The 72,089-nt window shown below is 28.9% G+C and overlaps 4 protein-coding genes across 5 annotated transcripts; all 4 read left to right on the forward strand.

Annotated features, from left to right (window-relative positions):
* Positions 1–5,357: 5,357 nt before the first annotated feature.
* LOC129312412 (uncharacterized) lies at positions 5,358–24,721 on the forward strand. The gene is made up of 3 exons (XM_054955036.1): positions 5,358–5,382; positions 22,498–22,551; positions 24,146–24,721. Exon 3 carries the CDS (start codon positions 24,146–24,148, stop codon positions 24,518–24,520), a length of 375 nt encoding a protein of 124 aa, XP_054811011.1. The 5' UTR covers positions 5,358–5,382; positions 22,498–22,551; the 3' UTR covers positions 24,521–24,721.
* Positions 24,722–31,805: 7,084 nt separating this feature from the next.
* LOC129312584 (uncharacterized) lies at positions 31,806–34,142 on the forward strand. Its single transcript, XM_054955246.1, has 2 exons — positions 31,806–31,945; positions 33,594–34,142. Exon 2 carries the CDS (start codon positions 33,594–33,596, stop codon positions 33,972–33,974), a length of 381 nt encoding a protein of 126 aa, XP_054811221.1. The 5' UTR covers positions 31,806–31,945; the 3' UTR covers positions 33,975–34,142.
* A 6,923-nt stretch (positions 34,143–41,065) lies between these two features.
* Positions 41,066–43,262, forward strand: LOC129312606 (uncharacterized). 2 transcript variants are annotated; one of them, XM_054955270.1, is made up of 2 exons: positions 41,066–41,188; positions 42,688–43,262. In XM_054955270.1, the coding sequence occupies exon 2, from the start codon at positions 42,712–42,714 to the stop codon at positions 43,117–43,119; it is 408 nt and encodes a 135-aa protein (XP_054811245.1). In that variant the 5' UTR covers positions 41,066–41,188; positions 42,688–42,711; the 3' UTR covers positions 43,120–43,262. The 2 variants fall into 2 exon arrangements, with proteins under 2 accessions (XP_054811245.1, XP_054811246.1); XM_054955271.1 differs by having other exon boundaries at positions 41,074–41,188; positions 42,712–43,262.
* Positions 43,263–57,212: 13,950 nt separating this feature from the next.
* LOC129312722 (uncharacterized) lies at positions 57,213–58,572 on the forward strand. Its single transcript, XM_054955403.1, has 2 exons — positions 57,213–57,344; positions 58,186–58,572. Exon 2 carries the CDS (start codon positions 58,186–58,188, stop codon positions 58,513–58,515), a length of 330 nt encoding a protein of 109 aa, XP_054811378.1. The 5' UTR covers positions 57,213–57,344; the 3' UTR covers positions 58,516–58,572.
* Positions 58,573–72,089: the final 13,517 nt, after the last annotated feature.

A 72,089-nucleotide genomic window follows, 5' to 3' on the forward strand; every position in this document is an offset into this window, starting at 1 on the left:
CAATAATTTAAAAACTGGATCAAATTGAATGGTTGGATCGTCTTTTGGATTGAGAACCAAGATCAAGCTAAGAACTGAATCTAGTTCTTAAAAATCGAACCGCTCAAAAAATGACCCTTTTTCCTTTTTTTATCAATTTTTTTAGAAAATGACCCATTTTTTTATCATTTGATGTTATGTTATATCGTGCAACTTGTTAAGTCATAATAAATTAAAATATTTAGTTTTATTTTTAAGTTAAGTAGTAATTTCACATTTATTACTTATATTTAGATTATTACATACATATATAATTTTTTAATTTAATTATTATGTTATCGGTTCGACCATTAGTCCAACCCAGTTGGATGATGCGAACCATGAGCTATTGACCTTTTCAGTTCAATATCCGATCTGGTGATGAAAAGATTGATTTTGGTCAAACTTAAGTTCTAATCAGCAGTTTTAACGTTCAACATTAGAATATTTAATGTCAGGAGCAAATATGTTATGTTTTAATTATTTAGAGACAAAATTTTGATGACAAATAATTTAAGATATTGGATGCTTTTCAAAGAATAGGTCATGGTTAAAAACACACATTAACCCTTTAATTAATTAGTAGGCCTGATAATATCATAACTTTATCTGATAATTTTATTGATATTAATATAAGGAACGGATGGTAGTAGGCAGGATAAGGCCAGCTTATTTAATTTTCATTTTTATTCAAATTTAATTTTTAGCCTTATAAAAACATGGCTAGATAGGTGGAAAATTATTAATATTTCTTTTAGACGTGAATCGTGTGAAACACATTAGCTTGTTTCTATTTGTTGTTTCTTTAGGATTTATTTTTTAGTACAAAGCATTTTGTCTTTTGCTGCATTTCTAAGATTTTCACTTGGGAGAATTACATTCAAGAACTATTCAAGCAAATTATTTATAGATAATGACTAATATAAAATGAAATTTATTAGAATGGGAACGTAAATTTTTTTTATTTAAAATGGGACTTGTTATCAATCTTTGTTTACAATTAATTTGTTTTGAGTGGTCCTTGAATACGAAATTACCCTTTTCACTTTAACATGTCTTGAAGGTTAGGACTCAGTTTCCCCCCACAGTGCATCACGGTGCTTGTAGAACTTAGTACGATGAAAATAAAATGTAAGCCTCTATATTATCGTTTCGTATGAAGTTACTTCAAAATTTTCTTCATAAGAAATATTAACAGATTGTGGACAAAAGGGTAAATTGCTATTAAAATGCACAGTATCCCAACTAACTAGATTTACTAAGATTTATTGTAACTTCTTGTTCACCATTAAACTGGGCTCATGCATTTTTTTTTTTAACTCCCGGAGACTTGTGTAATCTTTTTTTTTTTTTGGTTTTGTTCTGGTTGAAATAATTGTACTTGTATAATTTATAACAGTATAGCTAATCAGGTTTCATCATGGAAAGAAGCAGAGGGAAGACGCCTCAGTGATACAGTGGTGACTGATCTTACTTGCTCTGGGAAGACATGCTCTTACTATCACATAGGAGATGTTTTTATTTGTGAGAAGTAAGGACATGTGTTGTCAATTTTTTTTGGTGTGTTTTAATTATGCACTACAGTTGTTCATTATGGTTGTGTCAAGATGAGAACTTAATTATTTTTTTTTCCCTTTCTATAGTATGTGATGATGCATGTATTAGAATGAACATGTTTTATATATTGATTTGCCTCATTCATTGTCAGGTTCACGTCTTTGTTTCTGTATGAAAATATCCAAAATCAAGGGCCACTATTGTATAACATTTTTTTTTTTAAACAAAAGCACTGAATTATGGCGATGGTTGTGCGATAGAACTGTCGTCATAATTCACCTACTATGTGATAGGCCTTTATTAACTATCCTGAAAATTAATTATTACTACTATACTTTTTTTTTTTCACTACATCTTGTATACTGTCGCAAAAATGCAAATTTAACCGTCGTAAAAATTAGTATTTGCACTAGCGTATTCAAGTATTCAACAATAAGAAGACATGAGATTAATTAGGTATACTTTTAAAATTGGTATCCATGTATGCTAGGATAATTTTAATTTACTGTTTCCATATAGGTAGTCTTTTTCCTCATCTTCCTCATCTTCCTCATCTTCTTCACTTTGCCATTGATTTCTCGTGCCAAGACTATCACATTTGATTCATCATCCTCATCTTCAATAGTCACTGGGCTTAACAATTCTCTCCATCTATTTCTTGCTCTTCCTTTTCCTCACTCTTCTCATCCTCGCCATCATTCTCGTCATCATCATCCTCATCATCAAGCCCTAGTTCGAGATTCAACAGCTCGTCATTGTACTCTTCATTTGACAATTTGCTTGTTATAGATATTGGACCCTCTTGACATCAAATTTTAAGAAGAGCTCAGACTATAAATTGTTTTAATTGATATGTACAATTTGTCTGTTATACATACATACATATATATATATATATATATATGCTCATTGCTCTTTGAGTAGTGACTAAGAAAATAGGATAGGATCATGTTGATGTAGTGCTCGTTTGGATTTCAATTGGGTATAATAGGTTATGAAAATAATTGATTAAATAGTATATTTTAATCATAATTGATTATATTATAACGCAATCTGTTTGAATACTGTTTTTTCTAAGATTGATTTTAACATAATTGAAGATATTTGGATAATTTATTCAGAATCAATTTTAGCTATATAAATTATCATAAATGACATTGCCTTTCAAAATTAAATTATTGATAAATTTGTATCTAATATTTAAAAAGTAAAATATATTATTTAAATTATATATTTGATTAATTATAAAAATTTAAATTATATTAATATTAACAATTTAATTTACGTAAATAAATAACTCAATATATCTTAATTCAAATAAATTTAATAAAAGGTAAAGATTTTATTCTTAAATACCAAACATCAACTAATGAAGATGATAATGTACAAGTTGATCTCTAATGACATTATGAGTCTTATAGCAATGTACGTCTTATCTAACAAAGATGTGAAGTACTGTTTAGAAATTTTGACAATATAAAAAATATAGCAATGTAACAAACGATGCAAAATCTCTTTCTCTCTCTGTACCTTTGTAACAATCTTTGTAATGACCCTCAATTTTAAATTAAATTAAATTAATTTTTCTCTATCAATTAGTATTTTAATTAAATTAGCTTTATAGCAAGTGATAAGTGGAGGGTGGTGACTGGTAAGAACTTATGCTAATGACTTTTTTTATGGTTTAAATTTCAAATCTTACTAAATAAAAGAAGAGAAGAGAATTTAGTTTTATTTTTTATTAAATTTTGTGCTTCTCTTCCAATTTTTTATTGGGCCTTTCTTTATAATTTTCCCCATTGCTTTTTGATAAGCTTTTTCGCAATGGCTCAGATTGGTAGCTTCTGAAAAAGATCCATTTTTCCCCAAAAATTGATAAACCAAAAAAGTTGCTGTTTGAGTAACTTTTTTCATTAACCAATTTTTGGCCCCAAAAATCGATTGATGAAGCAATCCAAACAGGCACGTGCGTTGCGGAGAATCATCAAATTTTTTTTTTTTTTTGGGTATGGGAAGGATACAGTTTTCCTTAATATTACATCAATATTTTTCAATGTTCTTTATTTTTCATTCAAGTGAATGGGACTTGGCCGGTTAAAAAAAAATGAATAAAATGATTATATTGTAAAGTCAGTAACACGTAATCATGTACGAGGATGTTGATGCTTTAAACAAAAGAGAAAGGAAAAGGGACAACGGGAGTAAAGGAGAGACATGAAAATTCACCCAAAAGGAAAAAAAAAAAAAAGGAGAGACATGAAATAAAACAATGTAGCCTAACTCAACATGCAATTTTTTTCTTTTTTACTTAAAGCAAGAAGAAAACTTTATTAGGGCCAAATACAGAACGCAAACAACGCAGATGTGGAAAAAAGTGCAACCACAACTAAAAAGACAACCATAACTTCATTCAGAAGGAAATCTTCCAGTCAACTGATATGCAATAGAAAGCACGTTTCATTGTAAATTTTATTTAGATAATTTGTAAATTTTAGATCTCTTCTTCAACAAATGTAAATTACATAGACTATGTGAAATAAATGAAAGTTTTGTTATAAATAAAAGGACTGTAAATATTATGTACGGAGTTTTTATTACAAATTTCATTTGGAAAATTACTTGTAATTTTTTTTTCAATAACTAACTATAAACTATGTAAAATTAATTGTACATTTCTTCTACTTTAACAAGTGTAAACCACATGAACTATGTAAAGTGAATGGATATTTTGTTGTTAATAAATGAACTTTAAATGTCATTTATAGATATTCTATTGTGCATTTCACAAAAGAATAGTTTCATGTTTTTATCAAAAAAAAAAAAACTTAATTGCAAGAGAAATTTTAGACCTATACAATTATATCAAATTTTATTGGACCTTTAATAAAAATATGTTGGTTCCATGGGCTTACAATGAGATTCTCCTGGCTGCAATATAGTAAAGCTGCTTTTGTTTTTCATTTTATGTTTGTAATTGCTTTTTTATTGGGGAGATAGTTAAGTTTTAAGGAGATAAATTAATTTAAGTCCCAGCTAACTTTAGAATGCCAACAAAGTTATTTGATCCTTTAGTAGTAATAAGTCTAACATCTCTATAAATTTGCAAATTTCAACTCTCAATTTTAAAACTTTATTATAATGTATTTGTAACTTACTTTCTAAATTTTAATAGGGTTGAAAAATAAATAATAGGCAATGGAGAAATGAAAGATCTATTTATTTTGTTGATAATTAGGAATAGACAAATAATAAACAATAGACTTAATATTTTTCAACATTAAATGTTTCTTGTTAAAATATGAAAAATAAATTACAAATTCATTACAATGAAATCGTAAGGTTAGGAATCCAACTTGCAAATCTCTGAAATTATTAAATATAATACTTTTTAATATTTGTGTTTCTTACTAAAATTAAAAAAATAAGTTATAAATACATTATAACGAAATTGTAAAATAAGGAGCTAAACTTGTAAATTCTTGAAACTATTAAATTTAATATTTCTCAATATTAAAGATGGATATTTATGTTCTCTGTCAGACTTATTACTACTAAAAGATTAAAGAACTGTGTTGACATTATAATTTTATAAAATTAATTAAGACTTAAATTAATTAATCCCACTTAAGTGTCATGGTGCCTTTTTATCGCACTTGAGGACATGCTCTTTTTTGCTTTAATAAAGCGATGGCATAATACTAATTATCGGCACAACTTTATGACTTTTAAAGTCACGCTTCTCGATCAGTTTCTCCGACGACTGTGTTATAGTTTCTCTCGCGGCTCTCTTCGCGCCTCCGTCGCTGTCGTCGGTCGCTCAACTTGCTCTCACTTTCGTGCTCCGGTGATGGTAAGGTATAGTATCTCTTTTACTCTCATCTCATTCATTCTCAGCTTCGTTTTCATCTCTTCAAGTCTGGGCATTCATGAAGGAATGCTTTCTGTGATCTGGGAATTAGCTTCAAATTTGAATTGGGGAATTTGAATCGTGCACGATCGTTAAAATTGGTGTGGGTCGGGCCTGTAAATAGGGCCAGGTATTTGAAAAAAATTACTTAAAAAATATAGAAAATAATTTAAAAATAAAAAACTCTTTTTAAAAATTAATATCAATTAAGTCCCTAAAATAGTGCGATCATTTCTAACTCTTCCTCCAAAATTTACAAATAGTATTATTTATAAATGAATGCATTTTGTACCTTAGTTATAAATTTTTAAAGAAGGATTTATAAATTTTGGTGGAAGACTTATAAATTACACACTATTAATTTTTTATAAGGTATTTATGTATATTTTTTGTCATTTTTGGTAATTTTTAATGTCTTTTTCCAAAATTTTTAAGTCAATTAACTAACAGTTAAAGTTAACTTTTTAATAACAAGATGCCTGGTGCACCATTTTTAAATGTTGAAGAGAGAAATTACATTAAATCTAAATTTAGGGCTCTAGGATCTCCCTAATGAATAGTTAAAGGAAAAAAATGTACTTTAATCGATGATTTTTTGTTGAGTTGACTCTGTGGGTATTTAATCAATAAAATTATTTTGTATTTCAGATTTTATCTTTTAGTATATGCCCCCAACCATCTATATCGACATTTTCATATTTGCTATTCTAACTTTATGCTCCAGTTGTCCCTTTAAAATTCAATAAAATTATTTCATATTCGAGGCTAATTGTCATTCTGATGGCAGATGGAAGAAACTGATTCAAAGATGTGGCCTGAGTTAATAGCTAAAGCTTTCATAGATATTATGGCTGAAGTTCAAATGAGTGAAGCACTTGCAACAAGGGCTGAAGCAAATAAGGTGAGAGAAGTAAGGAGGCCGCTTCTTCTTCGCCGGATTATTCTCTTGCCAAGTGTATGATTGCTCTTAACGAGATGGCATACCTTCAAGAAGATGCTTATATGGAAGCCTTGAAAACCTTGAAGAACGACCCTGAATGGAGAGAAATTTTTCTTAACATGACACTTTACAGGAAAAGGCAATGGGTACTTCATGTTTATAGTGGAGAGTTATGAGTCTTTATTTTGTTATTAAACTTTACGATTATATCATTAAACAATTATGTCACTAAACTTATGAGTAGTTTGTGTTGAAGATTGGATTTATGAGCCTTTATTCTGTTATGGAACCCTATGGTTAAGTCATTAAATTCATACTTGTTGGCGGCACCGGCGACAGACATGAATAGCGAACTATAAACTGCTTGAGTCGTGCCCGGAAGGACACTGTCCTTAAGAACTATTCCGACACACCGGAACGACGGACCAGCAGTTCTCCAGGATTAAACAAGCACTTCCTGTGTAACATCCTAATTTTTAGATAATAAAGAAATTGTGGAATTAGGTTTTATTGAGGATAAAAAAATGATAATAATAAGAATTTATATTATTTAAGGTTATTCGGAAGTAATATTATGGTTAGGCATTTAATTATGGATTAAAAATTTAAATTTAAAACCACATAAAAAATATTTAGTTAAGATATAATTTTAAAATTTAGAATATATAAATAATTTTTTTTTGTGTGTGTGTTAGTAAAAAAAAAAGAGAAGGTGGAAGGAACAAAAAAAAAAGTGAAAGGTTATTTTCTAAGTCCCACCTAGATATGGGAAGAGAAGAAGTGTCTCTATGTATAAAAGGAGGGGGGTACATGTGTTAGGAAACATGAAAGGATAAGATGTAATTTGGAGGAAATTGCAACTTATGGCCCAAGAGTTTGAATAATTAAATTCAAATCTATAGTCTTTTTTTAATATAATTGTGGGACCCACAATCCTTTTTTTATATTATTTTTTCCCATCTCTCTCTCCCTCTCACATTGCTCTACCTTGCAAGGGGGTTTATTTTCTTTTGTCTTCAGGTATGCTCTAAATTTCCTGTTTAGATTAGCATTTAAAAAATTACTTAGTTACAAAATTAATTTCGTAGTTATTTCCTAAATAATATTAGCTTTCTAATGATATGATTATTTTGTATAGTAAAGCAAATATTTTGATTAGGATTTTTCTATAAGATAGTTAATCTGATGATATGATGGATTAAAAATACAGGTTGAAGTTTAGGAATATAATAAATATTATAGAATATTTTTTTAAGGTTGAAACTCATGTAAAAGAATTTTTGAGTTAGACTCTAGATCTATACGGTTGAATTTATATTGAATCTGAGATGTAGGGCTAAACCTTTGATTATTAAATATTTATTTAAGTATGAATATGTATTTCTAAGGCTATAGAATGGTGCTTTGAGGCTTTAGGATAATTCTAAATTTTTAATTTATTTTTGGACGAAATTTTTAGAATATAGAAGGATGAAATTGTGATACTAGAAGTGATTTGAGGCTTAAATATAGTTTATTAGGGTATGATAATTCTAGAAAAAGAATTTGAAAAGTTAAATGAGGCATACACCTTAAATTAGTGTTAATATGGATCTTAGGCCTAAGATTTTCTAACTCTTTAAATTAGAGTCATTTATTAATTTTAATGTAAAATTAATATATAGTATTATGGAATAATTACGTAGATTGTATTGATAAAGAGAGTGGTGAAAGAGGAGTTGTGAAGGGGAACTTGTTATCCAAGACACAATGTAACCATTATTAATGTATTGTGATGGGTGTGTATGTGATTGGTTATGTGTTGTTTTATTGTTTGGAAAAATTATGAATTATTAAAAATAAATACTGTTACATACTTGTTTGGAATTATTGCCAAGTGGGTCAAAATTTATTTTTGTTTATCATGATGAGATATTATTATTCGGTTATTTTGTTTGGATATTTAAATGATGCATGACTTGTCAGGGTATTTTAATATATGATATTATTGGGAATTTTTGTTTGGTTAATTATTACCACGTGGTAAGCCCTCATTAGACCCAATGAGTGGCGTGTAGCTTGGTCCAACTCACCTTTGGCTGGATGATTTGACATCCAAGCATGGCGAAAGGAGGATATAAGGTGTAGTCATGCATTTAAATACTTGTTTGGTTTAATTGGAAATACTGTTTGGTTAAATGTTTTTATGTGCCCACTTAGCAATTGCATGATTAGTTATATTTATATGCAACATTACATATTAATTTTTGGTTACTGGGACTTTTAAGTCTCATTCCCTATGGTTAATATTTTTACAGGAGCGAGTTCGGCCGAGAAAGCACCAGAGACGTAACTTTGGTGTATGAGACACCATCTTTTATGTTGTCTCTTATTTTGGATCATACAATGTATCTAGTGCCAATTTAAGACATCTTATTTTGTGGAGCATATAGACTCTGATCCTTTTTATTAATTGCATTTATTATGATCAAGAGGATCATGTTTGTCCCTCTTGATTCTTGAACTGATTTGAATATCATGTCATGAGGATCCTGTCTGTCCCTCATGGTTCTAATTCTTTTGGTTCACATAACAATATAAAAAATTTATTTAGGAATCTGCCACCTTAAAATAGGCTTTTACACTAAATGCTGATTTAAAATTATCATTTTCTTTGATATGAATTGTTTTTACATTGTTTTCCATTAGGTAAAATTTTATTATAAATGTATAAAATAGAGCTTATCACTTTTAATTTTTTGTTTTCTCTTCAAATTCAACGTGTCTCTCTTTCTTTCTTTCACTTTGAAAATTTTTTAAGGGTTAATGAGCATTCTGGACCATAAAATATTGCGCGAAAAGTGACATAGACCTTAAACTTTTAAAATATGCAAACTGGATGTTGAACTTCTAAATTTATAGCAAATTACCCGCCCCTGTTAAGTTATACTTAATGTCATTACTATTTACCATACTATTCTCCATGGGGCCTAGTTAAATAATGGCATGGCAATCCCTTATTGATGTATCATTTGTTAATGAGCACTACAGACCCTAAATTATTGCAAGAGTAGTATACTAGACTTTAAACTTTGAAATCCAGAGCAAATTATCCCACTGTTTACATGTTTAACATTGATTATTATGTAGACCAAATTAGCCTCAGCATGGTTTGCCACAATGAACGCATCGTTGGTCACAGCAAACAACTCATAATTTTGTGAAATGATGTTTTCTCCCTTTTTTTTGCAATTTTTCTAGATGATTGGTATCTCATGCTTTCATATACTCTATAACTTTGATTTAATCTTATTTTGAATAATGCATATTTATTTAATGGTAAAAACTTGAGACCTCATTTGAAAAGAAGTTTAAATATCAGAGAATTTTACAGACGATGGATGCAAAAGCTGATAATTTCATCAATGAATTTAAAACTCAAATTAACTAGTTAATTACAATCTTTTGATATTTAAACTTATTTTCAAATGGGATTCCAATTTTTTACCATTAAATAAATATTATTTAAAATAAGATTAAATTAAAGTTATAGAGTATAAAAAAAACATGAGATACCAATCATTTAAAAAAATTAAAAAAGGGGGCAAAAAAATCATTTCATAAAATTATGGGTCTTTCGTCATAGCCAACAATGTGTTCACCATAGTGGACCACGCTGAGGCTAATTTAGTCTACATAATAGTTAACATTCTACACATAAACAATGGAGGTAATTTGCTCTAAAGTTCAAAGTTTAAGGTCCAAGATGCTACTTGTGCAATAGTTTAAAGTCTGTATTGTTTATTAACAAATGACGCATCGCAAGGGACTGCCATATCAACATTTAACTGGGTCCCATGGTGAACAATAATGTCATTAAGTATAAGTTAATGATGGGAGTAATTTACTATAAATTTAGAAGTTTAGGATCCGTTTTGCATATTTTAGGAGTTTAGGGTCCATGGCACTTTTTGCATAATACTTCAAGGTCCAAAATGTTCATTAACCTAATTTTAAATACATGAATTTCAAATGTGAGATTTTAAATATGAGAGTTTAAATCTAAAATTTAACAATTCAAATATTATCTTGTAAAATATTTCTAAGTTACTTAATGCATAGTTCGATTCTTGGATGTGTGTATAAAGACTATTGCTTAGAAGAGAACAACCCTTACATGGTATTCAAATTTCTTGAGGGATTAGTTTCATAGTTGTTAGCTATAGGGAAAATTTGAGAAATTTAAAAAGTTGTTAGTTATTTTTTAATTTGTTGAACAAGGAACATAGAAATATTCCTAATTTATTACTTTAAATTTTCTATATTTACAAGCAAAAGAACAATACCATGAGCAGTAGAGAGAACAAAAAGAGCCAAGTTATGAGGACTACAAGTGAAACCCAATTGACTCATAGTTTTACTGAACTTAGAAAACCATGCACAAGGAGCCTACTTGAGCCCATACAAAGGTCGACAAAGATGATAGAACTTGTTCGTCAGATATTGATATTCGGGTAGAGGCTTCATATACATTTCTTCCTCTAGATCTCCACTTGGAAATGAATTTTTACATTCATATAATAAAGAGGCTAATGCTTAACAGTAGCAATAGCTAAAAGGTTGTGAGCAGAAGTCATATAGGTAATATGTGCAAAAGTCTCCTCATAGTCGACACCATACTCTTAAGTGAAATCTTGGACCACCAAGTAGGCCTTACATTGCTTCAAAGTACCATCAGTCTTATTCTTATAGACTCAGTTTTACTAAGAGGAATGTAATATCCTTCCTCTAAAATCATAATTAACTATAAATCTCCATAATTAAGAGATTGACTTATGGTTAAAAAAAACAAATTTACCAAGTTTCCAAATGAGTCATAAAGATGGGATCCCAAGTTTTCAAAATCGATTCCATCTAAAGAGGATTTCCCAAGGACAAATTAGAGTTAATAACTATGCAGAAGCATGGCATCATTCTAAGAATCAGTGTATTTGCTTAGAAATCATAAAATAATAGATCTCTGCACAATTTGAGGCATGCACCACGGCTTGTTGAACATGCGCTGTGGCTTGTTCAACTTTGTGCCATGTGCCGTGGTGCATTGCACATTTCATGACAATAGATTTCTACTGTCAAATTGATAGCTTTTGAGGGAAACTTTTGACCCGTCCTATTTCTCCATCCAATGTCCGATTGACGTGAACTAGGTGTATACAAAAAGCTCTTTCTGAGTTCTAACTAATAGCTTGGATTTCACACTTATATTATTACTCAATCAAAAATTGGACACTCATTCAAAAAATTACACTTTTTCACCACTTTTCACAAAACAAAGTATCCAAAACACATTCCTCAAGCCAAATGCCATAAGCACCTTTCTAATCATATACAATAGGCTAAAACTAACCTATGCAATGCACAATATCATACAAAATGCTTTTAAATCATATTTTTGACACTCAACCCCTTAATTCTCAAAAACAGAAGGGGGAGCTAAAATCACCCATTTCATCAAATAATTCATAAACATCACATGTTATTCTCAAATGTTACTTGCATTAGTATTTTGTTCCTACTAATAACATCATGAATCACATACATACATCCTAGGGCCAAAAATACACTTCCCAACTCACAAAACATGTAACGCAAGTAAGATCCAAAATGGATTAATCCTAGTTGGCAATATAAGTTATCATATACACATAAATATGTAGAATAAAGGAGGCCTACTAATAGGATGACAATCCTATGCCTCTAACTATTTTCCTCTATCTTATCCTCTTGAGCTATTTCCTAAAATATTGAAGATTGTAGGGTGAGTACAATCACTCAATAACCAAGGTCTAACTAATTCATTCTAATACAAATTAATTAATTTAAATACAAGTGAAAATTCTAATTTGTCCTTCATCAAATATTTTTTAGATTATATAATAATTTTAATATAATTATTTAATTATCATTAATAATAAACATATATTATTAATTAATTAATTAAAATTAGAGAGGTGGTGTTTGAGACATTTGAAAACACCACATGTCTACTTCATTACAAAAAAGATGTTCAAATTAATAAATTAAAATAAGAGAGGTGCCATTTCAAATCTTTAAGATGCCATCTCTATACATCTCTATTTTTATCATATTAAAAAATTATTATATTACAATTTAATTAATTAGTATGTGCAATTAACAATGTATTGATTATTTCATAAATAGTGGTAGAGAGGTGGCATTTTTAGCTCCTAGAAACGCCACTTGTCTAATTTTTATTAATTATATATTACATTGATAAATTAAAAATAATATCATATTATTATTTATTTAATAATTTTACTTAATATTATTAGATAATTATTATGATTCTATTTACTTAATCATTAGCTACTATTTTATAATATATTTAATTTATAAATAATTAATAAATTATATTATTCAAAATTACAAAAATTTTAATAAAACAAAGAGAGATGGCATTTTCAGATACTGAAAACGCCACCTCTATTAATTTTTCAAATATTTATTTTATCTTTTTATTATATATATTTATTTTATTTAACATATAGATTATAATTAATAACTAATATATATAAGAATATATTTTAATTAGAAATGATACAGGTGGCATTTCATTCTTATGCAAATGCCACCTCTGTGGTGTAAAATTTTTTTATTTTATTTAATAATTAATATTTTTATTTAATTTTAGTAAATACAATAAACATTTAAAATATATTTAATTAGAATTAATTATTATATTTCATAAATAATGTTTAGTTATATTTTAATTATTTAATATTTTAATTATATAGTTTCTTAGGATTGTATAATTTAGATAATATATTTTACTGAATGATCAATTATTATTTTATTAAAAATATAGTTATTAAGTTTATTTTAATTAATTAAATATTTTTATTATTATATAGTATTTTTAATATATAATAGGAGAGACGTGGCGTTTTCTTTATTGGAAACACCACCTTTCTAATGTTTATTCAATTAATTTTTACTAACAAAATGAAAATGAATTTTTTTATTGTTTGTTTAAATTTTATTATTATATTATGTTGTGATTATTGAATTATATATGATTATCTAATTAACATAATAAAAATTAGTTAATAATCAATTATATTATTTTATTAGAGATATAATTATTTATCTAATTTTATTTAGTTAATTAATTATTTATTAAATTGGGGAAGAGAGGTGGCATAGCTTTATTGTTGTGTCAGCAGCTTAAAAACAGAGGTGGCGATTGGTCCTCAAAAATTGCCACCTTTGTCTTTTATATTTTCAAAAAAATTGACAACATTTAATTAAAATTTTTTATTTTATTTAATAATTAATAATTTTATTAAATATAATAAAAATTTAAAATATATTTAATCTGTATTAATTATTATGTTACATAAATAATAATTTAACTGTATTTTAATTATTCAATATTTTAACTATATAGTTTTATAGGATTGGATAATTTAGATAATATATTTTATTTAATGAAAAATTATTATTTTATTAAATATATAGTTATTAATTTTATTTTAATTAATTAAATTTTTTATTAGTATATTTTAATTTTTTGATATATAATAGGAGAGAGGTGGCGTTTTCTTTTATCAAAAACACCACCTCTTTAATGTTTATTAAATTAATTTTTTCTAATAAAATAAAAATGAATTTTTTATTATTTTTTTAAATTTTATTATTATTTTATGTTGTGATTAATGAATTATATATGATTATCAAATTAACATAATAAAAAGTATTTAATAATCATTTATATTATTTTATTAGATATATGATTATTTATTTAATTTTATTTAGTTAATTAATTTTTTATTAAATGAGGGAAGACAGGTGGCATTTCCATACATTGGAAACGCCACTTCTCTTACAACTTTATTGCTGTAAAGCTGTCGGCAGTGTGAAGACAGAGGTGGTGATTGGTCCTCAGAAATCACCACCTCTATCTTTCATTTTTTTTAAAAAAAAAAATTGACAACATTTATTTTGCCTCCCTGTCCGTTTATGTAATGAAGTGTTTCACCGTGTTGTCTCCTTCACTGTAAAAATCTCTTAGCTTTGTCCACCACTTCTAGACCAGCTCTCAGCTCATGCACCTAGCTCTCAGCTCATGTTAGTGCTGTATATTTAAATCCTCAGCTCATCCAATTTGATCACTCAACTCGTGGTTGTAGCTTGTGTTCTCTTAGCTCATTGAAGCTCTCAGCTCGTTGAAGCTTTTCTTCCAACTTGTCAACTCCAAGTAACTCTTGTCCCCACCAATATTTACTTTTTTCTTCTCTTGAAGGTCACACCATTATCACTTTTAGATATAATCCCTGTAAAAATTTCTCATTTTTGTGGTCCTCATTTCAGCTCATGTTCTCCATTTTCACATCATGATCTTCGGCTCATGTGTGGTCCCAACATTATTTTCTTAACACAAATAAATTGTGCTTCGCAGTGTTTCTTCAACTCTAGGTACGCTTTGTATTTTTAATATAATATTTTTTTATTTTAGTTGTATTATCAGCTATGGGTTTGAATTTAAGATTAATTTTAGAAAATTATATTTTCTATCCTAATTTTTTTTATTTGTCCTGAATGATATATAAGGAAAAAATTTTTTTTTTTTGGTAAAAGGAGGAAACAACATTTAATTAATTATTGTTGATTTATTTTAGAATTATGTTTGCATTTGTTGATTTAATTACTATTGATTATTAATTTGGTTGTTGGTTAGAATATGTTGAATTAATTATTTTAGGTATTTATAAGTGTTGAATAGAGGGTTTAATCCCCGAGAAAATTTTATTTTAAGTTATTATGCTACTAAAATTTTTCAAAATGTTGAATTAATATATAAATGTTGAATAGTGGGTTTGAGATCGAGAAAACTTTCATTTTTGGCACAATATGTCAACAAATCATACCTGACACTATCCTATAATAGGTAAAGTATATGGACCAAAGTGAATATTTACTAATCAATTGTCAAAAGAATATAGGGACGGGATGAAAGAGTTTATTACTTTTGCAGTTCAACATGTTAAAAATCCAAACAAAATTTTTTGTCCTTGCTTAGCTTCTTGATATGGAAAGAGAATTACTCCAACTGAGTTGTTAGATCATTTAATATGTTATGAAATTGATCAAAGTTATATATGTTGGACAAGGCATGGGGAGAAAAATGATGTATCCCGTGAATGGGTGTATACTACTAGGTCTTTTAAGAGAAAAAATGCATGTGATAATGTTGACAGTAATGGGTATGAGACTGATCATCTTGATAAAATGCTAAATGCAATAGAAGATGATTTTTGTGATTGTCCTTAAATGTTTGAAACGTTGATAGGTGATTCAGAGAAACTACTATATCTTGGTTTTATTAAATACACTAGCTTATCAGCAGTTCTAATATTGTACAATTTGAAAGTTGCTTGTGCATGGATTGATAAGAGTGTCACTCTATTGCTTGATGCTTTGAAAGATATGTTTTCGGTTAGTAATGAAATTCCCACTAAGACATATGAGGTCAAGCAAATGTTTTGCTCAATTGGTTTAGGTTATGAGAAAATACATGCATGTCTCAATGATTGTATGTTATTTTGTAATGAGTATGATTCATTGGAGAAGTGCCTTAAATGCAAAGTGTCATGATATGGAAACAATCAAGTCTTATGAAGGCGCTATGGTATTTTTCCATTATACCAATATTTTGGTGCATGTATGGAAATGTAAAAATTGCCAACTTATTGACAAGGCATAAGAATGAAAGGATGAAAGATGGAAAGCTTAGGCACCCTATAGATTCCCCTCAATGGAAAAAATTAACTTTAAGTACCCTAATTTTGGGGATGAAGAAAGAAGTCTTCGGCTTGCATTGTCTACTAATGGAATCAACCCACACAGTGTTCAAAGCAGTACCCACAATACATGGCTAGTAATACTAATAATTTACAACCTACCTCTATGGTTATGCTCTTCAGTCTCTTTTTCCAAAACTTACTGGTAATGGCCAAACAAATTAAAATAAAATTTGAAGAAGAAATCTATTGTAAAGATAGCTGGGAATATCTTGATAGAAATTTTATAGTGGAAATACTTAATTGAGAATGGGCATGTGCTTCTGCTATCAACATCTGAATAAGCTACTTGTTTCATAACATCTTTTAATATTGATTATTTTATTTCATGTTGTGAATGATTTTAATACATTTTTTGCTATTTATCAAGGTATTTGTACATTTCTTTTTTAAAAGACATGGAGAAAGATAATAGATTTTCATTTATTAGTCCTCATGATATTAGTCATGGGTCGATGTTGAATACATCTGAATAGGTAAATCTTGTAAAAGAAATATTCACAGAAAAGGTAGAAGTTGGAAAAAAGTATGTTATTCTTAATACCTTACAATATGGGGTAAGTATTTTATAAATTATTTTTAAATTTCTTGACGTGTTAGATACCTTAATTTTATATTAAGACATGATCAAAGTTTAAATTTTTTAGGAAACATTGGATTTTGATTGTTATCAATCTTGTGGCTGCTCCTTTACCTTTAATTTATTATCTCAATCCTCTATCTAGAGGCATGCCAATAGATCAGCTTAATATATTGATGTTATTCAATAAGTAAGTATTTCTATTTATGAGAATCATTTTATATATTCATATATATTTGAATCAATTATTATTGATTAATTTTTTTCTATTTCGATAGGGCATTGAATAGTTTTTAGGGCCACAAAGAGCTTTCCTTTTCTAGAAATAAAGACTTCTCAAAGAGTTATCAATGAACAAAAATTATGGCATATTTAATTTATATATGAAATATTTTATTGAATTATGAAAAATAAATATATTTGCTTCATAAATTTATGTTATTTTTTCATAATTTTTTAGTGCCCTTTCCAACCAAATGATAATTATTACAGGTAATATATTATGAAATTTATGAAGGATGTGAACATTCATGGTGAAATTTTTAGCCCATTTGAGGTATAAAAGTTTATCTAATTTTATTTGTGTTTGATAATTTTTAGTTATATATAAATTCTTGTTTTAATATTTTGTAGTATTATGAGGACACAAAGTATTTGGAATATAGTGATGAGCAAATTTATGATCTAATTGAGGAGTGGTCATCATTTATGTTGAATTGAGGATGTCAAAACTTTGGTACGTAATTGATGAATATTTTGTAAGATTTGAGGCTGGTAGTGTGTTCACCTAGTTTTTCTAACTTAGAGATGTTCATGTAGTTATAAACTACTTTGTTGTATTATGTTGTGTAACTTTTCATTGTATAGCTGGATTGTTTGCAAATTGCTGGATTGATTGTATATAATTTGAATCCATTATGGTAAAAAATTTGGATGTACAATATTTTATAAAATTTATTTTTAAAAAATACCAAATAGGTGGCATTTATTCATGGAAGAAATGTCCCCTATGTATATTTTTTTTTAAAAAAATATCAAATAAGTGGTGTTTATACCAAGAAGAAATGCTACCTATATTAACCATTTCCAAAACAAAATACCAAAGTGGTGGCATTTCTACCTTGTAGAAATGCCACTTCTTTGGACTAAGATAATATAGGTGGCATTTCTGTACCACAAAAACGTCACCTATGTTCTTTTAAATAGGAAAAAAAAAGAAAAATTATAGAGGTGGTGTTTATACATTTTATAAATGCCACTTCTTTTGAATTTTTAATTTTTTAAAAATTTGTCACAAAGGTGGCACTTCTACTATTTGTAAATGTCATCTCTGTAGAGAATAGAGGTGGTTTTTCAACATGGTTTAAATGTCACCTCTCTTTGTTTTTTTTAAATAAAATCAAAGAGGCGGCATTTGCAGAAAGAAATGCCCTTGCTCTTTCATTAGTTCTATGACATTTCAATAATTAATGAAACACCATTTGATACCTATTATAGTATTAAATTTTATAGCATTTTATAAACTCTACAAAATTAAAATTTTAAACGTCACCTATATCCATTTCTGTAGTAGTGATCTCATCATTGTACCCTTCATTCGACAATTTGCTTGTTATAGATATTGGACCCTCTTGACATCAAATTCTAAGAAGAGCTTAGACTATAAATTGTTTTAATTGATATTGACAATTCGTCTGTTACAAGTTTGCTTATTTCATGCAAGTGGATAGTACCCAAACTAATTTTCTAATATAATTATTTTTAGTAAAATATTATATTTTTATGTAGAACATTTTAATAGCAATAATGTCAATTTTTGGATTTTTTGTTAATTAAATTACTTTATTTTGTGAAATCTTAAATATGATGGTGAAGAATAATTAAATTGTGGCATATGCATGTACTTCTTCCCATATATACATTTCAATACTGATGAATTATCTTTACTAGATTTGATAATTTTAGCTTAGCGATAAATGTAAGTTGGGCATCACTTTTGAAATTTTATTTCGGTAATTATAGAATTGATGCCTAAAAATATTCATGTGAGTTTGATTGAAATTTTTATTTTAATGGTGAAGATTTTCTTACATGTTTGAAAATGAATTAGAAAGGGTCTATATTCAAAACATTGGTTGCTAACGACAATTTTATTATCCCTTGGCGTGCCTGTGTTAATAACTAACTAGTTTAATTATCGTGAATTTTGTTCTCACATTTGTTATTCATGGGGCTAACACCTACATTTGTTTTTTGTAGCTTTGAGCTGTGTTTTATTAGTATCACCCTCATAGATTGTGTGTCCACATTTGTTTTATAGCTCAAATTGTGATTGTTTACTTACTCTTGTGGACTGTATGTCCATGTTAGTCTTTGTAGTATAAGTCACATTTGGTTATTTACTTTCATGGATTTATGTCCACATTTGTTAATTGTTCTGAAAAGTTCTCAGACACATGAATTTTGACTAATTGGTGATTTTATATTCCATTGATTTTAATTAGTGATGTTACTATATTTATTTATTCCATTTATTTGTTTTTTAAATCAAGTGATAAGAATATTTGATATGATAATTTAATGGTTCAAAATTTTATTTAAGGTTATATAGAGTCTCTTAATTTTGAATTTTATTAAATATTTCATATAAAAATTGTTGTCTTATTAGTTATAAAATTATTGTAATTTATTCCTTTCATTCTATTTCATCTATTTATTGTTGGGACGTTATTCGTTAGAAGATATTTGTTTGGTCTTAGATGCCTTAGCTGATGCTGATTCTTCTGTAGACTCATAAGGAGCTTTTAGATGTGCTTGGTGGAGAGTTGATTGAAATTCCCTCCTTTTGATGTAATTATAAATATTTATGTATTTTATTTTTGAAAGTATGGTTAGGTGCTCTATGCCTCCACATAGGCCATAGCTAAGGTCCTTTATTTGATATATATTTTATTTATTGGCTAGAAGGAGTTGAGATATAGTTTGATAAGATATTTTGTGTAAAATATTATATTGTAAAATTTTTGAGAAGTTCTATTTATAGAGAAGGTTTTGTAAAATTTTTTTCAAAAATATTGAATTTTTTGTTATAGTGGTTATTATTAAATATATCATAATCTTAGTATAAATTCAATTACATTTTAGAAATGGAAAGATTCCTCAATTTAAGGCTTAGGAATATGTGATATGGTTCACATCTCATGTCAGTCACATTCGATTTTTGGGGCTTGACAATCCATATTTAATCTGAATAGTTTAGATTAAATGTTTTTCATGTTTTATTTTTATTTTATATTTATTGAAATAAAAATATAGAAAAATTATAAAAATTTAATAACTCTGCTCATCAATCTGACATTTTAGATTCATTATGGATGATCTATATTTAATATAAAAATTTAAATTGACTACATTGCAGATATACTCCGAACAATGCAGTCAACTTATTAAAAATATTTAATATTAAATTTGGACTATCCACATCAAATTTGGACCGTCTAAATTGATAAATGGATTTATTAAAATTTTATATATTTTTTATTTTAATAAATATAAAATTAAAATAAAAATAAAAATAAACCTGAACCGTTGTGATTAAATCTTGATAGCCTATATTTTATTTTGCTGCAGCGGAGAGACGGAGGCAGGATTCCAGGAGGAGAGAAACCGAGGCAGTAATGAAATAGAATAGGATCTTATTGATGTTGCCAAGATTCATCAATTTTTGTATGGGAGAGATGTAATTTTCCTTAATATTACATCAATATTTTTCAATGTTCCTTATTTTTCATTCAGGTGAATGGGAAATTGGGAATTGAGTTAAAAGGAATGAACAAGATGATTGTTTTGTAAAGTCAATAACACGTAATCATGTACGAGTATGTTGACGATTTGTTTTAAAAAGAAAAAGAGTAGAAATGGAAGTAAAGAGACATGAAATAAGACAATGTAGCCTAACTCAATGTGTAATTTTCTTCTTTTTTTACTTAAGCAAGAAGAAAACTTTGTTAGGGCCAATTAGAGATCGCAAGCCACACAAAGGGGGCAAAAAGTACAACCATAACTAAGAAAACAACCATAACATTTGCCAAAACAAAAAAAAAAAAAAGAAAAAGAAAACGACCACAACTTCACTAAGAAGGAAATCATTTAGCCAACTGATATGCAATAAAAAGCACACTTTGTTGTAAATTTTATTTAGATAATTTGTAAATTTCATCTCCTTAAACAAAATTAAACTATATAAAATAAATGAAAGTTTTGTTATAAATAAATGGACTTTGAATGTTATTTATGGAGCTTTTATTGTAAATTTTACATGAGTAATTTGTAAATTTTTTCTCTTCCTATAACAATAAACTATGTGAACTATGTGAAATTAACTGATTTTTTGTTATTAATAAATATAATTTGAATGTTATTTATGAAGCTTTTGTTGTAAATATTATTTAGGTGATTTATAAATTTTCTCTCATTCAATAAATGTAAACCATGAGAATTATGTAAAATGAATGAATATTTTATTATTAATAAATAGACTTTGAATGTTATTTATGAATGTTCTATTATATATTTCACAAATAAATAATTCCTTTTTTAATTAAAAAACTTAATTTCAAGAGAGACTTTTAGACCTTTAATGAAAACATGTTGGTTCTCTGGACTTGCATTATAGTAAAGCTGTTTTTGCAAGGGAGAATGACAATTAAGGACCTATTAAGAACATTAATCCCAATTATGGACCATGAAATTTTAAAATCCCAGGTAAGGACCATGGTCTTTAATTGTGATTAAAAAATGTAATTTGTAAGGTGGGATTCATTATTGCCACTTGGGAATTCACTAACCCAACTTGAGAAAATTTGTAAAGTATATTGTGAAAACATGAAACCCCACTTGGAAATTGAATGTTTAACAAAAGCGCCACTTGAAAATTCACTAACTCGACTTGGAAATATTTCTAACGTATATTGTGAAAATATGAAACTTCACTTGAGAATCAATTGTTTAATAAAAAACACCAATTTGGATAAGTCACTTTTTATTAATGATTCTTAAGTGGGGTTTCATTTTTTCACAATATACGTTAGAAATTTTTTCAAGTCAAGTTAGTGAATTCCCAAGTGGCGCTTTTTGTTAAACATTTCATTTTCAAGTGGGGTTTCATGTTTTCACAATATACGTTAGTAATTTTCTCAAGTTGGGTTAGTGAATTCTCAAGTCGCGTTAGTGAATCCCACCTCACAAATTACATTTTTTTTATCACAATTAAGGACCATGGTCCTTAACTCTGATTTCAAAATTTCACGATCCGTAATTAGAATTAATATTCTTAACAGGTCCTTAATTGTTATTCTCCCTTTTTCAAGCCTGCCTTTGCATTTCTTTTTTAAAAAAAATAGTAAAGCTGTCTTTGTTTTTCATTTTATGTTTTTAATTGCTTTCTTCGTACGCACGTGGGGACACTTTCTTTTTGCGTTAATTAATAGAGGGCATAATAGTAATTATTGGCACAACTTTATGACTTTTAAAGTCACGCTACTCGCTGGCCAAAACACAAAAAAAAAGTCACGCTCCTCGATCAGTTTCCCTGACGACTGTGCTTTAGTTTCTCTCGCTGTTCTCTTCGCGCCTCCGTCGCTCGCTCAACTTGCTCTCACTTTCGTGCTCCGGTGACGGTGACGGTGAGGTATATTATCTCTTTTACTCTCACTCACTCATTATCAGCTTCGTCTTTATCTCTTCATATTTGGGCATTCATCAGTCTTTTTCACCGAGAAGAAGAAATGCTTTCTGTGATCTGGGAATTAGTTTCAAATATGAATTGGGGAATTTGTCTTCTAGGCTTAGGATCTTTTTAATTGCATAACAAGTCTCATACTTATCTTCATCACTTCTTGTGATTTATTGTGTGAAGAATGAACAACTTTGTCACGTGGGCCAATTTCTATGCTCTCTGGATTTGTTATCTACTAAGAACTAACGATGAACACCGTAATACTAACTAATATGTATAGATTTTGATCGGACACATAATTACGTTATTGTTATGCGGACACTCTCTCCATTGCTATTTACAAGGCACATTTTAAAAAATCATTTGGTCTTATTTACAAATTATGGTACAGTCTTTTTAAGTAATATTTAAAATGTATTTTTAAAATTATTTTTTATAAAAGAGTTACAATAACATAACATTATTTTTTAAAATTTTTTATAAGGAGATGTTTAAAATTTTATACACTTTTATTTTTTTTATTCTTTTTACATCAATAATGGCGAGGTTGGTAAGAATAAAAAGGTACTTCACATCATGCAATTCTGTTTTTAGTCATTTAGTAATGATATGCCCTATTTGGTAGCATGAAATTGAGATAGAAGAAGTGAAATTAAAAAAATCAAAGTTGTTTGGTGTAATGGATCTCATTTCTTGGGAGAATTGGGTTCCATTAAAATTAAGAGAACTTTCTCATATTCATGGAACCAGGCCACTTCCTTTCTCACTTTCTTCATAAAAAATACCCACTTCTGTGTACGAACCAAATATGCTTTGAAACTTTATTTCCACTTCACTTTCTCTTCCACTTCCACTTGCAATTTGAAAATAGCACTAGCTATTAAAAAAAGTTACCTAGAAAATTTTAGAAAATGACATAAAAAATTATAAAAAAGTATCCTATAAGAAAACTAATATCAATTAAATTCCCAAAATAGTGTGATAATTTATAACTTTTCTTCCAGAATTTACAAATAGTATTTTTTATAAATGAATGCATTTTGTATTCCAGCATTTTTAAAGAAGGATTTATAAATTTTTGTGGAAGAGTTATAAATTACACTATTAATTTTTATAGGGTATTTATGTGTATATTTTTGTCTTCTTCTACAATTTTCAAGATCTTTTTCAACAATTTTTAAGTCAATTAACTAACAATTAAAGCAAACAATTTTAATGGTGGGCTGCCCAGTGCATCATTTTCAAATATTAAAAGGAAAAATTGCATCACATCTAAATTTAATTAGGACACTAAGATCTCCCTAACGAATAGTTGAAGGGCAAAAATTCCCTTTAACCTATGAATTTATTTCTATTTTGTTTAAGTTTCCTCTGCGGATATTTAATCAATAAAATTATTTTATATTTTGAATTTTATCTTTTAATGTATGCTTACATATCTATCTTAATATTCTCATATCTGTTACTTAAGTCTATGCTCTTATTGTCCTTTTAAAACCCAATAAAATTATTTTATGTTTGGGGCTAATTGTCATTCTGATGGTAGATGGAAGAAACTGATTCAAAGATGTGGCCTGAGTTAATAGCTAAAGCTTTGGTAGATGCTATAGCTAAACTTCATGAGTTGAGGGAAGCACTTGCAGCATGGACTGAAGCATCTAAGGCCAAAGCTGAAGCATCTAAAGCAAAAGCTGAGAGATATAAAGGTGAGAGAAGTAAGGAGGCCGCTTCTTCTTCGTCGGATTATTCTCTTGCCAAGTGTGTGATTGCTCTTAATGAGATGAGGAACGTTGATGAAGATAGTTATGTGAAAGCCTTGGAAAAGTTGAAGAACGACCCTGAATGGAGAGAAATTTTCCTTAACATGACACTTTACAGGAAAGAGCAATGGCTATATCGTGTTTACCGCGGAAAGTCATGAGTCTTTATTTTGTTATTGAACTTTACGATTATGTCATCAAATTTGTAAGTAGCTTGTGTTGGAGATCGGATTTATGAGCCTTTATTATGTTATTGAACTCTACGGTTATCTCATTAAACTTGCGAGTTTGTGTTTTCAATATGGAACTTTGTTTATAAACTATACTGTATTTGGATCAATGGAAGTTTAGATTTCACCAAATTCTTTGTGATACTCAAAAATTCATAGATTCATTCATTTTTTATTATAATTCTTTTATAATTTTATATTATTCTTATATTCTAGTCATTTAAAATTTCAATTATTTCAAACATATCATTTTCTTTGTATTTTTCGCTATCGATGTCTTCATCACTCTTACATCTTTTCTCATTTATCATTTTCCTTTTTTATCGATTGACAAATAAAAGGAAGCTTTTCATTTTCATTTTTTTTTTGTTTTCTCTTCAAATTCAACACATCTCTCTTTTACTTTGACAAATTTTTAAACTTCCTGAATAAAATTTTAAATATATAAATTTTAAATATGAGAGTTTAAATTCAAAATTTACTAATTCAAACACTATCTTTAAAATATTTTTAAGTAGCTTAGTGCAGAGTTCGATTTTTGAAGATGTGTATAAAGCAATGATTAAAAAACAGAACCGAACCAGATGGTCAAACCAGTCAAGCTAACAGCTTGGTTGAGGCAAAAAAATTGTTTAGGAAGTTGAGCCAGATTGGACTACTTTGAACCGATGGTCAGATCGAAAACTAGAATCAAGCTGGGAACCGGATTCAGTTTTTAAAAATTGGACTGTTCAAAAAATGCCCTTTGTTTAATTTTTTATTAATTTTTTTTAGAAAATGATCACTTTTTTAATCATTTGATGTTATGTTGTATGATATGATTTGTTAAGTCATAATAAACTTAAAATATTTAATTTTATTTTTAAGTTAAGTAGCAATTTCATATTTATTTTTTATATTTATATTATTATATACATATATAATTTTTTTAATTTAATTATTATGTTACCGGTTTGACATTAGTTTAACTCATTTGGACTATGTAAACCATGAATCGCTAACTTTTTTAGTTCAATATCCGGTCTGATTTTAAAAATATTGATATAAAGAGTATTGCTTGGAAGGGGACAACCCCATAAACAATGCTCAAATTTCTTGAAGGATTAGTTTTATAGTTGCCAGCTATAGGGATAACTTGAGAAATAAAAAAAAGTTACTTAGTTATTTTCTAATTTGTTGAACCAAGGAACATAGAAATATTCATAATCTATTACTTTAAATTTTATATATACTTTTTATAAATATTTTTTTTCATTGGTTTAACTAGTTAAAAAATATATTGATTTTAGTTTTTTTTTTTAATTTCAAAACATATCCTCAAAAACAAATGTGATCAATCAGGCTTTATTATTTTCTTAATTCAAAAACAATTTTGAAATTAACGTTATCAAACGAGCCTTTTTTTTTCAAAAGTAATTTTTTTAAATCATGTTAAAAATAATTCTTAAAAACAAAATGTGAAAACAAAATTAAACCAGGACTAAATTTTTTCGACTTGTATTTCTATTTTATGATTTCCAACTTTTTTTTATAAGATATTTTCCATTAATGCTACATCTTTTACAATTGATATGGACAGCCAAATCTGGCATTTGATAAATATAATGAAGAACCTAACTTTTACATATGACGTGTACGATGAGTTTTTTTTTTTTCCCCCTTTAAAGTATTCCCACCCCATTTAAAGGATTACCCTCTCCTAAGCGATAGATGCTATTCATAATTGATAAATTGAATTTTAGAATGATGCTTAAAGGGCTGTTACACTAACAATTTAAAGATAGATAATTTTTACTAAAAACCCCCAGACCAGAGATAATAATAAAGAGAACTCCTGAATTTCTGAAACTACACACTTCAAGTCTAGAGTATTGAATTGAAATTAAATTTTTTTAGGAAATAACAAGATTGTCCACACCTCTCTGCACTCTGGAGAACGCTCTGAAATCGGTTTCGTTCTCAGCTTCGTTTCTACACCGAAATCAGTTCAAATTTTCAGATTAAATTACATTCCTTGCGACAATTAGTAGTCAAAGCTTTCGAGTTATTTTTTTTAGTCATCCTTTCGGTACTTTTCACTTGCCCTCTTTGTCAGATAATGGGATTTCAGCATTTACTACATGATCCATCAACGGAAGAAAAATGCCGCGAGAGGAGCGTTGTGTTCCCCATAGGCAAAGAGCTCTAATCAAACGATAGTTACCAACTCAGAGCAACATGAAAGAGTGGAGGGATTCAGTTTCTTAATCGAGAAACCCACGTTCTAGTCATTTAAACGCATGTTTTGACAAATTCTTTGGCAAATGTAGCTGAAAGGATGGGGAGGCAAGCAAATCAAACGGCTTGAACAAAGGTCCAAAAGTGTTGGATAGGAAAGCACAGCAAAAGATTAAAATTTTCAACAAAAAAATGGTCCACTTAGTCACCGTCACTGGGATCGTAAGATGCAGGGCACCTTCTCGCGGGATTATTTGAATCGATTAGACTTTCAAAATCTAGAAAACAAAGATGGCAAGGAAAGAACTGGAACTATTCGTGTTTATGTAAAATAAAAATTTACAACATAATCAATTTACAATGTTAATTTTCTGTAAGTATATATGAGGAAGTCATTGGAGGGGAATACTTACTCGTTCATGCCCATTTGCAATTGCATATAACAGGAAAAATGAACTACAAATATTGACAAGTGCAGGTTGGGTTAAAAACAAATCTAGTAGGCAAATGAACAAAATTTAATAGGGAAATGGACTACAATCTATAGGCAAATGAACAACTCATCTAAACATGAAAGTAACACTTAGAATAAAATCAAGTGAAAGTAATGTTATGAATAAGTCTAATAAGCAAATGAACAACATTTAGTTGATAAATGAACAACAATCTGTAGGAAAATGAACAACATGATAACAAGCAATTTAGATTTGGAAAAATGTTGCATGTATATTACTATGCTGAAAAGTACATTATATACATCAAGAAATGAATAACCTAATAATGACTAATAATTACAAAATAATATCAAATAATATCTACTAATAATGGCTAAGATATATATACAATAATGATATAATATTTAGAGAATATTTTAGATAACATGTCCCTTCAAACTCAAGAAGGCTTAACAAAAAGCAACTTGAGTTTGTCTACCAAGAACTGAAAGTGGCCTGAATGAAAAGACTTTGTAAACAAATTAGCCAGCTGATGCTTTGTTCAAATTGGAACAAATTGGATAATGCCTCAAACAACATGCTATTGAGTAAAAGTGTCAATCAATCTCAATGTGTTTGATTCACTCATGAAATATATTATTTTGAGCAATCTTGATTACAGCTTGACTATCACAATAGATGTTTGTAGAAGAACCCTGGACTGTTCCTAGCTCATCAAGTAACCAGTGAAGCCAAAGAAACCTGGAATGCTGTTCATGAATGTTGAGGGAGGGGAAAATGAAATGAAACTAAAATTTATGGACTGAAAACATAATTATGATAAGTGTGGGTCAGAATTTTTGAGTTGAATTAATTTTGTTTGGATTTGTTAATTTTGAAGAATTGGCTAGGATGAGATTTGGATAGGAGAACTTGGACATGAAACTTGGAGGTTGGTGTCTATAAGATGTTTGTTAAAATGTTTGTTAGAGGAAGTGCTTGATTATGTATTTCCTAAAATCTCATTAAATTCTTTGGAAGGCATACTTGGTTTGGATGCTAATATCTTGTGAATTAAGTTTGGCATCCTGTAAAAATTTTGATTATGAAAGTGATATGTAGCTAGTTAAATTCTTTGGAATTATGCGATTGTTGAGAAATTATTGGGCGAAAGATTGAATGTTAAAAATGCATTATTGTTAGAATTGGAAATAATGTATACCTACTGTTTTAATAAAAAGATCAATAGAAGATTGTATTTTAATGAAGTATTGAGCTATGGCTTTTGAGGCATTTTTATGTGTAAAGTCTTGATTTTAAAATTTCAAATTTATTATAGCCAAGTTTTGATAGTGGTAATGTTGGAAGTAAAGTATTGAATTTATTGAAAGCTTATTTAAAGTCTTTATATAATTTTTAGGGTGCTTGGAAAAAGAGAATTGTGATTGAAGTTAACAAGTGAATTTTGAACTCTGAAAATTTTAGGTAAGTGGATAAAGTCTTAACTGATTTTCTAATGAAATTATCTTTATTGAAATATTATATTTTTATATAGAACATTTTAATAACAATAATGTCAATTTTTAGATATTTTGTTAATTAAATTACTTTATTTTGTGAAATTTTATATATGAAAGTGAAGACTAATTAAATTGTTATATGCATTTACTTCTTCTTATGAGATACATTTTCAAGACTGATGAAATTATCTTGACTAAATTTGATAATTTTAGCTTAACAATAAATGTAAGTTTGGGCATTAATTATGAAATTTTGTTTTGATAATTATTGAATTGATGCTTAAAAATATTCATGCGAGTTTGACTGAAATTTTTATTTTATAGTGATGATTTTCTCTTATGTTTAAAAATGGATTAGAAAGAGACTATGTTTAGAATATTAGTTGCTAACAACAGTTCCATTAGCCCTTACATGCCTCAGTTAAATAACTAGTTAGTTTGATCATCGTGAGTTCTATTCTCACATTTGTTATTTATGGGTCTAACACATGCATTTGTTATTCGTCACTTTAGGCTACGTTTGATTAATATTACCTTTATAGATTGTGTGTTCAAGTTTGTTTTATAGCTCAGGCTGTAATTAGTTACTTACCTTATGGGACCGTGTGTCCATGTTTGTTTTTGTGGTATAAGCTACATTTTGTTATTTACTTCCATGGACAGTTAATTGTTTTGATAAGTTCCTAGAAACATGAATTTTGTTACTATATTTATTTATTTATTGTATTTATTTGTTTTTGAAATCAAGTTTTAAGAACAATTGATATGATAATTTAATGGTTCAAAATTTTATTTAAGGTTATATAGAGTCTCTTAATTTTGAAGCTTGTTAAATATTTCATATAAAAATTGTTGTCTTATTAGTTATAAAATTATTGTAATTTATTCCCTTTATTCTATTTCATCTATTTATTGCTGGGACATTATTCACTGAAAAGTATTTGTTTAGTCTCAAATATCTTAACTAACGCTAATCTTCTTGTTGACTCATGACAAGCTTTTAGATGCGTTAGGTGGAGAGTTGATTGAAATTCCCTCATTTTGATGTAATTATAAACACTTATGTATTTTATTTTTAAAAGTATGGTTAGGTGCTCCACATAAGTTATAACAAAGGTTCTTTATTTTAATATATATATATATATATATTCTATCTGTTGGGTGTAGGAACTGAGCTCCTGTTTGATATGATATTTTGTATAAAATAATGAATTATAGAATTTTTGGGAGGTTTTATTTACATGGAAAGTTTTGCTGAAATTTTTGCAAAAATATTGAATATTTTATTATAATTGTTATTACTAAGCATATCATAATCTCAGTATAAATTCAAATACGTTTTAGCAATGGAAAAATTTCTCAATTTAAAACTTAGGAAATGTGTGATATGGTTCATGACCCATACCCGTCATACTATATTTTTGGGGTGCGACAGTTCAGATTTAATTTGACTAGTTTAGATTAAATTTTTTTCATGTTTTATTTTTATTTTATATTTATCAAAATAGAAATAAAAAAAACTATAAAAAAATTTAATAAATCTGCTCATCAATCTAACAACTTAGATTTAATATAAATAATCTAAATTTAATATAAAAATTTAAATTGACTATGTAAATATATTCTGAATAGTATAGATATACTCTAGAAAATGTAATTAACTTATTAAAAATATTTAATATTAAATTTTAACCATCTATATTAAAAATGAACTGTCCAAATTGGTAAGAAAATTTATTAAATTTTTTATATATTTTTATTTTAATAAATATAAAAAAATAAAAAAAACAAACATAAACGGTCCAGATTAAATCTGGATATATAGTCTATATTTTATTTTGCTGCGGTGGAGACGCGGAGGTAGGATTCCGTGGAAGAGAGAAGCCGAGTCCGTAATAAAATAGCATGGGATCATGTTGATATACGTTGCGGAGAATCATCAATTTTTGCATGGGAAAGATGCAATTTTCCTTAATAATACATCAATATTTTTCAATGTTCCTTATTTTTCATTCAAGTGAATGGGACTTGGACTTGGATTAAAAGGAATGAACAAGTTGATTATTTTGTAAAGTCAGTAACACGTAATCATGTGCGAGTATGTTGATGATTTTTTAAAAAAAGAAAAAGGAAAAAAAATGGAAGTAAAGAAGATATATGAAATAAAACAATGTAGCCTAACTCAACGTGTAATTCTTTCTTTTTTAACTTAAGCAAGAAGAAAACTTTATCAGGGCCAGTTAGAGAACACAACCACCGCAGAGGGGAAAAAAGTACAACCACAACTAAGAAAACAACCATAACTTCACTAAGAAGGAAATCATCCAGCCAACTGATATGCAATAAGAAGCACGTTTTGTTGTAAATTTTATTTAAATAATTTGTAAATTTCATCTTCTTCAACAAATATAAACTACATGAACTACATAAAATAAACAGAAGTTTTGTTATAAATAAATAAACTTTGAATATTATTTATGAGGTTTTTTTTGTAAATTTCATTTGGGAAATTTGTAAATTTTTTCTCCTCTTACAACTATAAATTAAATTACGTAAACTATGTGAAATTAACTGATGTTTTGTTATTAATAAATGAAATTTGAATGTTATTTATGAAGCCTTTTTTAATAAATACCATCCAGGTGACTCGTAAATTTTTTCTTATTCAACAAATGTAAACTACTAGGGTAATGTCAAATGAATGAACATTTTGTTATTAATAAATAGGCTTTAAATGTCATTTATGAATGTTCTATTGTGTATGACACAAAAAATTAATTCCTTTTTTCATAAAAAAGAAAAAAAAACTGAATTCCAAGAGAGACTTTTAGACCTTTAATGAAAATATTAGTTTCCTTGTATAAAGATTCTTGTAGCAGCAATATAGCAATGCTGTTTTTGTAATCATCTCAGGCTTTTTCAATCCTGTCTTTGTATTAAAAATAAATAAATAGTAAAGCTGTTTTTGTTTTTCATTTTATGTTTTTAATTGCTTTTTTGTAACGCACTTCGGGACACTCACTCTTCTTGCTTTATTTAATGGAGGGCATAATAGTAATTATCGGCACAACTTTATGACTTTTTTAGTCACGCTCCTCGATCAGTTTCTCTGACGGCGGTGTTCTAGTTTCTCTCGCGGTTCTCTTCGCGCCTCCGTCGCTCGTTCGTGCTCCGGTGACGGTGAGGTAGATTATCTCTTTTACTCTCATCTCACTCATTCTCAGCTTCGTCTTCATCTGTTCCTATCTGGGCATTCATCTGTCCTTTTCACCGAAGACAAGAAATGCTTTCTGTGATCTCGGAATTAGTTTCAAGTATGAATTGGGAAATTTGAATCGTGTGCGATCGTTAACATTGGTGTGTGTTGGGCTTGCTGTGATCATGGTTTCTCCTCTCGGCTTAGGATCGTTTTAATTGTATAACGAGTCACATACTTATCTTCAACACTCGCGAACTTCATCACTTCTGGTGGTTTCTTTTTTTCTTTTTTTAAGGAATGAACTTTATCACGTGGGCCAATTTCTATGCTCTCTGGATTTGTTATCTGCTAAGCACTAACAATGAACACCGTGATGCTAATAAGTATAGAGTTTGATTGGACTCAAAATTAAGTTGTTGTTACCTCCGGTGCCATAAGTTACATTCTAGAAGATTAGCTGACCTATTTATAAGCCATGATAAATATTTGAAATGAATTTTTAAAATTACTTTTTACAAGAAAAGAAATAACAGAACATCACTTTTTAAATGTTTATAGGAACATGTTTGAAATTTTTTATATTTTTATTCTTTTTATTTTTTTTTTGCATTGAAATTGGTGAGATTGGTAATAATAACTTATGAAAGGAACTGGAGGGAGTACTTCACATCATGCAATTCTAAATTAGTCATTTAGTAATCTTATGCCCTATTTGGTAGCATGAGATAGGGATTGGAGAAGTGGAATTGAAAAATCAAGTTGCTTGGTATAGTGGATTTCATTTTTTGGGAGAACTGCGTTCCATCAAAATTGAGGAACTAACTTCCACATATTCATGGAACCCAGGTCACTTCTTTTCTCACTTTCTTCATAAAAAATACCCACTTCCATGTACGAAACCAAACATGCTTTAAAACTTTATTTTAAATTTACTTTTTCTTCCACTTCTACTTGCAATTTGAAAATAGTGCTAGCTGTTAAAAAAGTTACATGGAAAATTATAGAAAATGCCGTAAAAAATTATAGAAAAAGTACCCTATAAAAAAATTAATATCAATTAAGTCTCAAAAATAGTGTGATAATTTTACAAATAGTTTTATTTATAAAGGAACATATTTTGTACTCTAGCTATAAATTTTTAAAGAAGGATTTATAAATTTTGGTGGAAGACTTATCAACTACATTATTAATTTTTTATAGGATATTTATGTGTTTTTTTTCTTTTTCTTTAATTTTTGAGGTTTTGTTTAGCAATTTTTTAAATCAATTAACAATCAAAATTAACTTTTCTAACGGTAAGGTACCTGGTGTGCCATTTTCAAATGTTGAAATGGAAAATCATACCACATCTAAATTTAGGACACAAAATGCTCCCTAACGAATAGTTGAAGGGCAAAAATGCTCTTTAACCCATGAATTTATTTCTATTTTGTTTAGTTGCCTTTGTAGGTATTTAGTCAATAAAATTTTTTTGTATTTTAGATTTCATCTTTTAGTATATGCCTGCACATCTCTGTCAACATTTTTATATTTGTTACTCCAATTGTATGATCATGTTGTCCCTTTAAAACCCAATAAAATTATTTTGTGTTTGGGGTTAATTAATAGCTAATTAGTTGTCATTCTGATGGTAGATGGAAGAAACAGATTCAAAGATGAGGCCTGAGTTAATAGCTAAAGCTTTGGTAGACACTATAGCTAAAAGTCATGAGTTGAGGGAAGCGGTTGCAGCAAGGACTGAAGCATCCAAGGCAAAAGCTGAAGCATATAAGGCAATAGCTGAGAGATATAACGGTAAGAGAAGTGACAAGGCCACTTCTTCTTCGCCGGATTATTCTCTTGCCAAGTGTGTGATTGCTCTTGATGACATGATTTTCCTTAAGGGAGATTATTATATGGAAGGCTTGAAAATCTTGAAGAACGACCCTGAATGGAGAGAAATTTTTCTTACCATGGAAGAGGGCAAGAAAAAAAATTGGCTACATCGTGCTTATCATGGAGAGTTGAGTCTTTAATTTATTATTGAACTTCACGATTATGTCATTAAACTTGTGAGTTTGTGTTGGAGATGGGATTTATGAGCTTTTATTATGTTATTGAACTCTATGGTTATGTCATTAAATTTACGAGTTTGTGTTTTTATTCTAATATGGAACTTTATTTAGAAATAATATTGTGTTTGGATCAATGGGAATTTGGATTTTACCAAATTCCTCATGTTAATACTCAAAAATTTATAGATTCATTTATTTCTTATTATAATTCTTTTTATAATTTCAAGTTATTCTCGTATTCTAGTTATTTGAAATTTCAATCATTTCAAGCATATTGTTTTTGTGTTTTCCACTATCAATATCTTTAGCACTCTTGCATCTTTTCTTATTTATCGTTTTCCTTTTTCATCAATTGAAAAACAAAAGGAAGCTTGTCACTTTAAATTTTTTGTTTTCACATCAAATTCAACGCACCTCTCTTTTACTTTGAAAAATTTTTAAACTTCCCAAATAGGATTTTAAATATATGAATTTTAAATTTGAGATTTTAAATCTAAAATTTAATACACTATCTTGTAAAATATTTCTAAGTTGATTAGTGCTACTACAAAAAAAAAAAAACATGACTTTCAGCGGCGATTCTAAAAAGTCGCTGCTAAAAATGAATAATTTGTAGCGACAATAAAAGTCACCGTTGAAAGTTTGACTTTCTGCGGCAACTTCCATGTTAGACTTTCAACAGTGACAAATGCATACCATTGCTGAAGGTCTAAGTTTCAGCAGTGACATATAAATTGCCGTTGAAAGTTGACAATCAAAAAGTCATCACTGATTGTCAACATATTTTATAATATGTTATAATTTCATAAAACTTATGTTATAATAAATATGTTTAAGTTTTTGCAGGGACATATTAGTCACCACTAAAAGTTGACAATTAGTGACGATTTTTTAAAGTTACTGTAGAAAGTAAAACTTTTAGCAGCGACATTCAGAGTCACCATTGAAAGTTTAATTTTGTATTTTCATCATAATTTTTATTTTTAATTAATTTAATATTTAACTTTTTAAGGCATTAATTTTGTTGTATTATTGTAATTTTATAATGAATATATAAAATAACATAATGAGTTTTCATTTAATATATTTTATGGTTAAATTGTAACTTTAAAATAATGAAATTATTTTAAGATAATGTTAAGGTATTATTTAATACTGATAATCCTGAGCAAAGGATTAAACCAAATGATATTATTTTACATCAATTTTTGTTATCAAGTAATGTTTGATTTGATTCAATCCAATATTTAGGCCAGTTTGATTAATTAGTTTTGGTCAATTAACACCAAATCTAACTGAATTGACTAATGCATACCTCTATGTGAAGTGATAAATTTATTCAAAAATATAATGTTTGACTTTTTTTAATTTGGGATGCATATAATGTGGTAATGAGTCTCTATTTTCAAATGTTTTATGATTAAATTGATATTTTAATCAATAACACTACTAGTTTATAATAATTAGACATGTGATAGTTAAATTTACTCATTTATAGAATGATATTTCATCTAATCTAATTTTTAAATTCAAATTCTACATTTAATACTAGTAACTTTAGAGTTTGATGCCAGTTTAGATGTTCCCAGTTTGATGGTTAATGATAGAAAAAAGAAAGATGAAAAGAAGAAAAATGAGATATTTTAAAATTTCACTTTTAACTTTTATAGTATATGAAATATACATATGTATTTGATGCTATATGATTTTTTTTGTTTGATGCTATCTTGTGACATAAATATAAGAAAATTAGATAATATAGTGTATAATTTTCTTATAAAATTATAATTTAAAAATGAAAACTAATTAAAAAAGTAAAGTGTAATGTAAAAAAAGCCAGTTACATTACTTAAGAGTTATTGTTAATGAAAAGTAAAAATAAAATTTTAAATAAAACTAGCTAGAAAAATATATAATTATGAACTAATATATAAGAATCTATATTTTTACTATTTATTCTTAGATATTTTTTATATCATCATTATAAATATGAATATTAAAATAAATAATAAAATAACCTCAAGAAGTAAAAAAAATAAAATAAATAATACAAATGATATTATATCAACTATATTTATAGTTTACTTTAGACAAAATAAATAATATAATTTACAATTTTAATAAATTAAAGGAATTAAATTGAAGTATTTAATGATAGTAATGATATTTTATAATATTTAATATTTTATATATGTGTGTGTTTGTATAGTTTAATTATATATATATATATATATAATTATGTAATAATAGACTGCAGGTTCATTCCAACTCAATAGTAAAATGGTGAGACACAAAAGGAGGAGGTCAGGGGTTCAAACCTTGGAGGAGGCAACTTGTAAAATGAAAATATAAATTGATGACATAATAACACGTGGTGTGAGGTAGGAGCGACACATGGAGGGTGACATGGCACCAAGTGGCTTGAGGTGGGGCGACCCGTGGGGGTGACGTGGTGATAGATGGAGGAGTGTGTATAGAGAGTATTGCTTAGAAGAGGATAACCCCTTAAATGGTGCTCAAATTTCTTAAGGAATTAGTCTCATAGTTTCCAAATGTGGGGATACCTTGAGAAATTTTAAAAAGTTACTTAGTTATTTTTTTCATTTGTTGAACCAAGCAACATGGAAATATTCATAATCTATTACTTTAAATTTTATATATAACTTTTTATAGATTTTTTTCCTTGGTTTAACTAATTAAAAAATATATTAATTTTAGTTTTTTCTAATTTAAAACATATCCTCAAAAACAAATGTGATCCAACAGGCTTTATTATTTTCATAATTCAAATACAATTTTGAAATTAAAGTTATCAAACGAGCCTTTTTTCTTTTCAAAAGTAGTTCTTTAAAATCATTTTACAAAATAATTTTTTAAAACAAAAGGTGAAAAAAAAATAAAACTAGGCCTAAATTTTTTCAACTTGTATTCCTATTTTATGATTTACAACATTTCTTTCATGATTTCCAACTTTTTTTTATGAAATATTTCCAACTAATGCTACAACTTTTACAACTGATATGGACAGCCAGATCTGGCATTCGATAAATATAATGAGGATCCTAACTTTTACGTATGATGTGTGCAATGAGTTTTTTTTTTTGGGTTTTCCAAGGTATTTCCATAATTGTTTGCCATAATGAGATTAATCCTTCAAAAAATTTTAGTATTATTTAAAGGATTGTTCTCTCTCAAGTGATGCTCTTCATATTCTATAAATGAAACTTTAAAATGATACTTAAGTGATTGTCACACTAACAATTTAAAGATTGTAAATGAAAGATAAAAAGTTGAAAAGAGTTGTTTATTGAAGGATAGCGTCAATACAACTTTACAGGATGGTGCTCATCCTAGAAATCATAAAGAGTTGTTTGTTGAAAATGTCTTTTCTATTAAGTCCTTAATTTTTTTCTCATCACATAATTTCAATTGAAAACATATTTTAAAAACTGTTGAAATATATTTTCTTACGTTTTAAAATCTTATAGCCTCAAATGCATGTATTTATATTAGGCTTTAGGTGGAATTATCATTTTCTGGTGGTCATATCTTCAAAAGGTAACTATCCTTTTAGACTATTCCACAATTATAGTGGATCTTTCACCATTTGATATTCAGCTTTTAGCCCCTTATGAAGATGATAGTGAGGGAAGATCATTGTCTTGGCCTTATGTTGACTAATTGTCTTTGGCATCTAAGTGAATTTTTTTCCATAATATTAATGGCTGTAAATTCAAGTTTAATAAGATTTGTCATGATTCAAACAAAAATAGTAATAACAATTAGAATTATGACAACATTAATAAAATAAAGCATAATAAATAAACAAATAGTATAGTAAAAAAATAATTATTCACATATGCAATAAAAAAAATAACCATAAACAAATCATAAAATATAATTCATAATGAAGCACAGTATAAAGAAACGTAAATATAAAGAAACAATTTTACTAAATAAATAAAGCACAACAAAGATAACGAAAGGTAATAAAGCAAATAAACTAATTGATAAAGCAAATCATTCATATGATATTAACAAATAAAACAAATTATATTAACAACATAAATTGATCAATAAATACACACACATAAACAAGCATAAAGTCGCGCGCGCACGCGCACACATTTTTAATTTAATGGAGGGCTACAAAAATATAAAGATGATATCAAATACATAAACAAAAGGAAGGAAAAATAAGTATATCAATCTTCATAAAAATATAAAACAACAAATAATAAAAAAATAAAGCAATGAATGATTGATGAGACTATATTAAATTAATTCACTAATCACATGATCATTTTCAAATGAACAACATGGAGAAATGTAAAAGACTTTGTGACTAAGAAGGGGAAAGGAGAAGAAAATAAAACAATAAAATATAATGTAGCAACTACAAATATAAATAACATAACTGAGAATGTTGATAGAGCAATAACAAAAAAATAGAATTATATGTAATATAAAAACACATTAATCTATAAGGTTATATCTTATTTTTAGTGCTAATTCATGATGATAACATGTTATAAAATATAACTAATATGAAGAATAGAGAAGAACAAGGCAAGACAAGAAATGGGGAAGAAAACGATGGAGGAAATTTTCTTATTCTTTTAGGTACATGTGCTTTGGATATAGCTTCTATTTATAAGCATCTAACTATTAAAGTCTTATTTTAGTGTTACAAAGAAATAAAGAGGTATATAATGGTATATTATGTAGACTTTGAAACTATAAAAAAAACTCCTTCTAAGCTATTCATTAGGATATTAAAGATAAAAAAAATTCTAAAAGGTATCCGTTATGCATATCCACAATATAGTACATATAATATACAATATATATATATATATATATAATAGGTTGTGAGTTATCACCATCAAATCGCCAACTCGTGAGGTAAAAATGAATTAGTAAGAAGAAAAACAAATGAAAAGGGAAAATAACAACCAAAGACCCTGTAAGGAATATAATTACAAAAAAGGACCACAAGGTCTTTAAATAGCAATGAAGATTTTTGGTCCTAAAGTGTAAAAATTGAAGTGTTTATTGACAATTACTCGCCTCATTGCCTATTGCAAGGCAGATTCAACAACTTCACTGGAACTAAGAAGTTGTAGTTAAATTATTAATTTTGTCTGAAAATATAATAAATTTTTAATTTTACCCCTATTTAAATGAAAATTTTTTAATTTTGTATTGCATTCTCTCTCATTGTTAATGAATTTAAATATGAATAATATTAAAAAAATATAATTAATACCCCATAGCGTACCTTATATCCTTAAAAATACCATTGTAAGTTCTGAATTCTAAGTTTCTAAAACATAAATATCCACTCCTTAAAACTTCATCTCTCTATCCCTTGCCCAACCCTAGCCTCTCCTCTCCACTTTCTAACTTTCAATATCCATGGTCTCAAAACCCATGCTCTCCCTCCCTCATCTTTTATTAGATTAACGTACAAATTTTCCTCTAATATTTTTCATTCAGATGCATTTGGTATATTAAAATATTTTTTGGCGCAATGTCATGCCTGCGTTTTTAAAATTGGTACAATATCATTCCAGCGTTTTTAAAGTTGGTGTCCATGCATGCTAGGATATTTTTGACTTTTTCCACATATGCATTCTTCCTCCTCGTCTTTCCTCATCTTCGCTTTGCCATCGATTTCTCATGCCCAGACTACCACACTCGATTCATCATCATCTTCATAGTCACTGGGCTCAACAATTCTCTATTTGTTTCTTCCTCACTATCAAACCCAAGTTCGAGATTCAACATCTCACTGTCATATCCTTCATTTGACAATTTGCTTGTTATAGATATTTGATTGTCTTGACGTCAGATTCTAAGAAGAGCTCATACTGTAAATTATTTTAATTGATATCGAACGATTTGCCAGTTATAGATATGCTTATTGCTCCTTGAGTAGTGAGTAATAAAATAGGATAGGATCTTTGCTGATGTACGTTACCGAGTCATCAATTTTTGTATGGGAAAGATGCAATTTTCTTTGATATTACATCAATAATTTCCTATGTTCCTTATTTTTCATTCAAGTGAATGGCACAAGGGTTAAAATAAATGAACAAGATGACTATTTTGTAAAGCCAGTAACACGTAATCATGTACGAGTATGTTGATGATTTAAAAAAAACAAAGAAAAAGAAAAACGGAAGTAAAGAAGAGATATGAAATAAAATAATGTAACCTGACTCAACATGTAATTTTTTCTTTTTCTACTTTTAAGCAAGAAGAAAGCTTTATTAGGGCCAATTAGAAAACTCAAACATCATAGAGGCGGAAAAAAGTACAACCACAACTAAAAAGACAACCATAACTTCGTCAAGAAGGAAATCATCCAGCCACCACTGATATGCAATAAGAAGAACTTTTTATTGTAAATTTTATTTAGATAATTTGTAAATTTATTTTCCTTCAACAAATATAAACTACATGAATTATGCGAAATAAACAGAAGTTTTGTTATAACGAAATAGATTTTGAATGCTATTTACAGAGTTTTTGTTGTAAATTTCATCTTAATAATTTGTAAGATTCTTCTTCTTCAACAACTATAAACCATATGAAATATGTGAAATTAACTAACATTTTGCTTTTAATAACTGGAATTTGAATGTTATTTATGGAATTTTTGTTGTAAATACCATTTAGGTGACTTGAACATTTATGTGAAGTGAATGTATGATTTGTTAGTAATAAATGCGCTTTAAAAGTCATTTATGGATATTCTATTGTGTATTAACAATTCGATATTTTTATCAAAAAACTTAATTCCAAAAGAGACTTTTAGGCTTATAGAATTATATTAAATTTTATTGGACCTTTAATAAAAATGTGTTGATTATATTCCATGGGCTTGCAATGAGATTCTTCTGGCAATATATATTAGAGCTGTTTTTGTTTTTTTTTTTAATTGCCTTTTTATTATGCACTTGAGGGGACACACTCCTTTTGCTTTGATAAAGGGATGGCATAATAGTAATTATTGGCACAACTTCATGACTTTTAAAGTCATGCTCCTCGATCGGTTTCTCTGACGACTGACGATTGTGTTTTAGTTTCTCTCGCGGTTCTCTTAATGCCGCCGTCGACCTCGTCGCTCGCTCAACTTGCTCTCACTTTCTTGCTCCAGCGACGGTGAGGTATATTATCCCTTTTACTCTCTCACTCATTCTTAGCTTCGTCTTCATCCCTTCACATCTGGCATTCGTCTGTCCTTTTCACCGAAAAGAAGAAATGCTTTCTGTTATCTGGGAATTAGTTTCAAATATGAATTGGGGAATTTGAATCTGTGCAATCGTTAAGATTGGTGTGAATTGGGCTTGCTATGATTATGGTTTCTCCTCTAGGCTTAGGATCGTTTTAATTGTATAACGAGTCTCATACTTATCTTCAGTACTCTTAAACTTCATCACTTCTGGCGGTTTATTTTGAGGAATGAACACCGTAATACTGATATGTATAGAGTTTGATTGGACTCATATTTAAGTTATTGTTACGTTGATACTCTCTCGGGTTTCATTTATATGGCACATTTAAAAGGTCATGTGGTCTTTTCTGTAAGTTATGGTACAACTTTTTAAATAATATTTAAAAAATATTTTAAAAATTACACAGGAAAAAATAATATGACATTTTTTTAATATTTTATAGAATTATATTTGGAATTTTCACACTTCTATTCCTTTTATTTTTTTTATATTGATATTGGTGATGTTGGTAGGATTGATTTATAAAAAGGACCAAAGAGAATACTTCACATCATGCAATAATGTTTTTAGTCATTTAAAAAATGAAAAATCAGGTTGTTCGGTACAGCGAATCTAATTTTTTTGGGAGAATTGGATTCTATCAAAATTGGTGAAACTACCACATATTCATGCAACCCATTTCTTTCCTCACTTTCTTTATAAAAATACCTAGTTTTATATACATACCGAATATGTTTTAAAATTCCATTTCCACCTCACTTCTTCCACTTCCGCTTACCATTTGAAAATAGTGCTAGCTATTAAAAAAAGTTACCTAACAAGTTATTGAAAATAACCTAAAAAATTTGCAGAAAAATATCTTATAAAAAATTAATATCAATTAAGTCTCTAAAACAGTGCGATAATTTATAACTCTTCCTCCAACATTTACAAATAGTATTATTTATAAATGAATGCATGGTACTCTAACTATAAATTTTTAAAGAAGGATTTATAAATTTTGATGGAAGACTATTAAATTACACATATTAATTTTTTATAGGGTATTTATGTGTATTTTTTATCATTTTCTATAATTTTTAAGGCTTTTCTACTATTTTTAAGTCAACTAATGTTTGAAGTTAATTTTTGTAATAGTAGAGTGCCCAGTACACCATGTTCAAATGTTGAAGGAGCAATTACACCATATCTAAATTTGGAGTGATAGACACTCTCCCTAACCATTGAAGGACAAAAATGCTCTTTAACCCATGAATTTATTTTTATTTTGTTTGCATTGCCTCTGTGGGTATTTAATCAATAATTATTTTGGATTTTGGATTTTATCTTTTAGTGTACGTTTGCACATATCCTTCAATATTTCATATCTGCAACTTCAACTTTATACTCCAATTGTCCCTTTAAAGTCCAAAAAAATGATTTTTATTCAGGGCTAATTGTCATTCTGGTGGTAGATGGAAGAAACTGATTCAAAGATGTGGCCTGAGTTAATAGCTAAAGCTTTCATAGATGTTGTGACTAAAACTCCAATGAGTGAAGCACTTGCAACATGGGCTGAAGCATCTAAGGCAAAAGCTGAAGCATACAAGGCAAAAGCTGAGAGATATAAAGGTGAGAGAAGTAACGAGGAGGCCACTTCTTCTTCCTCCGATTATTCTCTTGCCAAGTGTGTGATTGCTCTTGATGAGATTGGGTACGTTCATGAAGATCGTTATATGAAAGCCTTGGAAACCTTGAAGGACGACACTGAATGGAGAGAAATTTTTCTCAGCTTGACACCTTCCAGGAAACAACAATGGCTATATCGTGTTAGTTGTGGAAAGTTGGCTCCTAATATATTAGATAAAATTCTATATGCATAAGTTTTTATTTTGTTATTAAACTTTATGATTATGTCATTAACCTTGTGAGTTTGTGCTGGTTATCTGATTTATGAGCCTTTATTATGTTCTTGAACTCTATGGTTATATCATTAAACTCACGAGTTTGTGTTTTTATTCTACTATGGAACTTTGTTTATAAACAATGTTGTATTTGGATAAATGGAAATTTGGATTTTACCAAATTGCTCATGTTGATAATAAAAAAATTCGTAGAATCATAAATTTCTTTCTAATTTCAAATTATTCTCATATTCTAGTCATTTAAAATTTAAGTCATTTCAATTATCTAATTTTCTGTGTTTTTTACTACTCTTGCATCTTTTCTCATCTATCACTCTCCTCTTTCATCAACTGAAAAATAAAAAGAAGCTTGTCACTTTTACTTTTTTTTTATGCTTTTGCTTTAAATTCAACGCATCTCTTTTTTCCTTTGTAAATTTTTTAAACTTTTCAAACAGAATTTTAAATATATAAATTTTAAATATGAGAGTTCAAATCTAAAATTCACCAATTCAAAAACTATTTTATAAAATATTTCTAAGTTGAGGTATATTATCTCTTTCTCTCTCATCTCACTCATTCTCAGCTTCGTCTTCATCTCTTCATATCTGGGCATTCATCTGTCATTTAATTGTATAACGAGTCATATACTTATCTTCGGTACTCTCCAACATCATCACTTCGATCTGGTGGTTTATTTTGTGGAATGAACTTTATCACGCGGGCCAATTTCTGTGCTCTCTGGATTTGTTATCTACTAAGCACTAACAATGAACACCGTCATACTAATATACTGATGTGTACGGAGTTTGATTGGACTCGTAATTAAGTTATTGTTATGTTGACACTCCTCCGGTTTCATTTACAGGGCATATTCTAAAAAGTCATTTGGTCCTATTTATAAATAATGGTGTGGCTTTTTAAGTAATATTTGAAATGTATTTTTAAAATTATCTTTCATGAAAGAGATAAAATAATATAACATTACTTTTTAAATTTTTTATAGGGACATGTTTGAAATTTTATACACTTTTATTCTTTTCATTTTTTGCATTGATATTGGTGAAGTTAGTAAGAATGATGTATAAAAGGAACCGGAAGGAGTACTTCACATCATGTAATTCTGTTTTTAGTCATTTAGTAATCTTATGCCCTATTTGGTAGCATGAAATTGGGTTGGAGAAGTCATTTCTTGGGAGAATTGGGTTCAGGGAACTAACTTCCACATATTCATGAAACCCAGGTCACTTCTTTTCTCACTTTCTTCATAAAAAATACCCACTTTCATGTGCAAACCAAATATGCTTTAAAACATTATTTCCACTTAACTTTCTCTTTCACTTCCACTTGCAATTTGAAAATAATGCTACCTATTAAAACAAGTTGCATAGAAAATTATAAAAAATGACATAAAAATTATAGAAAAAAATATTCTGTAAGAAAATTATTATTTTAATCGATATCAACGATTTGTCTGCCATATGTATACATATATATATGCTTATTGCTACATTGCCCAGAATCATCAATTTTTGTATGCGAAAGATTCAATTTTCTTCAATATTACATCAATATTTTTTTATGTTCTTTATTTTTGATTCAAGTGAATGGGCCTTGGCCGGTTAAAAAGAAATGAACAAAATGCTCATATTGTAAAGTCAGCAACACGTAATCATGTACGAGGATGTTGATGCTTTAAACAAAAAGGAAAAGGAAAAGGGACAACGGAAGTAAAGGAGATATGAAATAAAATAGTGTAGCCTAACTCAAATTATAATTTTTTTTTTTTTGCTTTACTTAAGCAAGAAGAAAAATTTATTAGGCCAATTAGAGAAAGCAACCAACACAGAGGCGGAACAAAGTACAACCACAACTAAAAAGACAACCATAAGATTAAGAAGAAAATCATCCAGGCAACTGATATGCAATAAGAGGCGCATTCTGTTGTAAATTTTATCTAGATAATTTGTAAATTTTATCTTTTTTAACAAATGTAAACTATATGGATTATATGAAATAAATGAAAGTTTTGTTATAAATAAATGGAATTTGAATATTATTTACAAAGTTTTTATTGTAAATTTCATCTAGGTAACTTATAAATTTCTTCTCCTTCAATAAATATAAACCACGTGATTATGCAAAATTAACCAACATTTTATTATCAATAAATTAAATTTGAATGTTATTTATTGAGTTTTTATTGTAAACATCATTTAGGTGACTTGTAAATTTCCTCTTCTTCAACAAGCGTAAACCACATGGACTATGAAATAGACGTTTTGCTGTTAGTGAATAGATTTTGAATGTCATTTATGAATGTCGTCTTCTTTCTCCTCTTAGCTTCAAGAGAGGGAGACGGAGCTCGCTTCCTCTTGTCTGGAATATCTCCTCGATCGAGGCGACTAGAGGAGCTCTTCTTGGCCCTAGACTTTTTAGAGACCGGGGGAACAGAAATTTAGGAATAAGCGTCATCTTGCTCCATCTCCTGGACCACGATCCTCATGGAAGGGGCTGTCGGGGTCTTGGAAGCGGCGGGGGCGTCAATTTTGCCCTTTAAAAAGGTCACCAGCGCGTGGAATTGTGTCCAATCACGACCTACACAAAACAAGGCAAGTTAAGTCTAAGGAAACAAAATGAAAAGGGCAAACATAAGATAGATGTGGAGGAAATATTTACTGGTGTGGCTCTTTATTATGCGCATAAAGCGCTGGGGCCACCATTTATTAAAGTGGAGGTAGGCATCTCTATCTACAAGTTCCACTTTGCATTGCCTCTGGGTGGTAAGTGGAACAGCTATCTGATCGATAGCCTCTCTATCCAGCAGCTCCATGCTAATTTGGGGGGACAAGCCCTGAGAGATGCACTGGCTCAGTCTAAACTGGCCCGCCACCAGTTGAGGGTAATAAGACTCTAAGTATACTCTTAGAGACTTGGAGGAGGAGCTAGTGTACGGCAGCCACATCTTCTGGGGAGTGGTGGCTGGAAGGAAGACCTCGTCTCTTAGAAGGTTGGCGGGCTTGTTTTTCTTTTCCACCATATACTTGTACCAGGTGGGAAGGTGGCAATCAAGGATGTTGAAAGCTTTTAAGGTCCTCACCAAGGACTAACTTTATTAATAGAAGAAGTTGAAGAAGTTCTTCGACTCCACTAGTGGATAGCCACCCAAAAGACAAGTGAAGGGGAGGTTGGCACGGGAATCATCAGGAAAGGGCTCTCGCCGAAGGTTGGGGAAGTAGGCTGTCGTCCACAACTTTAAAAACTAGATGGCCCTACTGAAGTTGCTGAAGGGCTTCTTGATCAGCAACTCCCTCATGTCGTCATAGAGACGGCATAGAAACATAGTTCCCAAGGCTAATTGATTGCCACAAAGCAGGGACTGGGTGATCCTGAGCTGCAGCTGCACTGGTTTCCCTCCCCCTGAGGCTAGGATCTATTAACTAGGTAAGATCCGGATGAAGACTAGGTGCTCCGTGGTGATGACGGGCTCGAAGGCTAGTTTCTCGAAGAACAGCTCCATAATTTTTGAATAAGAGCCCACGGCCCTGATCTTGCTCTCCAAGTTGGCAGGAAGGGTGGTATAGAAGTTGTGCTTCTCGAGGATAGCATAGAAGTTCTCTTCCTTGGTGATGGGTAGCCTTAGGAACATGAAGATGTCCCACAGCGTGAGGGACATTAGGCTGAGCTTAAAGATGAAAGCATTACAGTCTAGAGCCTAGAAACTGAGGTGGGCCGTCAGAAGGTCCACGGGGACGTCAACATTGGCTAGAGATAGTTGAATTAGGTCATATAGACCCATCTCCTTCCACTAGGGCACATAATCTGACTCCAAATACTTCACCTAGTTGACCCAAGCACGAGGGGACTGGGGCCAGTTCCTAAGCTTTCTGCAAGACGACTCAAGGAAGGGCGAGGTCGTCCGAGCTAAGACTAAATTGCGAAGAGAGGTCAGTTGCCATGGATTCAGCTACATAAGGGCATTGATGTCAGATAGGTCAAGAGAAATTGTTAAGTACCTGACGTCACTTTTATTGGAGATTTAGAAACTCCAAGGTAAAGTGCTGGACAAAAAGGAAGCTCAGTTAGAGCACTTTTCAATAAAATAAGGGCTAGACACAAGAAGCGAGAAACTTACCAGAAGGCTACTGATTCGTGGAATGACGAACCCTCCTGAAAAAGAAATGAATGAGAATTAGGATAGGAAACTAGGCTAATGAAAAAAAAGGTTTTTTTTTTCAAACCATGAAATACATACCGTTATGAGCCTACCTAATTGGTTCACCGAGTTATGGATAGTTGCCAGAGAATCTGATAAACTACCCGAGGAAGTAGAGGAAGGGGCGATGACAAAAGAAGCAGATTAAGCCATTTGGGAATTAGGGTAGGAAAAATTTTGGCAGACTGAAGACTTGAAGTTCAAGAAATGGCAAAGAAAGCAAGAGAAGTGATTAGAATCTGGAAACTAGTTTATATCGGTAGAGGGTGCTAAGAAATGAAGCGACGTTTTGATTTTTTCAAACGTGCCACGTGGCTTATGTTACCAGCTATTAGCACGTGGGGGGCATTGTTTGGGCTAAATATGAAATGTCACCTAAATAGGTCACGAGGCTAGTTGGGTTGAGTATTCAAAACGTCAAGCCCAATATAAACAAAAGAGGCCGGCCTCGAAGCTTAATAGAGTCCACAACAAATAAACATGCCGAAATCCCATCAGCTTCAAATATTAAACCATTGGCACGAAGACACGATCCTAAGTGATGCCGAAATCCACACCCAAGTAGTTTGGTGAAACGGGCTATTGATCAAAATGGAGAGACCTTGCCATAAGTTTCACGAGATTCTTGATTCTTTGATATAACATGCTAAGTCCTAAAGAAAAGGCTTTTGCTATCAGATACTATAAATAGAAAGAAGAAAAAAACAGAGAAGACAGTCAACACTCAATCAAGACTTGCATAATTTACATTTATTAGCCTTTTTCAGTTCTTAATTTTTAGTCTGTAATTTTCAAATACTTCAATAAAACTACACACTTGTTCTACCAAAGCCTACTATCTTTTTACATCTGAGCGAACTATGGTAAGGGAACTCAGGATCCTTTCGTTATCTATTGAGACCCAGCATCTCTAGCACGCCTGGTATTTGTTGTTCAACCATGAACACTTCCCAAACAGGATTTTAAATGTAAGAGTTAAAATTTAAAATTCAAATTTAAATCCACCAATTCAAACACTATCTTAAAAAATATTCCTAAGTTGCTTACTTATTTTTTTAATTTTTGAACAAAGGAACATCAAAATATTCATAATCTATTAATTTTATTCATAACTTGTTATAGAAATGATTTTATTCCTTGGTTCAAAAAATTTAAAAAGTAAACCAAATAAGATTTTAGTTTTTTTTTAATTTCAAAACCTATCCTCAAAAACAAACGTTACCAAGCAGGCTTTATTATTTTCTTAATTCAAAAACTATTTTGAAATTAACATGATCAAACAAGCCTTCTTTTTTTTTCGTTAAAAAAAAAACAAGCCTTCTTTTTATTATTTATTTAGGAAAATGTAACTTTTGGTTCCTCAAATTTGTTTCAATTATCGATTTGGTCTCTCAAGTTTAATTTTTATTAAATTAGTCCCTTAAGTTTATTTCACTTATCAATTTCATCTTAGTTATTTAAAGGTTAATGAGAATCCTAGAACCTAAATTATTATTTAAATGATATCCTAGACCTTGAACTATTAAAAAGAACAAAAACTCCCCTCATCTTGTAAATTGCAAGCAAATTACCCCTTGTTATTTATTCATACAACATTGACCGTTATGTAACCTAACTGGCATGCCACATGTCAAGAGTGGATTAGTGCCACTTCAGCCTTTGACTAGGCCCTATAAAGTCAAAAGTAACTAATGTTATATGTAAATTTATAGTAGCAAGTAATTTGCTATTCAAGTAATTGTTTAGGATCCAAGATGCTCATTAAATCATTATTTAAAAATAAGGTTACATTGTTAAAATTTATTGACATGGATAATAGAATATTCATGACAAAAATGTAAATTAATGAAAAGAAGTATAATTATTTAGATGGAAAATAAATAGACTTTGAATTTTTTTTTTTAACACATACTTCAGAGTTCAGATTCATTTGCAGGAGTACGAGTGACTTGAAAGGACCTGATTCAACTTTTCCTCTGCTTAATAATAATTCTAGAAAATTGCGAACATTGTGAGTTACCTGCTTTCATTCATTTTCATTATATAATATGTTTCTTGTTTTTTCTCTAGGTTAATGCCAATAAGGGACTCTGTTGAAGAGTGAGAAGATAATGGTTGTTCCAAAATTTGGATGTTCGACTGTGCTACAGGACGTTGAGGTACATGATTATCTTAGGAAAATGATTAGAGGTGGAAAACGGGCCAACCTAACCTATATAAGTTCAAATTTTATCAGCCAAGTTTATAAGCCTGTTTTTATTATTTTTAACTTTGAAGATTTTTTTAAAACTAAAAATTTTGTTTATAATACTTCATATTTTTATAATACAAATTATAATGTTCAAAATTTAAAAATAAATAATAAAAATTATAATTTTAAAATATAAACATATATTTTAAAATTTAAATTTAATTTAAAAATTAAAAAATTTTTATTTTTTATAGGTAAAATGAAAAGGATTTAAAAGGGATGTCCAAGCCCACACCCAATTTTTCAGAGCCTAAAAGCATTGTTTCCCTATAAAAGATTCTTTTTTCAAACTCAAATTCTTATAAAAATGAGTTTAAGTGGGTGGCTTGTCAAGCTCAGTTCTTATTTTCAAATTTAGAAATAACTTATTTATCTTTGCAGTGAGAGCTGATTCACTGCTAGCTATTTCATTTTGTTAGGCTATTGTCAAATGAGGTGTTTCCTTGTTTTATAATTTTTGGATGAAATTTCTTTTTCAAAGACTGGAGCTTTAATGAAGTGCATGGAAAAATTCCAGAAACACCTGGTCAGCTATCAAAAATGAAATTCATGTAAGAAATTTTTTATGGTTTTTGAGAGAGAGAGAGAGAGAGAGAGAGAGATACACACACACTACAAAGAAGGGTATAGATGAATATTAAGGAAGAAAATAGGATAACGACATAGAAAATGTTCCAGATAAGGATGCTTGGAAACCCAAGACATTCATTGATCGTGCCTCTCAGAATTGTAAGTCTACATGCGATATAATTGCTTAACTCTCCTGTTTAGGTCATAGTTTTAATTTTCTAGCGTTACTTATATAATTAAATTTCTCGCCTCTCCTCTCTCTTTTGTTGGTTCTTTTTCTATTTTCTTTTTTTAGAAACTGTGAGATTCTTGCTTGAAATTTACCTCAAATCCTATTTTTATATTTTGTCTTTGTTTATGCAATTCATGCCGCATATTCGTTTTTTTTTTCATTTCTTATTCTAGTTAAATTTACAATATTTTCTTATTTCAGGGGGATGGGAGGACATGATGTTAATCAAATCAAAACTACGCGGCCTATGTTTGTAATTTGTAAAAGTGTATAATATAATTTTACTAAATCAATATTTATACCAGTCTTATGTTACTAGTGTGTTGCCGAAATTGTTTATATTTTTGTTAAATTAGCAGTTTTCTGCCAATAAAGACAGGGTTGCAGTACTGGTACGCTCAATTTAATTCAGTGCCTCAACCTCCCTGGTGAAATTTCAAGAATGAAGCCAGAGGTACTCATTTCTGAACATATCAAGTTGATAATATCAATTCTTGCAACCCTCTTTGTACGCAATGGAGCTTACAATTAGGGGCTTGATGTTATAGGGTTATTACTCTTTTTCCAAAAAGATAGTTCAGTAGAATGTGCAATGCATTTGTTTGTATGCACAGGATCCTTCCCAAGTCCCTCCATAGGCAAACCCAAGTTTAGTGGAGCGCGCAAGGTACCTGCTTATATGCCTAGGATCTTCTCTAAGTTCTTCCGAGCTGTGATGTAACATTGGGCTATCCTCTTTTGTTGGTGTATATTTTGGATAGTTTCATAGACATATTATGAGGATTTGTGGATTCAAAAAGGGTGTGCGCACGCTCCCTTTATATCTATCAACTTTGAAAGTTATCAGGTGATACAAGATACGACGGAGGAAAATGTTCATAGATATGTGATTTTAGTTATAGAAATGGGTGAATTTTTTAGAGTAAATCACATGATTTCAAAATGAGAAAGGAGGCATGTAATTTGGGCAAAATTCAGGAGAGTTGAATTGGGCCACAATCCCATCACAAAACTTTAAGGCCAGTGAGAGGAAAGTCTTGCCTTTAATTAGGAGCACTTGCAATATCATTTTCATAATTCATAAGATATATTCAGGCATTTTCTTTAAAGAAAAAGAAACTTTCATGATTTAATTAAAGGTTGAGGTACATTTTTGCCCTTGAACTATTCTCCGAAGAGCATCCAGTGTTTAAAACTATTTATTGTAGCACTTTTACCACTAAAGAAATTAAAACATAGTATATTTGCTCCTAATGTCAAATACACCAACGTTAACCATTAAAAATACTAACTAGGACTTAAATTTGACAAAAAATGCCATTTGTCATGCCAAGTGGATTCAAGTTAAAGTGTATTTTTGCTCTTAAATTATTCTTTTAGAAGCATCTAATGTTATATACTATTTGTTTCATGGCAATTTCACTCCTAAAATAATTAAAGTGTAGCAAAAATATATCTTAATTTGGATCTACTTAACATGGCAGGTAGCATTTTTAGCAATAATTTAAAAACTGGATCAAATTGAATGGTTGGATCGTCTTTTGGATTGAGAACCAAGATCAAGCTAAGAACTGAATCTAGTTCTTAAAAATCGAACCGCTCAAAAAATGACCCTTTTTCCTTTTTTTATCAATTTTTTTAGAAAATGACCCATTTTTTTAATCATTTGATGTTATGTTATATCGTGCAACTTGTTAAGTCATAATAAATTTAAAATATTTAGTTTTATTTTTAAGTTAAGTAGTAATTTCACATTTATTACTTATATTTAGATTATTACATACATATATAATTTTTTAATTTAATTATTATGTTATCGGTTCGACCATTAGTCCAACCCAGTTGGATGATGCGAACCATGAGCTATTGACCTTTTCAGTTCAATATCCGATCTGGTGATGAAAAGATTGATTTTGGTCAAACTTAAGTTCTAATCAGCAGTTTTAACGTTCAACATTAGAATATTTAATGTCAGGAGCAAATATGTTATGTTTTAATTATTTTAGAGACAAAATTTTGATGACAAATAATTTAAGATATTGGATGCTTTTCAAAGAATAGGTCATGGTTAAAAACACACATTAACCCTTTAATTAATTAGTAGGCCTGATAATATCATAACTTTATCTGATAATTTTATTGATATTAATATAAGGAACGGATGGTAGTAGGCAGGATAAGGCCAGCTTATTTAATTTTCATTTTTATTCAAATTTAATTTTTAGCCTTATAAAAACATGGCTAGATAGGTGGAAAATTATTAATATTTCTTTTAGACGTGAATCGTGTGAAACACATTAGCTTGTTTCTATTTGTTGTTCTTTAGGATTTATTTTTAGTACAAAGCATTTTGTCTTTTGCTGCATTTCTAAGATTTTCACTTGGGAGAATTACATTCAAGAACTATTCAAGCAAATTATTTATAGATAATGACTAATATAAAATGAATTATTATTAGAATGGGAACGTAAATTTTTTTTATTTTAAAATGGGACTTGTTATCAATCTTTGTTTACAATTAATTTGTTTTGAGTGGTCCTTGAATACGAAATTACCCTTTTCACTTTAACATGTCTTGAAGGTTAGGACTCAGTTTCCCCCCACAGTGCATCACGGTGCTTGTAGAACTTAGTACGATGAAAATAAAATGTAAGCCTCTATATTATCGTTTCGTATGAAGTTACTTCAAAATTTTCTTCATAAGAAATATTAACAGATTGTGGACAAAAGGGTAAATTGCTATTAAAATGCACAGTATCCCAACTAACTAGATTTACTAAGATTTATTGTAACTTCTTGTTCACCATTAAACTGGGCTCATGCATTTTTTTTTTTAACTCCCGGAGACTTGTGTAATCTTTTTTTTTTTTTGGTTTTGTTCTGGTTGAAATAATTGTACTTGTATAATTTATAACAGTATAGCTAATCAGGTTTCATCATGGAAAAGAAGCAGAGGGAAGACGCCTCAGTGATACAGTGGTGACTGATCTTACTTGCTCTGGGAAGACATGCTCTTACTATCACATAGGAGATGTTTTTATTTGTGAGAAGTAAGGACATGTGTTGTCAATTTTTTTTTGGTGTGTTTTAATTATGCACTACAGTTGTTCATTATGGTTGTGTCAAGATGAGAACTTAATTATTTTTTTTTCCCTTTCTATAGTATGTGATGATGCATGTATTAGAATGAACATGTTTTATATATTGATTTGCCTCATTCATTGTCAGGTTCACGTCTTTGTTTCTGTATGAAAATATCCAAAATCAAGGGCCACTATTGTATAACATTTTTTTTTTTAAACAAAAGCACTGAATTATGGCGATGGTTGTGCGATAGAACTGTCGTCATAATTCACCTACTATGTGATAGGCCTTTATTAACTATCCTGAAAATTAATTATTACTACTATACTTTTTTTTTTCACTACATCTTGTATACTGTCGCAAAAATGCAAATTTAACCGTCGTAAAAATTAGTATTTGCACTAGCGTATTCAAGTATTCAACAATAAGAAGACATGAGATTAATTAGGTATACTTTTAAAATTGGTATCCATGTATGCTAGGATAATTTTAATTTACTGTTTCCATATAGGTAGTCTTTTTCCTCATCTTCCTCATCTTCCTCATCTTCTTCACTTTGCCATTGATTTCTCGTGCCAAGACTATCACATTTGATTCATCATCCTCATCTTCAATAGTCACTGGGCTTAACAATTCTCTCCATCTATTTCTTGCTCTTCCTTTTCCTCACTCTTCTCATCCTCGCCATCATTCTCGTCATCATCATCCTCATCATCAAGCCCTAGTTCGAGATTCAACAGCTCGTCATTGTACTCTTCATTTGACAATTTGCTTGTTATAGATATTGGACCCTCTTGACATCAAATTTTAAGAAGAGCTCAGACTATAAATTGTTTTAATTGATATGTACAATTTGTCTGTTATACATACATACATATATATATATATATATATATGCTCATTGCTCTTTGAGTAGTGACTAAGAAAATAGGATAGGATCATGTTGATGTAGTGCTCGTTTGGATTTCAATTGGGTATAATAGGTTATGAAAATAATTGATTAAATAGTATATTTTAATCATAATTGATTATATTATAACGCAATCTGTTTGAATACTGTTTTTCTAAGATTGATTTTAACATAATTGAAGATATTTGGATAATTTATTCAGAATCAATTTTAGCTATATAAATTATCATAAATGACATTGCCTTTCAAAATTAAATTATTGATAAATTTGTATCTAATATTTAAAAAGTAAAATATATTATTTAAATTATATATTTGATTAATTATAAAAATTTAAATTATATTAATATTAACAATTTTAATTTACGTAAATAAATAACTCAATATATCTTAATTCAAATAAATTTAATAAAAGGTAAAGATTTTATTCTTAAATACCAAACATCAACTAATGAAGATGATAATGTACAAGTTGATCTCTAATGACATTATGAGTCTTATAGCAATGTACGTCTTATCTAACAAAGATGTGAAGTACTGTTTAGAAATTTTGACAATATAAAAAATATAGCAATGTAACAAACGATGCAAAATCTCTTTCTCTCTCTGTACCTTTGTAACAATCTTTGTAATGACCCTCAATTTTAAATTAAATTAAATTAATTTTTCTCTATCAATTAGTATTTTAATTAAATTAGCTTTATAGCAAGTGATAAGTGGAGGGTGGTGACTGGTAAGAACTTATGCTAATGACTTTTTTTATGGTTTAAATTTCAAATCTTACTAAATAAAAGAAGAGAAGAGAATTTAGTTTTATTTTTATTAAATTTTGTGCTTCTCTTCCAATTTTTTATTGGGCCTTTCTTTATAATTTTCCCCATTGCTTTTTGATAAGCTTTTTCGCAATGGCTCAGATTGGTAGCTTCTGAAAAAGATCCATTTTTCCCCAAAAATTGATAAACCAAAAAAGTTGCTGTTTGAGTAACTTTTTTCATTAACCAATTTTTGGCCCCAAAAATCGATTGATGAAGCAATCCAAACAGGCACGTGCGTTGCGGAGAATCATCAAATTTTTTTTTTTTTTTGGGTATGGGAAGGATACAGTTTTCCTTAATATTACATCAATATTTTTCAATGTTCTTTATTTTTCATTCAAGTGAATGGGACTTGGCCGGTTAAAAAAAAAATGAATAAAATGATTATATTGTAAAGTCAGTAACACGTAATCATGTACGAGGATGTTGATGCTTTAAACAAAAAGAGAAAGGAAAAGGGACAACGGGAGTAAAGGAGAGACATGAAAATTCACCCAAAAGGAAAAAAAAAAAAAAAGGAGAGACATGAAATAAAACAATGTAGCCTAACTCAACATGCAATTTTTTTCTTTTTTACTTAAAGCAAGAAGAAAACTTTATTAGGGCCAAATACAGAACGCAAACAACGCAGATGTGGAAAAAAGTGCAACCACAACTAAAAAGACAACCATAACTTCATTCAGAAGGAAATCTTCCAGTCAACTGATATGCAATAGAAAGCACGTTTCATTGTAAATTTTATTTAGATAATTTGTAAATTTTAGATCTCTTCTTCAACAAATGTAAATTACATAGACTATGTGAAATAAATGAAAGTTTTGTTATAAATAAAAGGACTGTAAATATTATGTACGGAGTTTTTATTACAAAATTTCATTTGGAAAATTACTTGTAATTTTTTTTTTCAATAACTAACTATAAACTATGTAAAATTAATTGTACATTTCTTCTACTTTAACAAGTGTAAACCACATGAACTATGTAAAGTGAATGGATATTTTGTTGTTAATAAATGAACTTTAAATGTCATTTATAGATATTCTATTGTGCATTTCACAAAAGAATAGTTTCATGTTTTTATCAAAAAAAAAAAACTTAATTGCAAGAGAAATTTTAGACCTATACAATTATATCAAATTTTATTGGACCTTTAATAAAAATATGTTGGTTCCATGGGCTTACAATGAGATTCTCCTGGCTGCAATATAGTAAAGCTGCTTTTGTTTTTCATTTTATGTTTGTAATTGCTTTTTTATTGGGGAGATAGTTAAGTTTTAAGGAGATAAATTAATTTAAGTCCCAGCTAACTTTAGAATGCCAACAAAGTTATTTGATCCTTTAGTAGTAATAAGTCTAACATCTCTATAAATTTGCAAATTTCAACTCTCAATTTTAAAACTTTATTATAATGTATTTGTAACTTACTTTCTAAATTTTAATAGGGTTGAAAAATAAATAATAGGCAATGGAGAAATGAAAGATCTATTTATTTTGTTGATAATTAGGAAATAGACAAATAATAAACAATAGACTTAATATTTTTCAACATTAAATGTTTCTTGTTAAAATATGAAAAATAAATTACAAATTCATTACAATGAAATCGTAAGGTTAGGAATCCAACTTGCAAATCTCTGAAATTATTAAATATAATACTTTTTAATATTTGTGTTTCTTACTAAAATTAAAAAAATAAGTTATAAATACATTATAACGAAATTGTAAAATAAGGAGCTAAACTTGTAAATTCTTGAAACTATTAAATTTAATATTTCTCAATATTAAAGATGGATATTTATGTTCTCTGTCAGACTTATTACTACTAAAAGACTAAAGAACTGTGTTGACATTATAATTTTATAAAATTAATTAAGACTTAAATTAATTAATCCCACTTAAGTGTCATGGTGCCTTTTTATCGCACTTGAGGACATGCTCTTTTTTGCTTTAATAAAGCGATGGCATAATACTAATTATCGGCACAACTTTATGACTTTTAAAGTCACGCTTCTCGATCAGTTTCTCCGACGACTGTGTTATAGTTTCTCTCGCGGCTCTCTTCGCGCCTCCGTCGCTGTCGTCGGTCGCTCAACTTGCTCTCACTTTCGTGCTCCGGTGATGGTAAGGTATAGTATCTCTTTTACTCTCATCTCATTCATTCTCAGCTTCGTTTTCATCTCTTCAAGTCTGGGCATTCATGAAGGAATGCTTTCTGTGATCTGGGAATTAGCTTCAAATTTGAATTGGGGAATTTGAATCGTGCACGATCGTTAAAATTGGTGTGGGTCGGGCCTGTAAATAGGGCCAGGTATTTGAAAAAAATTACTTAAAAAATTACAGAAAATAATTTAAAAATAAAAAACTCTTTTTAAAAATTAATATCAATTAAGTCCCTAAAATAGTGCGATCATTTCTAACTCTTCCTCCAAAATTTACAAATAGTATTATTTATAAATGAATGCATTTTGTACCTTAGTTATAAATTTTTAAAGAAGGATTTATAAATTTTGGTGGAAGACTTATAAATTACACACTATTAATTTTTTATAAGGTATTTATGTATATTTTTTGTCATTTTTGGTAATTTTTAATGTCTTTTTCCAAAATTTTTAAGTCAATTAACTAACAGTTAAAGTTAACTTTTTAATAACAAGATGCCTGGTGCACCATTTTTAAATGTTGAAGAGAGAAATTACATTAAATCTAAATTTAGGGCTCTAGGATCTCCCTAATGAATAGTTAAAGGAAAAAAATGTACTTTAATCGATGATTTTTTTGTTGAGTTGACTCTGTGGGTATTTAATCAATAAAATTATTTTGTATTTCAGATTTTATCTTTTAGTATATGCCCCCAACCATCTATATCGACATTTTCATATTTGCTATTCTAACTTTATGCTCCAGTTGTCCCTTTAAAATTCAATAAAATTATTTCATATTCGAGGCTAATTGTCATTCTGATGGCAGATGGAAGAAACTGATTCAAAGATGTGGCCTGAGTTAATAGCTAAAGCTTTCATAGATATTATGGCTGAAGTTCAAATGAGTGAAGCACTTGCAACAAGGGCTGAAGCAAATAAAGGTGAGAGAAGTAAGGAGGCCGCTTCTTCTTCGCCGGATTATTCTCTTGCCAAGTGTATGATTGCTCTTAACGAGATGGCATACCTTCAAGAAGATGCTTATATGGAAGCCTTGAAAACCTTGAAGAACGACCCTGAATGGAGAGAAATTTTTCTTAACATGACACTTTACAGGAAAAGGCAATGGGTACTTCATGTTTATAGTGGAGAGTTATGAGTCTTTATTTTGTTATTAAACTTTACGATTATATCATTAAACAATTATGTCACTAAACTTATGAGTAGTTTGTGTTGAAGATTGGATTTATGAGCCTTTATTCTGTTATGGAACCCTATGGTTAAGTCATTAAATTCATACTTGTTGGCGGCACCGGCGACAGACATGAATAGCGAACTATAAACTGCTTGAGTCGTGCCCGGAAGGACACTGTCCTTAAGAACTATTCCGACACACCGGAACGACGGACCAGCAGTTCTCCAGGATTAAACAAGCACTTCCTGTGTAACATCCTAATTTTTAGATAATAAAGAAATTGTGGAATTAGGTTTTATTGAGGATAAAAAAATGATAATAATAAGAATTTATATTATTTAAGGTTATTCGGAAGTAATATTATGGTTAGGCATTTAATTATGGATTAAAAAATTTAAATTTAAAACCACATAAAAAATATTTAGTTAAGATATAATTTTAAAATTTAGAATATATAAATAATTTTTTTTTGTGTGTGTGTTAGTAAAAAAAAAAGAGAAGGTGGAAGGAACAAAAAAAAAAGTGAAAGGTTATTTTCTAAGTCCCACATTGGTTAGATATGGGAAGAGAAGAAGTGTCTCTATGTATAAAAGGAGGGGGGTACATGTGTTAGGAAACATGAAAGGATAAGATGTAATTTGGAGGAAATTGCAACTTATGGCCCAAGAGTTTGAATAATTAAATTCAAATCTATAGTCTTTTTTTAATATAATTGTGGGACCCACAATCCTTTTTTTATATTATTTTTTCCCATCTCTCTCTCCCTCTCACATTGCTCTACCTTGCAAGGGGGTTTATTTTCTTTTGTCTTCAGGTATGCTCTAAATTTCCTGTTTAGATTAGCATTTAAAAAATTACTTAGTTACAAAATTAATTTCGTAGTTATTTCCTAAATAATATTAGCTTTCTAATGATATGATTATTTTGTATAGTAAAGCAAATATTTTGATTAGGATTTTTCTATAAGATAGTTAATCTGATGATATGATGGATTAAAAATACAGGTTGAAGTTTAGGAATATAATAAATATTATAGAATATTTTTTTAAGGTTGAAACTCATGTAAAAGAATTTTTGAGTTAGACTCTAGATCTATACGGTTGAATTTATATTGAATCTGAGATGTAGGGCTAAACCTTTGATTATTAAATATTTATTTAAGTATGAATATGTATTTCTAAGGCTATAGAATGGTGCTTTGAGGCTTTAGGATAATTCTAAAATTTTTAATTTATTTTTGGACGAAATTTTTAGAATATAGAAGGATGAAATTGTGATACTAGAAGTGATTTGAGGCTTAAATATAGTTTATTAGGGTATGATAATTCTAGAAAAAGAATTTGAAAAGTTAAATGAGGCATACACCTTAAATTAGTGTTAATATGGATCTTAGGCCTAAGATTTTCTAACTCTTTAAATTAGAGTCATTTATTAATTTTAATGTAAAATTAATATATAGTATTATGGAATAATTACGTAGATTGTATTGATAAAGAGAGTGGTGAAAGAGGAGTTGTGAAGGGGAACTTGTTATCCAAGACACAATGTAACCATTATTAATGTATTGTGATGGGTGTGTATGTGATTGGTTATGTGTTGTTTTATTGTTTGGAAAAATTATGAATTATTAAAAATAAATACTGTTACATACTTGTTTGGAATTATTGCCAAGTGGGTCAAAATTTATTTTTGTTTATCATGATGAGATATTATTATTCGGTTATATTCTTGTTTGGATATTTAAATGATGCATGACTTGTCAGGGTATTTTAATATATGATATTATTGGGAATTTTTGTTTGGTTAATTATTACCACGTGGTAAGCCCTCATTAGACCCAATGAGTGGCGTGTAGCTTGGTCCAACTCACCTTTGGCTGGATGATTTGACATCCAAGCATGGCGAAAGGAGGATATAAGGTGTAGTCATGCATTTAAATACTTGTTTGGTTTAATTGGAAATACTGTTTGGTTAAATGTTTTTATGTGCCCACTTAGCAATTGCATGATTAGTTACATTTATATGCAACATTACATATTAATTTTTGGTTACTGGGACTTTTAAGTCTCATTCCCTATGGTTAATATTTTTACAGGAGCGAGTTCGGCCGAGAAAGCACCAGAGACGTAACTTTGGTGTATGAGACACCATCTTTTATGTTGTCTCTTATTTTGGATCATACAATGTATCTAGTGCCAATTTAAGACATATCTTATTTTGTGGAGCATATAGACTCTGATCCTTTTTATTAATTGCATTTATTATGATCAAGAGGATCATGTTTGTCCCTCTTGATTCTTGAACTGATTTGAATATCATGTCATGAGGATCCTGTCTGTCCCTCATGGTTCTAATTTTTTTGGTTCACATAACAATATAAAAAAATTATATTTAGGAATCTGCCACCTTAAAATAGGCTTTTACACTAAATGCTGATTTAAAAATTATCATTTTCTTTGATATGAATTGTTTTTACATTGTTTTCCATTAGGTAAAATTTTATTATAAATGTATTTTCAATTATCATGGTAGAGCTTATTCATTATGTTAAATTCTTTCTACTATGGTAGGCTATTTGTAAAATATTTTATTTATATGATAAAATCTTTTCTACCATAGTAGGGTTTTGAAAAAAAGTTTAGTTATTTATTATCATGGTAGAAATTTTTCTATCATGATAAAGGTTCGATGATGTAAAAAAAATAATTTTATTGAACTAATAATTTGCGAAAAATTGGTTTGAAAATTTTAGGGTGTTACATCCTGCGGTGGAGCAAGGGAATAGAACAACAGAGACTAAAAAGTAAACACAAGCGAACAGACGAACACAAGAGCAGAAGGCAGAGGAATGAGAGAATTGCCCCGAAAACTCAAGAGGCTGGTCCTCTATTTTGTCCGCACCCATAGCTATATATAGCCTAAAGATGGAGACATGAACGTTGGCTCATAATCACCGGATTAAAGCTTCACTTACACTCTCAAAAATCACATTTAAGCACTTGTCTACAAAATCACAGTTAAGCCTCTGTCTGGAAATGTTGGCAGACAAAATGTTTAAGATATTAACTTCACAGAACTGGTTTATCTGGAGACATTGGCAGACAAAATATTAACTTACAAAATCAATTTTTAGAAGAGGGTTAATGCTGAAAAAATTGCCAAGGCTTCAGGTTCAAATTCGAAATATCAAAACCAGAGGTTTTCAGGTAAGCTAAAAATAATTATTTATTTAATTATTTTTGTAAGTGCACAAATCGGCTGATTTCAACTGCGATTGCCCTGTCTCATGTGCACGAGGCCACTTTTCTTTCAAGCCCATTTTACTAGCCCACTTCATTCCTTAGTATATATACACTAGGAGATTCCTTCTTTTAGTCAATGTGGGACTTCGACACACACACTTTTGACACACATACAACAATATTACTACAGGATTGGCTATACTTGATAGTTATTTTTGCCTATATTTAAAAGCCAACAATCGTCAAGTAAGCTTCTATCATATATTGGGGATGCCTATATTTGATGGTTAAGAAACCATAAAATATTAATGCTTAAATATTTAATGATTGTTACCAACCGTCATATATAAGTGCTCATATTTGACCAATAATAGAGTTATGATGGCATATTTGATGATTATAGTATATAATTGTCAAATATGCACCCTCATATTTAATGGCTATGGCAATAATTGTCAAATATGCCCTCCATTTTTAAAAAATTTGGGGGCTACATATTTCGCAATCCTCTAAATTACAAACTAGAATACATGTATCTAGAATGCTTCTAATATTTTTCCAATTTAGAATTCTTGTAATATATAAATTAAAACTATTCAATTAAAAAATATGTACAATAATTATTTTCATATATAATATTATTAAATCCTCCAATAATCTAAATTGAAGTTATCCCCCATGAACTTGTCACATATTGAGCCAAAAAATGTCATGAATCTTGACACCACTCCTTGATAACTTCATTGATGCTAGCATCCTTGAATACTTCACAATACATGTCCGGGTAGTATATAATCAAATAAAAGTTAGTTGACTGATTTTTAATATTTTTAAAAAATTGAATTCTAATGACACACACTAACACACATATATATGCACATACCTTCGGAGGAATGACAGTCTATTAATGAGTTATGATATCTTTAATATGCCTTATATGGCAATATCCACAGTTCGAGCTATTATCCTTTTGTCGTGGCCACTTTAAAAAAACAATAAAAATATATTAATGAATTAGAACCAATAAACATATAATAAAAATAATATTCAAAGGCAATACCTTAATTTTGTTCCAACTGTAGGCCTAATCATATTTCTTGCCTCTTGGAATACTGAGTTGCTTTTGGGTGCGATACAACATCATGACCCTAATAAACAAACAAAAATATCGATGTTTAGAAATTTGAACAACAAAAAATATATAAACTAATTAAGAAGCTTACTTATTGAACATTTCCATCATATCTTGCTAATTACTTGGTAGCCTACTAGTAAAATCCAAGTGGTAAAACCTTGGACATGTGCCAACCGATTGGTTGGCAATTAATATCCAATAGTTCCTAAAAGAATTTAAAAATGTTATAAGACGAAATCCTTGGAGGGAAATTAATTTGACAAGTTCAAGTAATTAACTCTTATCCTCACATGTAAGGTGCCAATAATAATAGTTCCTTTGAAGTGTTATTGTTCCTTGCCTCAAAATACTTGGATAAAGCAACTGATTGAGTTTCACAACTCTCAACAGATTGGTCAATGAGCAGCGATGTCATAAGGACATATAAAGATGAACTTTAAGATAAGGCTGACAGGGACGATAAAAATTTCATAAAGGTACCTAAATAAAGAAATCAAATATGTCAATATATTTGTTATAAAATAGAAATTAGTCATGTGAAAAATAAGTACCTCATATGAAAGTGAACAATGATTTGGCTAATCTTCTTGTGTGTGAAAACCTCATCGATCACTCTAATCCTGAGCATAGCTCCTTAATCTTTGTTGTACATGCCTTGATTGAATGGGACCAATATTGTAGGATTTTTAGTCCTAAACACAAGGGCATATGCCTCAACTACATCTCACCATCTCATTGACAGTTGAGATATACTTGTCAAGGGTAGTCCAGCAACCTTGGATTCATATGCTAAGTTTTTAGGTTTGTCTTACCCCTTAGACTATAAACTAGTAGTGTCACTTAGAGATGAAAAGAAATTATGTATATACTTTATATGAGATAATGCTAACTAAGATACTTTTTTGTCTTTTCTTCATTGTCTACCAATAGAATGAGATTCCTAGGCCATACAACAAAGGAGACTACCACGGCGAGTATACTTGAATTATAGAGAGAAAAGAGAGAAGAGAGATGACGAATAAAATGGTGGGTGAGTTTGAAGAAGATAAAGAGGCAGATTTAAAATCAATGTATTTGACGGTTTCCCATTTTAATCGTCAAATATATTCCACAACGTTTGATGGTTCAGTAATGCAATAGTCAAATATATTCTATTTTAATTTTAAATTAAACTATTTTTCAACAAGTTTGACGATTCTCTTATCCAATCGTCAAACTTGTAACTTTATTGTTTATTAAGTTTGACAGTTTTCTATGTGAATTGTCACATAATCCCAATTTTAAAATCTCTCCTTAGCATATTTGACAATTCTTTAAATAACTGTCATATATCAAGCATCATATATGCCAGATTCTGTAATTGTGTTAAGAGTTTTTGTTTTTATTCTACTATGGAACTTTGTTTGTAAACTACATTGTGTTTGGATCAATGAAAGTTTAGATTTTACCAAATTCCTCATGATACTAAAAGATTCATAGATTCATTCATTTCTTATTATAATTCTTTTGTAATTTCAAATTATTTTTATATTTTAGTCATTTGAAATTTCAGTCATTTCAAGCATATCATTTTTTTGTGTTTTTCACTATCAATGTTCTTGCCACTCTTGCATCTTTTCTCATTTATTGTTTTCCTTTTTCATTGATTGAAAAATAAAAAGAAGCTTATCACTTTTAATTTTTTGTTTTCTCTTCAAATTCAACGTGTCTCTCTTTCTTTCTTTCACTTTGAAAATTTTTTAAGGGTTAATGAGCATTCTGGACCATAAAATATTGCGCGAAAAGTGACATAGACCTTAAACTTTTAAAATATGCAAACTGGATGTTGAACTTCTAAATTTATAGCAAATTACCCGCCCCTGTTAAGTTATACTTAATGTCATTACTATTTACCATACTATTCTCCATGGGGCCTAGTTAAATAATGGCATGGCAATCCCTTATTGATGTATCATTTGTTAATGAGCACTACAGACCCTAAATTATTGCAAGAGTAGTATACTAGACTTTAAACTTTGAAATCCAGAGCAAATTATCCCACTGTTTACATGTTTAACATTGATTATTATGTAGACCAAATTAGCCTCAGCATGGTTTGCCACAATGAACGCATCGTTGGTCACAGCAAACAACTCATAATTTTGTGAAATGATGTTTTCTCCCTTTTTTTTGCAATTTTTCTAGATGATTGGTATCTCATGCTTTCATATACTCTATAACTTTGATTTAATCTTATTTTGAATAATGCATATTTATTTAATGGTAAAAACTTGAGACCTCATTTGAAAAGAAGTTTAAATATCAGAGAATTTTACAGACGATGGATGCAAAAGCTGATAATTTCATCAATGAATTTAAAACTCAAATTAACTAGTTAATTACAATCTTTTGATATTTAAACTTATTTTCAAATGGGATTCCAATTTTTTACCATTAAATAAATATTATTTAAAATAAGATTAAATTAAAGTTATAGAGTATAAAAAAACATGAGATACCAATCATTTAAAAAAAATTAAAAAAGGGGGCAAAAAAATCATTTCATAAAATTATGGGTCTTTCGTCATAGCCAACAATGTGTTCACCATAGTGGACCACGCTGAGGCTAATTTAGTCTACATAATAGTTAACATTCTACACATAAACAATGGAGGTAATTTGCTCTAAAGTTCAAAGTTTAAGGTCCAAGATGCTACTTGTGCAATAGTTTAAAGTCTGTATTGTTTATTAACAAATGACGCATCGCAAGGGACTGCCATATCAACATTTAACTGGGTCCCATGGTGAACAATAATGTCATTAAGTATAAGTTAATGATGGGAGTAATTTACTATAAATTTAGAAGTTTAGGATCCGTTTTGCATATTTTAGGAGTTTAGGGTCCATGGCACTTTTTGCATAATACTTCAAGGTCCAAAATGTTCATTAACCTAATTTTAAATACATGAATTTCAAATGTGAGATTTTAAATATGAGAGTTTAAATCTAAAATTTAACAATTCAAATATTATCTTGTAAAATATTTCTAAGTTACTTAATGCATAGTTCGATTCTTGGATGTGTGTATAAAGACTATTGCTTAGAAGAGAACAACCCTTACATGGTATTCAAATTTCTTGAGGGATTAGTTTCATAGTTGTTAGCTATAGGGAAAATTTGAGAAATTTAAAAAGTTGTTAGTTATTTTTTAATTTGTTGAACAAGGAACATAGAAATATTCCTAATTTATTACTTTAAATTTTCTATATTTACAAGCAAAAGAACAATACCATGAGCAGTAGAGAGAACAAAAAGAGCCAAGTTATGAGGACTACAAGTGAAACCCAATTGACTCATAGTTTTACTGAACTTAGAAAACCATGCACAAGGAGCCTACTTGAGCCCATACAAAGGTCGACAAAGATGATAGAACTTGTTCGTCAGATATTGATATTCGGGTAGAGGCTTCATATACATTTCTTCCTCTAGATCTCCACTTGGAAATGAATTTTTACATTCATATAATAAAGAGGCTAATGCTTAACAGTAGCAATAGCTAAAAGGTTGTGAGCAGAAGTCATATAGGTAATATGTGCAAAAGTCTCCTCATAGTCGACACCATACTCTTAAGTGAAATCTTGGACCACCAAGTAGGCCTTACATTGCTTCAAAGTACCATCAGTCTTATTCTTATAGACTCAGTTTTACTAAGAGGAATGTAATATCCTTCCTCTAAAATCATAATTAACTATAAATCTCCATAATTAAGAGATTGACTTATGGTTAAAAAAACAAATTTACCAAGTTTCCAAATGAGTCATAAAGATGGGATCCCAAGTTTTCAAAATCGATTCCATCTAAAGAGGATTTCCCAAGGACAAATTAGAGTTAATAACTATGCAGAAGCATGGCATCATTCTAAGAATCAGTGTATTTGCTTAGAAATCATAAAATAATAGATCTCTGCACAATTTGAGGCATGCACCACGGCTTGTTGAACATGCGCTGTGGCTTGTTCAACTTTGTGCCATGTGCCGTGGTGCATTGCACATTTCATGACAATAGATTTCTACTGTCAAATTGATAGCTTTTGAGGGAAACTTTTGACCCGTCCTATTTCTCCATCCAATGTCCGATTGACGTGAACTAGGTGTATACAAAAAGCTCTTTCTGAGTTCTAACTAATAGCTTGGATTTCACACTTATATTATTACTCAATCAAAAATTGGACACTCATTCAAAAAATTACACTTTTTCACCACTTTTCACAAAACAAAGTATCCAAAACACATTCCTCAAGCCAAATGCCATAAGCACCTTTCTAATCATATACAATAGGCTAAAACTAACCTATGCAATGCACAATATCATACAAAATGCTTTTAAATCATATTTTTGACACTCAACCCCTTAATTCTCAAAAACAGAAGGGGGAGCTAAAATCACCCATTTCATCAAATAATTCATAAACATCACATGTTATTCTCAAATGTTACTTGCATTAGTATTTTGTTCCTACTAATAACATCATGAATCACATACATACATCCTAGGGCCAAAAATACACTTCCCAACTCACAAAACATGTAACGCAAGTAAGATCCAAAATGGATTAATCCTAGTTGGCAATATAAGTTATCATATACACATAAATATGTAGAATAAAGGAGGCCTACTAATAGGATGACAATCCTATGCCTCTAACTATTTTCCTCTATCTTATCCTCTTGAGCTATTTCCTAAAATATTGAAGATTGTAGGGTGAGTACAATCACTCAATAACCAAGGTCTAACTAATTCATTCTAATACAAATTAATTAATTTAAATACAAGTGAAAATTCTAATTTGTCCTTCATCAAATATTTTTTAGATTATATAATAATTTTAATATAATTATTTAATTATCATTAATAATAAACATATATTATTAATTAATTAATTAAAATTAGAGAGGTGGTGTTTGAGACATTTGAAAACACCACATGTCTACTTCATTACAAAAAAGATGTTCAAATTAATAAATTAAAATAAGAGAGGTGCCATTTCAAATCTTTAAGATGCCATCTCTATACATCTCTATTTTTATCATATTAAAAAATTATTATATTACAATTTAATTAATTAGTATGTGCAATTAACAATGTATTGATTATTTCATAAATAGTGGTAGAGAGGTGGCATTTTTAGCTCCTAGAAACGCCACTTGTCTAATTTTTATTAATTATATATTACATTGATAAATTAAAAATAATATCATATTATTATTTATTTAATAATTTTACTTAATATTATTAGATAATTATTATGATTCTATTTACTTAATCATTAGCTACTATTTTATAATATATTTAATTTATAAATAATTAATAAATTATATTATTCAAAATTACAAAAATTTTAATAAAACAAAGAGAGATGGCATTTTCAGATACTGAAAACGCCACCTCTATTAATTTTTCAAATATTTATTTTATCTTTTTATTATATATATTTATTTTATTTAACATATAGATTATAATTAATAACTAATATATATAAGAATATATTTTAATTAGAAATGATACAGGTGGCATTTCATTCTTATGCAAATGCCACCTCTGTGGTGTAAAATTTTTTTATTTTATTTAATAATTAATATTTTTATTTAATTTTAGTAAATACAATAAACATTTAAAATATATTTAATTAGAATTAATTATTATATTTCATAAATAATGTTTAGTTATATTTTAATTATTTAATATTTTAATTATATAGTTTCTTAGGATTGTATAATTTAGATAATATATTTTACTGAATGATCAATTATTATTTTATTAAAAATATAGTTATTAAGTTTATTTTAATTAATTAAATATTTTTATTATTATATAGTATTTTTAATATATAATAGGAGAGACGTGGCGTTTTCTTTATTGGAAACACCACCTTTCTAATGTTTATTCAATTAATTTTTACTAACAAAATGAAAATGAATTTTTTTATTGTTTGTTTAAATTTTATTATTATATTATGTTGTGATTATTGAATTATATATGATTATCTAATTAACATAATAAAAATTAGTTAATAATCAATTATATTATTTTATTAGAGATATAATTATTTATCTAATTTTATTTAGTTAATTAATTATTTATTAAATTGGGGAAGAGAGGTGGCATAGCTTTATTGTTGTGTCAGCAGCTTAAAAACAGAGGTGGCGATTGGTCCTCAAAAATTGCCACCTTTGTCTTTTATATTTTCAAAAAAATTGACAACATTTAATTAAAATTTTTTATTTTATTTAATAATTAATAATTTTATTAAATATAATAAAAATTTAAAATATATTTAATCTGTATTAATTATTATGTTACATAAATAATAATTTAACTGTATTTTAATTATTCAATATTTTAACTATATAGTTTTATAGGATTGGATAATTTAGATAATATATTTTATTTAATGAAAAATTATTATTTTATTAAATATATAGTTATTAATTTTATTTTAATTAATTAAATTTTTTATTAGTATATTTTAATTTTTTGATATATAATAGGAGAGAGGTGGCGTTTTCTTTTATCAAAAACACCACCTCTTTAATGTTTATTAAATTAATTTTTTCTAATAAAATAAAAATGAATTTTTTATTATTTTTTTAAATTTTATTATTATTTTATGTTGTGATTAATGAATTATATATGATTATCAAATTAACATAATAAAAAGTATTTAATAATCATTTATATTATTTTATTAGATATATGATTATTTATTTAATTTTATTTAGTTAATTAATTTTTTATTAAATGAGGGAAGACAGGTGGCATTTCCATACATTGGAAACGCCACTTCTCTTACAACTTTATTGCTGTAAAGCTGTCGGCAGTGTGAAGACAGAGGTGGTGATTGGTCCTCAGAAATCACCACCTCTATCTTTCATTTTTTTAAAAAAAAAAAATTGACAACATTTATTTTGCCTCCCTGTCCGTTTATGTAATGAAGTGTTTCACCGTGTTGTCTCCTTCACTGTAAAAATCTCTTAGCTTTGTCCACCACTTCTAGACCAGCTCTCAGCTCATGCACCTAGCTCTCAGCTCATGTTAGTGCTGTATATTTAAATCCTCAGCTCATCCAATTTGATCACTCAACTCGTGGTTGTAGCTTGTGTTCTCTTAGCTCATTGAAGCTCTCAGCTCGTTGAAGCTTTTCTTCCAACTTGTCAACTCCAAGTAACTCTTGTCCCCACCAATATTTACTTTTTCTTCTCTTGAAGGTCACACCATTATCACTTTTAGATATAATCCCTGTAAAAATTTCTCATTTTTGTGGTCCTCATTTCAGCTCATGTTCTCCATTTTCACATCATGATCTTCGGCTCATGTGTGGTCCCAACATTATTTTCTTAACACAAATAAATTGTGCTTCGCAGTGTTTCTTCAACTCTAGGTACGCTTTGTATTTTTAATATAATATTTTTTTATTTTAGTTGTATTATCAGCTATGGGTTTGAATTTAAGATTAATTTTAGAAAATTATATTTTCTATCCTAATTTTTTTTATTTGTCCTGAATGATATATAAGGAAAAAATTTTTTTTTTTGGTAAAAGGAGGAAACAACATTTAATTAATTATTGTTGATTTATTTTAGAATTATGTTTGCATTTGTTGATTTAATTACTATTGATTATTAATTTGGTTGTTGGTTAGAATATGTTGAATTAATTATTTTAGGTATTTATAAGTGTTGAATAGAGGGTTTAATCCCCGAGAAAATTTTATTTTAAGTTATTATGCTACTAAAATTTTTCAAAATGTTGAATTAATATATAAATGTTGAATAGTGGGTTTGAGATCGAGAAAACTTTCATTTTTGGCACAATATGTCAACAAATCATACCTGACACTATCCTATAATAGGTAAAGTATATGGACCAAAGTGAATATTTACTAATCAATTGTCAAAAGAATATAGGGACGGGATGAAAGAGTTTATTACTTTTGCAGTTCAACATGTTAAAAATCCAAACAAAATTTTTTGTCCTTGCTTAGCTTCTTGATATGGAAAGAGAATTACTCCAACTGAGTTGTTAGATCATTTAATATGTTATGAAATTGATCAAAGTTATATATGTTGGACAAGGCATGGGGAGAAAAATGATGTATCCCGTGAATGGGTGTATACTACTAGGTCTTTTAAGAGAAAAAATGCATGTGATAATGTTGACAGTAATGGGTATGAGACTGATCATCTTGATAAAATGCTAAATGCAATAGAAGATGATTTTTGTGATTGTCCTTAAATGTTTGAAACGTTGATAGGTGATTCAGAGAAACTACTATATCTTGGTTTTATTAAATACACTAGCTTATCAGCAGTTCTAATATTGTACAATTTGAAAGTTGCTTGTGCATGGATTGATAAGAGTGTCACTCTATTGCTTGATGCTTTGAAAGATATGTTTTCGGTTAGTAATGAAATTCCCACTAAGACATATGAGGTCAAGCAAATGTTTTGCTCAATTGGTTTAGGTTATGAGAAAATACATGCATGTCTCAATGATTGTATGTTATTTTGTAATGAGTATGATTCATTGGAGAAGTGCCTTAAATGCAAAGTGTCATGATATGGAAACAATCAAGTCTTATGAAGGCGCTATGGTATTTTTCCATTATACCAATATTTTGGTGCATGTATGGAAATGTAAAAATTGCCAACTTATTGACAAGGCATAAGAATGAAAGGATGAAAGATGGAAAGCTTAGGCACCCTATAGATTCCCCTCAATGGAAAAAATTAACTTTAAGTACCCTAATTTTGGGGATGAAGAAAGAAGTCTTCGGCTTGCATTGTCTACTAATGGAATCAACCCACACAGTGTTCAAAGCAGTACCCACAATACATGGCTAGTAATACTAATAATTTACAACCTACCTCTATGGTTATGCTCTTCAGTCTCTTTTTCCAAAACTTACTGGTAATGGCCAAACAAATTAAAATAAAATTTGAAGAAGAAATCTATTGTAAAGATAGCTGGGAATATCTTGATAGAAATTTTATAGTGGAAATACTTAATTGAGAATGGGCATGTGCTTCTGCTATCAACATCTGAATAAGCTACTTGTTTCATAACATCTTTTAATATTGATTATTTTATTTCATGTTGTGAATGATTTTAATACATTTTTTGCT

This window comes from Prosopis cineraria, unplaced genomic scaffold, assembly GCF_029017545.1.
Source record: "Prosopis cineraria cultivar Desert tree isolate PC_DT_omini unplaced genomic scaffold, ASM2901754v1 PC6, whole genome shotgun sequence".
NCBI classification, from domain to species: domain Eukaryota; kingdom Viridiplantae; phylum Streptophyta; class Magnoliopsida; order Fabales; family Fabaceae; genus Prosopis; species Prosopis cineraria.

Excerpts from the sequence above, each read along its gene's own strand:
- LOC129312412 (XM_054955036.1), top strand. The coding sequence starts at position 24,146 with ATGGAAGAAACTGATTCAAAGATGTGGCCTGAGTTAATAGCTAAAGCT.
- LOC129312722 (XM_054955403.1), top strand. The coding sequence starts at position 58,186 with ATGGAAGAAACTGATTCAAAGATGTGGCCTGAGTTAATAGCTAAAGCT.
- LOC129312606 (XM_054955270.1), top strand. The coding sequence starts at position 42,712 with ATGGAAGAAACTGATTCAAAGATGTGGCCTGAGTTAATAGCTAAAGCT.
- LOC129312584 (XM_054955246.1), top strand. The coding sequence starts at position 33,594 with ATGGAAGAAACAGATTCAAAGATGAGGCCTGAGTTAATAGCTAAAGCT.